General features: G+C 36.4%; 2 protein-coding genes across 2 annotated transcripts; one reads left to right on the top strand and one right to left on the bottom strand.

Annotated features, from left to right (window-relative positions):
* Positions 1 to 25,227: 25,227 nt before the first annotated feature.
* LOC149788054 (uncharacterized) lies at positions 25,228 to 40,393 on the top strand. The gene is made up of 4 exons (XM_089974333.1): positions 25,228 to 25,943; positions 32,008 to 32,238; positions 33,773 to 34,226; positions 40,176 to 40,393. Exons 1-4 carry the CDS (start codon positions 25,670 to 25,672, stop codon positions 40,183 to 40,185), a joined length of 969 nt encoding a protein of 322 aa, XP_089830459.1. The 5' UTR covers positions 25,228 to 25,669; the 3' UTR covers positions 40,186 to 40,393.
* Positions 40,394 to 60,995: 20,602 nt separating this feature from the next.
* Positions 60,996 to 66,113, bottom strand: LOC149788053 (lactose-binding lectin l-2-like). The gene is made up of 5 exons (XM_089975713.1): positions 65,882 to 66,113; positions 65,028 to 65,116; positions 63,360 to 63,450; positions 62,105 to 62,336; positions 60,996 to 61,249 (listed from the first exon to the last, which is right to left on the bottom strand). Exons 1-5 carry the CDS (start codon positions 65,922 to 65,924, stop codon positions 61,219 to 61,221), a joined length of 486 nt encoding a protein of 161 aa, XP_089831839.1. The 5' UTR covers positions 65,925 to 66,113; the 3' UTR covers positions 60,996 to 61,218.
* Positions 66,114 to 72,089: the final 5,976 nt, after the last annotated feature.

The following is a 72,089-nucleotide window of genomic DNA, read 5'->3' as shown; positions in this document are numbered from 1 at the left end:
TAACACCGATACCACCAGAACCGAAAAAGTCTGATTATGTCACGGATAGACAATCATATCATGAAATTAATCCATCATACAGGGAACATCTACGTATTATAAAAAATAAATCAATGCTTCACAATTTTGTCTTCTTCGGTGAAATTGAGGCATGGTTTTTTAAAAATCCGGGAGAAACAGGACATTTTAGGGGTTTTTATCGAGAAACGATTATTAGATTTTTTCAGGAAATCAATCAAGAGTGTAAAAAACAACTAGATCAACTAAATCAATATTTTAACGAACATATTTTTGACATATCAGCGTCATCGCGTGAAAAAATCATCACGCGTGTGGAAATATTAAATCAGCTTATATCAGATATGGAATATATTAATAACCGAATAGTTCAGGCGACGGTTAGTCTTTTAAAATCACCTGAAAATCCTGATGTATATAAATGGTTAGAAAAATATAAATTAACAGAAGCCGATGTACCAAATTATAAATTTCCCGGGTATAGTGTAACCGAGTTAAGAAAATCTATCAATGATGTCATTGATGAGTTTTTTTCTAAACTACTCGATGCATGGAGAAAATTAATTCCACCTCCAACTGTTCTTAGACATGATAATGATCCACACGGCGGCGGAAGACACGTATCTCCGCGGATCGTTAATATAACACCGACGGTCGCGGTCAATCTGGTTTGTGACGTAATCGATGGCAGCTATCAAATAGATCTCGGAAGATCAAATCAGGCTCAACAAGGATACATCCTATACACGTTCACACCACAAGTTCCCCCTGGAAATTTAATCGTGCAAGAACCAACTAATCCTGTTTATCTGCGGTGTCACAATAATATGTTAACACGAATCAATTTTAAGCTCACAGACCACCTTAATCGCTTGATTGACATACGTGAAGAAGAGCTTGTAATAAATCTGTATGTGAAATCTTAAGGATTTCTGTCCTAAGACTTTTGTCGTAAAGACTTCCGTCGTAAGGACTTTTGTCGTAGATCTTCATGCAATGGAGGGTTTTTACACGCGAGGACTTCTTAACAGTTAGAAGAACATTTGTAACAGAGATCAGAATCAAATTCGATCAACTTAAAAAAATATTTTATTATTACTGGCACAAATTTGTGTTTGGTACAAATTAATCGGCCCAGGCAACTAAAAAAGCTAGTCGATGAAAGTAAAATTAAAATTTCTATCACAAAAAAAAATAATATTTATTAATTTTCCTGATTTTTACTGAAATTGTACAAATTACTTGATTTTGACTACCAACTACCCCCTCAGAAACATAAAAATGCACGAACTACTTGATTTTGACTACCAACTACCCCCTCAGAAACATAAAAATGCACGAACTACTTGATTTTGACTACCAACTACCCCGTCAGAAATAAGAAATTCTAACCTTGTCAAATTGTTCCTAATAAATTTTATTTATTATAAATTAATTTTATTTATTAATAATATTATTTTTACTGAGATTTTTATTTTTTTTTACTAAAATACAACGAAATTGCTCAATTTTCCTGATTTTGACTACCAACTACCCCGTCAGAAATCAAGTAGTTCGTGCATTTTTCTTTGATTTTGACTACCAACTACCCCGTCAGAATCAAGTAATTTGTGCATTTTTCTTGATTTTAGTAAAAAAAAAATAAATTAATTCAGTAAATAAATAAATTAATTCAGAAATAAATGATTTGTAAAATTAAGAAATTTGTACAATTTTATGTTTTTGATGGGGTAAATGGTAGTCAAAATTAAGAAATTTGTACAATTTTATGTTTCTGAGGGGGTAGTTGGTAGTCAAAATTAAGAAATTTGTACAATTTTATGTTTTTGATGGGGTAAATGGTAGTCAAATTAAGAAATTTGTACAAATTTGTTAAATTTCAGTAAAAAAAAACAAATTACTAACCCATCAAATTCAGAAATATTATTTGTGATCAAAGATCTCAGTCATCTTCAAAATTACTACTTTGGATCGTTTCACCAGTAACGAAGTTACCTTGGATCGTTTCACGATCTAACATTATTTTTCTTAATAGTCTTATGCGAGTACTAATCGTTTTCTTTGCCTCATACTCGTGGGATAATAACGACTTAATTCTTTCTACGGCGGTAGAAAGAGGAACGAACTCCTTCACATGATCATCTTCTACGGTAGCTAGCGACTGAAACATTGCCGATTGAATCCGTTTCATGAGCCTGTATTCAGATGATAGTGTGTGTGTCCCCATGGTTTTACGTTCTTGTAAAATCTCAAAGTCAGAAACTATTTTTTCAGGATTAAGTTCATCAGATATATTAATTCCATCTTTTTTTAATTTTTTAATAGCGACAATTACATCATTGATGTTTTCATGGTTCATTATATAATATATAAATCTTTAAAATAAAAAAAATATCCCTAGAACACCTATCGAGTGTTTAGCGAGTTCGTCGGGATGTTTCAGGGACAGCACAACCAAGAACTCATAGCTTGCCACCGCAATCTACCAAGTTCATTAGGCAAATATTCCCTCTACGAGAGCCCCTAACCCGCCAAACAACGGTCTAGAAGGCCCAAGAGGGAGGACGGCACAATCCTCATTAAACTCGTAGCTTGCCACCGCAATCTACCAAGTTTATAGGATATACATATAACATATAACTAACTAAGGACAGCACAGTCCTCATTAAACTCGTAGCTTGCCACCGCAATCTACCAAGTTTATCGGACATACATATAACATATATACAATGAAATGGTTATATACAATGAATGAAGAGCCCCTATCGAATGTATTAGCGAGCTCAGATTATGAATGAAACGGCACTAACTAAGGACAGCACAAGGACAGCACAGTCCTCATTAAACTCGTAGCTTGCCACCGCAATCTACCAAGTTTATCGGACATACATATAACATATATACAATGAATGAAGAGCCCCTATCGAGTGTATTAGCGAGCTCAGATTATGAATGAAACGGTACTAACTAAGGACAGTACAAACATGTACGCTCAGCAAAATCACACCCACAATAATTAATCCAGTGGGTGATACGAAAATATGTATCAACCACAAGTCAATATTGTGGTTGTGAATTTGCTGAGCGGAGGGGTTCTTGCGGTTCCCCCCACTATTATAAAAATCGCAATTATGCGCACCACCGACAAATTGTCAGCCATGGGGATTCGATCCTGGACCGCGAGCGTCACAGTCCAATACCATACTGATCGAGCTATCAAACATTGTTACGAACATATGTTTCGGAAGTTAATATATAGCTAGCTATATAGCTAAGGAACCAATATTTACAGTAAACAGCGGTTTCTGAATAATAACGGTTTCTGTATTTGTAGCGGTTTCTGAATAATAACAGTTTCTGTATTTATAACAGTTTCTGAATAATAGTTTCTGTATTTGTAGCGGGTTCCTAAGTAGACTGAGAATCAATAATAACAGTTTCTGAATAATAGTTTCTGTATTTGTAGCGGGTTTCCTAAGTAGACCGAAAATCATTAATAACAGTGGCATTAATGCACAACTGCAGGTCGATTACAATGAGCAACGGTTTCTGTTTCACACACAGCTTCCTACGGATCAATAATATTATCATGTGTTGTATGATGGGGAAATATTTAAAAAACATAAATAATACTTCTACGAGTAATTAGTTACGATGTAATTAGTTACGATGTAATTAGTTAAACTGACTAATTACGATCATAAAAAACCAACCATCTACGAAGAAAACTATATATTACAAAGTAATCTCCCCTTATGTAATCAAAAATTCAGTAGTGTATGGAGGACCTACTGTGACATAAATTAAAAAATTAATTCAATGTGGTGATGATAGTTAATAATGTGGTGATGATAGTTATTGATACTGAAATGTAATTTTCTGCTTATATTTTTTCGAGAGAGCAGATCTGGTTATATTATCTGCTACTTTTTGTACTGAACGCGAGTTAATATCAAAATATGTCGCAGCCGCGTTCATAGACTGAAACATAATTTCTTTACCGGTTTCTATGTTTGTAGAAATTACCCCCCTCTTTCCGATTGTCTTATATCTTCCTGTATTTCCACGTGTATTATTCTCGCTGTATGTGACAACACGAAGGTTGGATAAATTATTGTTTTGAGTGTCCCCGTCAATATGATCAATAACAAGACCGTCTTTGATCAAACCCTTGTGACACTCGTACGTAAATCTATGACATAGATAATGTTTCTTCCCAACTGTAAATCTAAGATAACCAACATTATTAATACAACCAACTGGTCTCTTCAACTTGCAGTGTCTGATGATACCATTAATATTTGATTCATAGTTTGTTATGACAGGATGTGGGACAAATATATTTTGCTCCATTATAATAATATTATATGTTTAAATCATTGTTTGTCTGAAATCTTGATATATAATCCCTCACGGATTTTATAGCGTTTTTACCGCTATTATTTTTTTTGTCATAATATCTTTTGAGCTCTCTGAACCGTTTCCCGCCGCACTTCCCACATAATTCTGTCTTTCCTCGCACTCCAATACCACACCGTAGACATGGTATTGGTCCTAGACTTCCTCGTCGTATGTTTTGTGAGTGCATCCAACAAAATTCCTTTCTACAGGATTTGTTGCATCGATTTACTGAGCCGATCATCAACCATCTACATTGGGACATTGTATATATATATATAATTTTCTTTATTTAAATATTTGTTTTAATTATATGAACGAGTTTGAGAGATTATCCCAAACTAGGCCTGTAAAGTATAAATTCAACCTTGACAGATTATCTTCTGACTTGCCAGTACGAGATCTGGTTGATCCGAAAAATAAAAGTTTGATCTCGAAAATTCATGACGCTAAGAAAGAATTTTACACGGATGGTGCATCTCATACATGGTCAACGTTCAAGATTATACGCAACACTGTCACGGACGCCACAATGAACGACAAGCGAGCGGCAACTATCATTAACTACATCGCTGAATACGAGGGCAATCAAAAATATTTCTTCAGAGTAAAATTTATTGTATTAACAGAAACAGGTAGTTGGATTATCCGTGACAAATATGATCCTGTCCTTGGTAATAATAAAACTATCATATTAAGTAAAAATTCCAGACCGGGTCTATTGACTGGTATTGATAAACCGTATTATGAACGAGCGTATCCTGTAACAGCGGTTATTTATGGAATCTATGAGATAAATAAAAAACCTAACGTTGATAAACTAGCGCCGATGAAATTTTCAAGGTTAAATTGTGTGGCTGAACGAGTAATAGAACACTTTACAAACGCGATGCGTGGAAATGGATTAACTGATTTAAGGCGTGAAAAAATAAACTCGTGGGCTGATTCAGTTAAGGACACCGGTGCTACAATAAAAGATGTTGCTGAGTTAGGAAAAATATTAAAATTTCCAATAACTGTGGCGACAATAACAGGAGAAGTACTGTACCAGTCGAAATATAAATCGAAGGGAGCTCCAATAAATATTATCGATCATAACGCACACGCATGGACTAACGCGGTAACAATATTTCCACGTGATCGAACTGTTAGATTTTACCCCACAGATATGAGTATGTTTGATTTTATCAACGAAATAAGTAAAACCGATCCTGTATCGGTATGGTTATTTAAAAGTAATGAGGAGGGTGAATTTGATCAGTTTGTCAAACCGAACGGTGAAATATATCGCACAGAATCCCTCCATGACGAGATGAAAAATCTTGCGACGTTTTTACAGTGCAAGCACGCGGAAAATACTGACAAATTACTAACTAATTGTTTTACCGTTCCATCTGTTGCGGCTCATTTCGCCAGAGAACGAAATTCATGGAAACCAACACGATTTGATTTACTCGAGGACGTACGCGCAAGTTGCGTCGAATATGGACATGGCGGATTATGGAATACCAAATACAATTACAATGATGTTATTTCGGTTGATATGGTTGCATGTTATCCAGGAAGTTTTCTGGGATACGGAGATTGTTCTACGTACTTTGAAAGATTTGGTCACCCTACAAACGAGATGACGCGAGTGGCAATTAATGGACCATTACCTGATTTTGATCTGACTGGATTCGCCTGTATTGAGTCGTTCGAGTTTAACGAAAATCTTCACAAGATTTGTTATGTTTGGTTTGGCAGACATTTTTGTGAAAAACGTTGGGCACCTATAGTTCTGTTGCGATATATGCTAGATTGTGCGATACTGACATCGTTGGTGGTCAGTGAGGCAATTATATCATATCATGCACAGACCAAAGTTTGGTTGCCCATGTCAGATTCTGAAGTTATTAGCGAGTTTAAGGAAAAATATCCTGATGTTTCCGAAGATGATATTCCTAATAAACTCAAAACCGCAAAAGATCTCGGTAGAAAAATTATAGGTAAATTTACTCAAGGTGGTGCATATGATTATAAAAGACATCACGCACGATTAATTTTAGATGATGCCGAGTACGATTTTATAATCGCTGATACAACGGCGAAAAATATATTTGTAAATCGAGAAAGTGTTTATTTATCCGACGGAACAAAATTAGGTACGATCGTTAGTTACATAAATGACGTATCCCCACAATATACTCATCTAAGATCTTCCATGTTGGCTTATGTTTCTATAAATTTATTATCGATGATTAATAGATTTCCTGAGACCGCAGTCAGAGTCGCAACGGACTCGTTTTATATTTCAAGTAAATATTTAGAACCTGTTATGAAATTTACAAGTAATGATGAACGATGGGGTTCGTGGAGAATAAAAAAGGAACTATTACACAATTACACAGAATCAGCAGATGTTCCAATGAGAGATGTTTATCGTGAGGGTAATAAAATATCAGAAATGTCGAAAGCACCATCGTTGAGTGATCCAATAACCAGATATAAGACAGTATATCTCAATGGACCTGGTGGATGCGGCAAAACAACTCGAACGATTAATGTTTTTAGAAATTCAGATATAATCGTGCTGACACCCACACATAGACTTGCACGTGAGATGAAACAGCGGCAAGTACAATCGTGCACGTATCATAGTTTCTTTCGGTGGCGCGGAGATACATGGACTCCTGAACGGATGGGAGAAAAATATATACCTAAAATAATTATTTGGATGAGATATGCACGGTGTCATTGGATACATTAAAAACGTTTCTTGATTGGTTGTTGACGAAAAATACCGCCATAATAATGTGTGGCGATCATGGTCAACCGCCGCCCTTTGTTGGACCATCTCCACATGATTGGTTAAAAAATTTCGTTGATTATTACGAAGAAATAGATGATGATCATAGAGCTCTTGATGCAAAGTTGAAGGAGTTTAAAAAATTAATCAGATTACAATCAAACAAAATTCAGTGTGAAATAATACGTGGAGTGATCTCAGAGACCTCAATGAGTGATTTTTTGAAATTATGGAGACCCACCGATTTGATCGTAGCAAGTAGAAAAATAATCAGAGACGCTTTACAACAACAGTTATTTCAACTACATAAAGAAAAATATTCAGAATTACCCGTACCGTTGTGTTATAGACCATCAGATACACGAAAACAGAATATTAATGTTGATATTCCAGGACAGACAGAGTCAAGGAAACAGAATCTCGTATTAAATGATATTGTCGCCGTTGATATCAGTGTGGTCGAAGATGCATTACGCGCTGACAAATCTCCATGGGTGTTGGGATACGCTATGACGATCCACTCATCTCAGGGATTAACTATTTCTGACACACGAGTCTGGATTGTAGACGATCGCATCGAGTGGTCAAATTTAGTTTATTTAGCGGTATCGAGGGTCAGAAATATATCTCAATTACGTAGAATCATAATTCCTGAAATCGTTGATAAATTTAACATCATCGATGATGATATAATAAGAAAAAAATTAATCGGATACAAACAATCTGACAAAAAAAATAAACGCGACTTTGATCTTGATGTTGAATTTATTATTGAGTTAAAACAGCAGCAGAATAATCATTGCGCATGTTGTAATTGTATAATGTTATGGCGGTATTCGAGTAATGATTCAAGACAATTTACCGTAGATAGAAAAGATAATAGTCGCGGTCATACACGAGAAAATACCATGTTAACCTGTCTTGAGTGTAATCGACGTAGAGGCGCTAGTGCTAGTTAAGTGATCGAAATCACCGGAGTGATCGCGGTGGTAGTTGTGTATCCGCGGGAATTATTTGTAGTTGTTCACGCGTAAATCCACGTTGAGGAGCAGCAGAATCTAATCTGTAGATTGCAGGTCTGGAAACGCCTACATTTCTTCCAGTGGATCTTGTCACGGTAGATATTTTGTGTGTGGTAACACTCCAAATAGGATCAGTTGCTCTCGCGCTACCACCTTCAAGTTCACCAGGCTCATATAAATATCTGACTGTGACATCACCTAATATTTTTTGTTTTCCAGCATCTTTCCGTTGTGTTGGTATATTTTTTTTTGTGACCGCGCTAATGGGTTTCATGTTGGTTGTTCGTGTGATCTCATTATTTAATGCAGCTATCACGTTTGGTAATCTTGCAACCCATTCACGAGATCTTTTATCCTGAATAAATTCCCTCGCGTATTGATATCCAAATAACCGTTCAGCAAGTGTTCGATTAAATCGCTCAACAATTGCCTGATCACGGTGAATTGCAGTATGACCTCGTCGTATTTTGGTATTATGTTGTTTCATCAACGATGATACTGGACCAAGAAATTCCTTACCAGGATCAACCTGTAGTAGCTGCGGCCATCGTAGACCACCTTGTGGTCCGAGTCCTCGTTGATAAATTCGTTCAAACGCATCGGCTACTTCAGATGATGTTTTCGCTGATAGCGGCTCTGCTTCTTTATATCTACTTGCAACATCAACTACGGTTAGCGCGTACTTGTACGTTTTTCCACGCACAGTATCATGCGGTAAAAACAGAATATCAGCTTGATGAACTTCATTAGGAACACTGACATCGAAATACGAGTACTGAATTTGTTTAGGACGTGGTAGATAAATTTGCCATATTGCTTGTTTAGATAACCACGCGCTAGCAGTAGAATGTTTAACCGATGCTGCATCAGCGAGTTTACCAATTGCTGCTTTGCCTCTCCAGTATCCTCTCGGTGAATAATAAATTGATTCCATTATTAATTACCAGCCCCAATCGCTAATTTACCTTTCATCGAGGATCTTACTAACCAATTAGCTAATGATTCTCTAATATTTTTATTTTTTATAGAATTTAATGAATGAATTAATTTTACATCTGCAATATGCCTATCTTGTAGATTTTTACTTTTATAAGCTACATCATGAGCATGACAAGCTCGATCAATAGCATTTATTGGTTCCTCGCCTGGTTTTGGTTGATCTTGATTATCGAGCCTGATATCGAGTCTGGTACCAGGACCGCAATAATTATATCCTGGTAGATGTTTTTCTCCGCTGTATTTAGCCCATGGAGCACCTGGAAACTTTGACATCAAATTAGCAATATCACCACCGCGCTTATTAGGTAAAAATGAAAATTTCTTTCTACCGCATATAGAACATTTTCCACCGTACGCTATTTTTTTGTTTTTTGTTATAACTGTAGCTAAATCAATAGTTGGAGTTTTAACTTTACAGCGTAAACAATATAAATTCATGTTATTATATATATGGATATAATTGATTTCTCAGCAACTCGGCAGCGAGAGCCAGTTAAGCATCATCCTGCGCTACCGAACTCCATCAGAATGATTATCATAGGACCATCTGGATCGGGTAAGACGCAATTATTACTTAATCTGATAATGAGATGGTTGAAATGGGATAAGTTGTATTTAGTAGCACCATCCGTTGATGATCAGCGATGTTATGATGTACTTAAAGATTTCAATGAAAACGCGCGATTACTGGATGAAGATAATGATGTTATAGAGTTTATAACCGATATTGATGAAGCACCATCCGTAGATTCCATAGACGGATTTATTAATAATTTAGTTGTATACGACGATGTGATGCTAGATAAACAATCAAATCCAGCCAGAATATTTTCCCGAGGTAGACACAAAAATACAGACGTGATCTATGTTACTCAACGATATACACAAATACCAAAAGTGATCAGAGACAACTGCAACATTTTAGTTGTGTTTAATGGCGTAGACACACACACGTTGCGAAATATTCACCAAACTTGGTGTGGTGGTGACATGGATATAATTAAATTCAAAAATTTCTTCTCACGAGCGCAAGCTACTCCGCATGGATTTATAACAATAAATTTACATGATCCAAGAACAAGATATCGTGTGGGTATTGATAAAATATTTGGGTAACAGGGGTGATGATAAAATTAAATTGAATTAAACAGATATCATTAATATAATGAACAACTGTGCGTGGCTGCGTCAAGGAACAACAGATAAATGCAACAAAAGGTGCCGTGGAGAATATTGCAAGAAACATAATTATCTTATAAAGAAAAATCCTCATGCTGGTCCACGAAGATGTGTTGGATGTAACAACGGCGTTAGAGGATTATATCAGATTTGCAAAAATTGCGGTGGAGATCGATACAGAAGTTTGATGATATATTATAAACACAGAAAGAACATAAATCCAAAAATAGAAAAACCACCATCAGAACTTGAATATTACTTGAAACATAGAACAAATTCCGAAGATTCAGATGAAGATGAAACAGATGAAGATTCCCATGATTCAGATGATGATTCCCAATATTGATAGCAGCAGAGAGGGGCGTCTACGGTTCTGTTTGGGACAAACAATAATCGTAGACGTGGTAATTGACCTCTATGAGTGGTCACTATTTTTTTTGGTAAAACACAAGGGTGACCATTCCCCTAAGTGGTCTGTTCACCCTCTCTGCTGCTCACTGACAGGTATTTTCTTTGTTTCAGAATCAATCTAAAGTCTTAATATTATATAACACGTATTGACATTACCCAAAGTACTTTGAATTAACGAATTCTATCAGAAGACATTTATAAATATGAGCAGGAATTGTTAAGAAATTTTCTCCCACAACGTGACAGTATTTAACATGGAAATATCTCACGTCGCATCTCTAAATTTCATTTTAGTAGATATGTCATGTTTTTGGTTTCTTTCAGTTATGAAATAACAATTATTAATTGTTTAAGATGTATTCAGAGGCGAACTAATATTAGGGACTCTGTTGTTTCTCAAAGTTTATCTTCTAAGTTTTGTGGAAGAGTTTAGTTGACATTTCCATACATTTTGACCAAGCTGTTCAACCATGTCAACCAACGCAAACTCCCAGTGATAAGTAAATGTAAACTTACACGTGTTTTCGCTTTGCCTATACTGTAGTTTCTTCCGATGTTCGAACAGACGAATTTTTATTCTTGTTTGGTCAAAGTGCAAACATAGCTTCCTGCAAATAGCTGTGTTAACTCATAACAGTATACCTGTTTCCTTTAACATCGGATTATAATTTGAGCGTGGGTTACAATAAAATGTAAAAACCACAAAAGGATGATTGAAGTAAAAATGTATCAATTTTTGTGCCGTCAGAGGGATGAATCGTTGATCACTGACGCAAATATACTTTCAAACGACTTAAAAGCTACTTTTGGCAAACTAATTAGGGTTGTATATGCATTCGATTTTAGATGAGTAAGAAAGGAGAGGTGGCAGAACAACAGGCAGTTCCAGCCAGGATACGAGAACATGGTGCAATGTAACGCCCAATCAAAACAAGAAGTTCACCCAACCAGGATGTTACAACGATATCGTTCCTATAAATAACACTGGAAACAATAAGTAGACACAGCCAGGGTGTTACGACGGTAGGGTTCAATTAACACACACGCGCCTCTGCAGTTACGTCTGAGCATAACCTTAAAAGCAACAATAAAACCGTAAATAACAATTATTCTATTTATATATAGCCTGATCAAACCATGTTGTTTATGTCGTCGACTATACCAAGAAAGCAGAATTTTCCGGTAAAAATTTAGGCGTTGTCTTCAAACTGAAGCACTAAAAGTAAAACGCAGTAGTACAGTACAGCATAGCACAGTACAATGCCGCCTAAGCAAGCAAGTCCTTCTTGAAAAGTACAGTCTGTTGTTTTATCGTCTGAAATGGCAAGGACAAAGCAAACAGTTTAGAAGTTCTGGGACCCACGACAGGACTATCTTTTCTGTCCATTATAGACTGCCATTACGAAAAGAAAGATATAAAATCACAAAATATCTACAAAAACAAACGGTATGGAAAAATCAACAAATAGAATGTCAACTCAATCGAACCAGTGCACGGAACGCACGAGGAAACATGGCGACGAGGGCAGAAATAAATCAACTGAGTAAATTTTTCAAGCTAAGAAGAATCGACACACAAGACAGGAGCTACCTGCAGTGCACGTATAGAGAAGGTACACAAGAGATAGACATGGGGCACACACAAAAGGGACAAAATACCTAGTATTACTTCGGTAATGATAGCAATGAAGATAGCGCACCCAGAATGTATAAACAGAGTGTACTCCATAAACCCTAACGGATACAAAGGTTACATCGTAAGACCGAAAGGGAAGACACCGATTTTGCCATATGGAGAGATGACTATTGGGAAAGAAAAAGTGACAGTAAAAGAACCAGCACCTTGCTAAGAAAAATTAAAACAAAACAAATAGGAGAATTACATGTGACCGACATCCCACTCGAAATTCCACTAGACGAAATAGTAAAACGGTTTGAGGAAAAATTTCATATCCCAGTAATCTCAGCCCGGAATAGAACTATAGAAACAACAACAATACTAGACGGAACACGAATACTGGAAATCGAAAAAGTGATATGAAGAAAATCAAGAGAGCGTTCTACATGTTCGGATTCCTAGCCAAGTCTTGGTACAAAGGATGCATATAGAATGGTATATGCAATAGATGTGGAAAAATAGGCCATACACCTTTTAAATGTCCCAAAAATCAAGAAACGACAGCTGAAGAAAGAGTACCGACAACGACAACAACAACAAACACATCCAGCGGACAAATAACAACAGAAAAGACGCAGCAGCAACAACAACAAATATCACAAGATGGGAACGGACAAGAACATTATGAGCAGCAACAGCAACAACAGTAACAGCTACAAGTACAGAAACAAGCAGGAGAAGCAGTAGAAAACATCAAACAAGGTACCAAACAACAAAAGAACGACAACAAATACAAGAACAGCTAGTACCTATACAAGCAGCAAAAAAAACCCCCAAAGGATAGATCAAATACAATCTCAACAACAACAGGGAAATATAGAGCAACAAGAAAGAGAAAAGCCACTACAGAAAGAAACTACAAAGACAAAACAAGGGCAGAAAATTCAACAACAACAACAACAACAGACGCAAGCCCAGATTCCTGTAGAAAATAGACAAAATAATATAAACAACAGCAACAACAACAACAACAAATACAGATACAAGCAGGAAATAAAGACGTACAGACGACAATAGACCAAAGGAAGCAACTACAACAGAAACAACTAGTCCAAATACAAGAAGAAAAAAGTCAACAACAAAAAAAAAAAAATAGACAACAACAACAACAAAGGACAATACAAGCAAAACAGCAACAAGGAATTAAGAACCAACAACAACAAACTTTACAAAGCCAACAAAGAACAGAAATTAGACCAATGCAATCACAACGGCAACACGACACCAAGTTATTACAGCAAGATGTAGAAATTGCAAAACAACTGCAAGATGAGCACCCTTATATAAAGAGTCTAAGAGAGGATTCATTACAGAAAGAGATCACAACTTTCCAACTACAACAAATCCAGAAAACACAAGTACCCAAAATAATAGATATAACAAAAACCACCAAGTCACCGCAGCAAGGAAATTTAGATCCACATGAACACCCATATATGAGGAGGATAAGAGAGGAAGAAGAAAGGGAAAAGAGAGTGGAATCGCTACAGATAGAAGCTACAACTACAAAACAAATGCAGGAAAAAGCACCACAAATAACAAAAACTACTGAAGATGAGCAACGAACAACAAGCCCAGAAGTACAGAAAGCGCTCAGAGAAATGACGAAAATAAAAAGAAAAAGAAGACAACAACAAGAGGAGGGAAAAAAAGAATGGAAATCGAAAGCTGGTTTAGCCACGATGAATACATTAAAAAATATGAATACATAAATTCATAAAATAATAATATTTATTAAAAAAAATATTTTAAAAAATCTCAAAAAAATATGACTAAATTTGTACTTATTCCAGAAAACATTAACACGATAGCAAAACATACAAAATAGCAATCCAAAACATGCAGGGCAGGAGGGCCTCCCTAACTGGTCTGGAAAGATCAAAAAGGAGAGAGAACCCTCATACAAAAAAATAAAAAATAAAGTAAAACTGTGCCATTCAAAAACATAAAAAGGAAAGTGTTCATCTGGTTTACATTTGTATATGGACGGTTTGGTGTGTGTGTGTGTGTGTGATATAATCAGTATTAGACAGTGCAGAGAGAATGTATTAAAAGAAACTTTTGTGTTATGTACTTTTTTCCCTTTGCATACCGACTTGGAAAACATTCAGTAAGACCCAGCCTATACGTTCAGAGACCATTGTATAATAATGAATTAACCTGCTGATATCAAACACTAGACTCAAAGATTAAATTCATGATGTAAAAACTATTTATTGAAATCATTAATTCAAACATGCAGTACAATGAAAGATACTCTCTCTCTCTCTCTCTCTCTCTCGTTAATTGCTGCATGTACACATAAAGGGAGAGACACAAATAACATAATTTTAGACTTGCATGTAAGCTCAAGATAATGATAAAAACGTTTTTGAAAAGGAATCCATAAGATCTTTAAAGAAGAACCTTTTATGTTTCCTGAGTATATGCAAAATTCTTGTCAATGAATTCCTATAAATGCCATCACTCAGGATTAAATGGCAGAATGGCCAAGACCTTGAGCAATTCAATAGACAAGTTTGCTAAGGTAGAAAATAATTTTGCAAAATGCGAACATCTCGCTCTGGCAACTTCTTGTCAAGCAAGGTTGTAGTCATCTGGCATTTGGTAATAACATTAAAAATTTTGATCAAAAATCTACGTTCAATATAATACAAAATTTCTGAAAATACTGCCTTACAGAATTAGATGGATAATGATATTTTTGGTCAAAATACAAAAATATTATGACAGGACATGTTTAGCAATATTTTATCATCAGCCAAGGGATTAAGCCTTAAATCTATGGAAAATTTAAATTAAAAAAAAATACCCTTAAATTCTTCAAGTTGAGGTACTGACGCCTTATAATTCACACTATCTTACATTGTTTTTGGGCCATACAAACACCATTATATCCCATGTCATCAGGCAGAGAAAATCCCATATTGCAGGTAAATGGGAAAATAATTTTCTTATAACTATTTTTTAAGATACATTCAAATTCACAAAGTTATGTTCACAACTGCATCACAAAAGTTAGCGCAGTGTGATTTAGTAAGAGCATTTCAAATATGATGTGGCCTTTATTCTCTTTTCTACACTGATATTTAAAATATAATAAAGTCAGGCCTGCATGTCCAACCCGCGAACAAACATCACTGTATAAAAGTGTGACCTTGATCCCAAGGTCAAAAGGTTGAGCGAGAATATCGCGCTACTGTCTTAAGTTCGTGATGATTCATACCAAGCATGAAGTAAAGCATCAAGGGATTTTGAACATATAATCGAATATAAAAAACGATTAACATCTGTAACTAATTGTTGATGCCACCGCTGCCAAAAAAGTGACAGTCTTATATAATACTATCTTCGCTAGCCAAAGTTCCGATATGTTAACCCTATGGAACCTTGCGGATCGATCATATATTTCAGTGCATCGGGACTGAATTTCGTTGGATACAGCAGCAAGCCATCGTATTCAATCAAATTCAAGTTGTCCAAAATTTGAACACTGTTCCTACACGATCGAGAGAAGGGGGAGCACACAACTGGAATGGACTCATAAAAAGCAATTTTCAACTACAAATAAAGTCTTTCCCTCAAATACAACTGTACTGGTTTCTCTCTGGTACGTAGTCATACTTTCGATGTAATATGTACAAAGTATCAGTTTGAAGACAATTGCCTCTACCATTTTTGGTCGATGCATACAAAACACCGGTTGTTAAACGCTGTTGGTTAGTTGGCACTGCATACTAAGAGAGGCAACTATGAAATCCATTAGATGTCGTTGACTTCTGTATCGTGAAACAAATTTCACGTGAATATCTGTGACGAGACACGGCTCTGGCATTATCATGACTCAGCAGATCTAACTACACTCTAGATTGTAACCTGTCCTCCAGTCATCAATCTATGATGCATTTTCATTTCTTAATTACACAGGAAGAAATTCAAACAACGTGTATATCTCTCTCTCTGTTTGTCTCTATCATTATATAGACAACCCCACCTTATAAACCTTATTTTATACGTGTTTACCAACACAAGTAATGCTTAATTAATAGCAAAAATATACTGACATAAAACAAAAGTAAAACAGATGGATAAAGTTGTTTTGCTGTTTGGTTTTAACTGCAGTTTTAGCACATTGTCGGTTTTATCATGCCGAGGAAACGGGAGCATAGTTTCTTTCCCAAAGACACACCAATGTAGGCAGGCGGTTTAGAAACTGAGCCACCGTGCTTTACTTGAAGGAGAAAGAATCAAAACTGAGAAAGAACACACAAATAAGAAAATGCAGTACTATCAGAAAAAGACAGTATGAAATAATTATATATTCTTAGCTCCTCATAAGTTTAATGTCTTCACATTTATCATTACAATTTTCATGAGGGTGCCGACAAGAGTCAGGTTTTCAGGTTGAATACCTATATCTTCTCCCGTAACAAGGTATATCGTCATTGACAAAATACACAACTCTGCTGTAAATTAACAGTTTGCAATGCACATCATGCTAAATTATGCTCTTCGTTTCCAGTGGTGCGAAAGAAAATGGCAAATTTTCGTTTTTTATCTGACTGAAACATCATATGGAAAACGTCATCATTCCCGCCACCCCTCTATTAGGAGGAATTCAATGTTTGTGGATTAATGTCATTATTTTTTAATTCGAAAACATTATCCACAAGTATCAAAAACTTGTTCGTATGAACATGTCATTTGCTTATTCTAGCAAATGTAATATGTTGTGAAATTTTGTCCGTCTGTTTAGCTAAATTCTCTAGATATTATACATTTAAATTCCAATGCCATTATAGTCTAGATAAAAACTTCAGCTACGAAGATCTATTATTGATTTCAATAACTTGGTGAATACATGCCTTTAAAGATAGCAGATCTTTGGGGCCAAAAGTATGTCCATTAAATAGCATAATGGAGCAAAGTAAAATTAACATTCAGTTTCAATGAAAAACAATAATACTTTATTACACATTAAACGCATAAGTTCTCTAAGGAAGACAATTTAGACAGAGCTGCACCCTGAGTATTAAGTTTCACAAAATAATCATGGACCGCAAAGGACATTTGACAACAAAAACAACTACGGCTATTGTTCAGTTCTACACGCTTCTTCATTTTCGTATCCTTCATTAAATAGCGTAAAAAAAAAAAGAAGGAAAAAGGATCAGTAACATGCCAGAAAAAAAAAACAATTACTACTGGCCGTACCTTGTAATCAGGATAGGGAAGATAGTTTTTTCATGCGTATTTACGTCAACTGCAGAGAAGGATAAATTACGTGAGAACATTGTTGCAGATCTCGTAATTATGGTTGAAAGTTGTTTTCCTTAGTTTAAACACCAAATAGTGTTCACATAATGTAGGGCAAATTGCATTGCTTTGTAATCCTCAAAACGTCGGAAAAAATGAATAACTATGAACAAAATTTCTAAGATTCATCGATTAATGTGAAACCTATTTATAGGAAACTGGATTGTTCTTTAATATTTATTATCAACTTTTCGTTTTCGAATTAAATACTGTATTTTCTGTATTAGTTTGAAATTAGTTGAACAACAATGTGATATTTCTAGTATAAGAAATCAACGTAACAAAAAAGGAAATGACCGCAAACGGTTCGTACAATCTTGTCCTATCTAATATGTGCCTTTCAGAATAAAGATTAACTTAGTGCAAATAGACATACGAAAAATCAATTAAAACGAATTATCTCAGCAAGTATATTTTTATAACACTGACAGAGTATCCACTTATTTCTTAGTGACGAAAACTGTTATCGGTCATGATATGAAATGGGCACAAATACGAGAAACAAATAACCATTTTTCCAATTATTTTCTATGCAGCATGACTTTGCCTTATGTTTTCACAAACCATGGTCGTATATGGACTGAGAATTCGAGTCCCCTAGGCCCTGGTTATATAGAAATGTCGAAATAAATTGAATGCCAAACAAGCCCATATAATTTACTATATAAATATTTCAAAGACAACTACAATACGAAGTATATTTATTATTTTCAGAACTGTATATTTAAAAATAAGCCTTTCGAGGCCCCACAGGGATTGAGGTACGCCCCCCTCCTCCGTCTCCCCTCCCCCTTTTCCCCTCTGACTGGACCTGATTGTATTCCTGCAGTCAGCTTATCAGAACTCAGGATTTATTATGTTATGCACTAAACCCAACCAGGAAACGTGACTGCGTGTGGCAATAGTGTATGTAGGAACAGGCGTTATCGCGATAGTGAAGTTATAGATCTTTCTGGTGGGATGTTTTTTTATATCTACCTCCTGTGTCTACTATGTGTCCCTACACGTGTCAGACATGAAGAAACTGTTTCGGGTACTGATTCTATGAGTACCTGACATAAAAAACTACGACACGACAAACACTTCAATATGCCTTTAATACCGTGTACCAACTTCACTTCCGAAGCAAAAATCTTCGAATCAATACTTTCAAACACTGTACAGTTACACTTATAGTAGACGAAAATGCACCTTAACCATATATATACGCACACTATTGTGCAGCAAAATGCAGCAATACTTAAATTGTCCGTTTAATTTAAATGAAAGAAGAAAACTCATATAAAAGAAGCTTTAAAATTTTAACTTAGAGGAATTCTGAAACTGGAAATCTTGTCGGACATTCACATCTGGAGTCCGTCATCTAGCTGACCGACTATATACTATTCGACTTGAGATGGTCGTAGTATCATAGTTTTCCAACTATGTTATTGAAATCTTCAGCGTATATGACAAAATTATTCTTATTTGTGTGCGAGAAGGTGGAGCACGTCATATGAAATTTATAAAGAAAATTATATTGACAAAGAGGCGTTGTTATCTATACTCATGAAAATTATCAGTTATAGGCTCTGATTCATTGTTTATCGTTTTCTCCATTTTCATTTTTAACGACAAGTAACACCGGCGAATGTTTACCTACTTAAAGGAATTTTTTCTCACCTGTTTTCCTTTCAAGCCGTTATATCCTCCTTCCATCTTTAAAAAAATGAGTTATTAAGTTTCTTTGAAGTTTTTTCTTGCTATAGTTTGATCCTTTATCTAAATATGTCTCTGTAATATACATGTAGTTAACTATAAGCTCGCGCATGGATGCCTCATAATTAATTGCTGGTTACCTGTACTACACAAAGTACACACCATCACTATAAAGAAGTGTTAATGCATTTTGTTGAATAACACGATAGTCATATAATACATAATTTATAAGGATGAGCTGAATATTTTATTTCTCACATTGGATGCCTCATAATTTATTGCTGGTTACCTGTACTACACAAAGTACCCAACAATCACTATAAGGAAGTGATAATGCATTTTGTTGAATAACACGATAGTCGTATAATATATATTTTATAAGGATGGGCTGAGGATTTTATTTCTCACAATTTGTCTGCTTTTTATGATCTGGTGGCTGTACTGAATCAAGTATTTACCTTCACGAGACAGAGAGGTGTACAGATCGCTCTCTCAATAAATGGAGTGTAATCCTATTTGTATATGATGAAAAAGACCGAATTATAATCAAAAGCAGTTTGCACATCTAAATATCTGTAAATCTTGGGTTACGACTAACGCTCACTGTTGTGAATATGCTACAAGAATGCTCACAAACGACTATCAGATGAGTCTGGGTTAGAAAATACAACTTAAATAGAAGTATAGAAAAACAGACAAACTGACTGGGGGAAGGTAGAAAAGGAGGTTAGAACACACATGGGGGAAAGGTAGAAAAGGAGGTAAGAACACACACACACACACATTATAGACATGTCAATATTATTCTAATCTTTAAGTCATTTTGTGATGGGGGGTGGGGCCGAGCAGCCGAGTGATCCAAAGTGCCCACCATTACGGATCACTGCCATTTCAGTGTTGGAATGTCTATAGTTCTGTGTTATTCACAAACAATAATTCGGTGTTTGAATTTCCCAATAAAATTTAATGAAATATTTTTGTCAAAGAATTCTGTATGAGCACTCATATATTTCCAGGATAAAGAATATGAAACCTCTTGAATCCAAATAATTCGAATAAACATTAAAATAACCCCAAACTGACACAACAAAAGAACACCTTTACGTCCCAGTGCTTTTAAGCCAGACTCCGAGATATCTCAATAAACAATGATTATGCAGTAACTTGAAACGCAAAACAAATTCCCGGATGAGGGTCAACTTTCCAGAACCTTCAAGAAATATTTACGTATAGAAAGCACGTAGTCCAGTATGACCTCGACAAACACCAGTCATTTTACTCTAAGAATAGGCTAAAAATAAAAAGTTGTTTACTTCTCTCACTGATTTCTAAATGAAGGATGGAAACTAGGTCAGCTTTAGATGTTTGCAACTGAAGATTTAAGGTCAAACTATTTTCTGAAAAATATCGAGTTCGTAGTAAACAAAACTACAATATTTTGACATGCAATGAAATTAAAAAAAATTTAAAAACTTACAAACAATTAAATTAAATCAAATATAAATTAAATAAAATATACGTAAGAAAGTACAAATATTTAATAAACTGCCACTCAAAAACAACCCATTTCCTACTTTCTAAAGCTATAACAAAACTTGATGAAGTCCAATACATTTAGATTATTGTTTTCATTGGCAACTAAAACAAGTAGTTGTAAAGCTCAAGTTGCTCACCAGTAACTTTAGTGACAACCATGATGTGAATATGGACACTCTGGTGTGAAGACATGCATTTCATGTACATTTATAGAAGTCTTTTTAAAATAACTTAAAAGTTTTAATTTTTGACGTTTTTTAGTAAAGTTTTAGAAACTAACAGATAAAAAGATCGTGTCTTCGAGTCGCACTATGTTAAATAGCATTGCCTGGGACTTTGTTAAATAGATGTCTATCCGCAATTAATATGCTCTAATCCAGGCGATGTTAAAATGAATTGACATGTCTAATGTCTGTTGTGCTCTTTAAAGGAAACGTATAAGAAACGATGCTTTGCTTAAGGCCGGATGAGGAAGAATGTAATGTGTCGATTTTAGGTTTATGTTCCCATCGTAGTCATTATACACTGAATTTTAGCGACATGATTTCATACGAGTAGAGCAGAAACTACGCATTTTACTTTGTTATAACTGCGACCGGTACCTAACTACAGTATTGTAATTGCCAACAGGTACACTTATTTAACATAATGTTCCTAGGAATCAGAATTAAAACAAAACAAATTAAATAGTTCTTTGATGCGTTTGACCCAGATTACTTTTGTGAAATCAACCGCCAAATGCGTGCTTACTTTAATTCAGGATCCTAACATTCCGTACAATACACATAAAAAAGCCGTTTTATAGTTACTGGATCCACAGGATGCAGACTTCTTTAATACATTTAATAGAATCAAATAGGGTTTTTTTGACGCTCGGATTCCATATATATGAACTTTTTCAAAGAGGGATTGAACATCATGTTCGCAAAAGAAACTAGGTTGTCTTCCTTCCGCAAGTGACATCATGTATCAAAAATATTTTATTTTGATCTTTTAACTTGTCAGTTGGGGGTGGGGTGGGGGTGCCCAGACCTCCAAACATTTTAGGCATCTTTGAAAGGGAACGTTTCACTACTAACGGGTACTTTATCGATTATATTTTAAAAAAATCAGCTGATGAATCGGTCAAATAATTATTGGATCGTTTTGAACGATCCACAGAATTTGAAAGTTTTACAAAAGGTACCTTTGAATTTTCTTTCTTCTATTAACCGCATGCCTTGAAAATTTAAGGAAAACGCACTGGACAAAATATCGATTGCACTCCAAGGATAAAAAAAACCTAAGCCTTGAAAGACATTCGTCCTCAGTCTCTTCATCTCTCAAACAAATGGGACGCTGCCTCCGCTACAATAGAGCAACATATAAATCTAACAAGTTACATTTGATGTGACAACGTTTTAGAAACGCTATATATTTAGAAAATGTCAAACTTTAAATTTTACTTAGGTGACTTTAGTTCATTGACCGTCTTTAGTCTGAACCAATTGTAAACTGAACGATCCTTTAACCATGTGTGAATAATGGTCCTGTGTATTCTTGGAAAGTGAAGACACAACCACAAAGTTTTCTTATTTGTGATTATTGTGAACGTCCAATTACCCTTTGACCTTTAATGGACATTTATGTTGTTCCTAATCAAGGGCAACACTGCCGAGTAAATTTGATCACAAACTAACTTGACCTTTGGTGACCTTGATCTTTGGTTTGTCAGTCCCTACTAACAGTCGTGATCTGACGGTTAAAGAGCAGCAATTAAATGCAACAACAACAACAAAAAAATACGCCAGATTCGGTATTACCCGATTGCAACCGTGATTACGTCAGTTCAGTTTTTATACATCGAGTGAAAAACTTTGAGGACTTTTGATCCACTAAACCACTGATAAACATATCTAAATAACAACTTATGTGACATGATGATCAACAGTGTCTGTGAATATTATGACGAAGGCAAAACATTAAACTAAAAATAATGAACTCGACGCAAATACAATCACATGTTACTCACAGCGACATCGTTTTCCTCTAAAGCAAACCATAGCCTAGAGATATGAACTAAATCCAAAGGTAAACACATATCCCTGAACCTCGAAATGATATTCACAGTAACCTAGTTTTACTGACGGCTGTATTACGCTTTATTGTGCAGTTACTTATCAAATTATATGATTCCATAGGCAATAGCGCTTACTAAAATGAGTTGAGCGCAAAGGTTAACCAAAATCACTAGACCTTGTTATATAGGTCACATTTACCTCTTTTTCACTGAAAGATATATTACTTACACATGCCACGTCTAAATACCAGCTTATGTAAACTGACCTAAGCACAGACAACAGCAGGAGTGCTGATGCTATACAAACAGACAGACGGACGGATAGACATCATCAATCGGTAAGCCGGAATTCGAAATCTTGCTAAATATTAAGTTAATTAAGAAGTATTTCCAAACCATAAAGTGTATAGATACAAACAGACGTGACGATGGAATGCTGAAGAGATGCAGATAACTCTCGTTATATCCTTAAAAAGAATTTGATTTCAAGAGCGAACGACAGAGCGTTTTTTTAACGTTTCTTTTTTAGCGTTTTTGTCCTCAAAACAAATGATAGCTAAGTAGCAAGCCAAATATTTGAAAGGTACGCCTGCTTAACAGTATCGGGCTGCCCCATCAAGCAATCTGCTTGAGGACAGGTACACCTCGGATTCTTAGAACATATTATAATCGAGCAGTGCTATGCACCTGTGTCTGACTGGGGCAAAATTTGAAGATCTCCTTAAATCAGGCGGCCTATTAAAATGGCTGCCGATTGCATCACTGTGTTCATAATTTTACCTAAAAGCCTGTAGCCCATCTGCCCTCGCGTAGGTTGCCGAATTGTCTTGTCCGACACTGCCATGACTCTGGGCCACCTAACCGAAGTGCAGATTAAATTTTTTGGCCAAGATCGACAATTCTAATAAAGCACGAGTTAGTCAACAAATCAGGCAATCTTTTATTGGAATATATATAATAAGATCAAACCATCTGGCATAGGTATTGAAATTGGGCCTTCGGTTTTGTTTCAGCACTAACTATGTGAGTTTTTCGATTAACGAACATGTTTTAAAGAGTTTCGTGTACCTTCGTCATGGTACTATCGTTAGATTGGCTTTAACAATACCACAACATGGGGTTGCACTCGGTATGCAATGTGGCAAAGTGACTGTTCAACAATACCATAAAATAGGGTTGCAGTCGGTTATGCAATGTGGCAAAGTGACTGTTCTACAATAATATAAAATAGGGTTGCATTCGTTTTGCAAGGTAGCAAAGTGACTGTTCTACACTAACATAAAATAAGGTTGCAGTCGGTTATGCAAAGTGGCAAAATGACTGACAGTTTCTGGGAAAGCAACATACTACCCACCCTTCGTCGCAGGTGTCTTGCAACGATCGCTCTCCTTACAAAAGTTTGCAAATGATGGTTGTATGACGTACAGCTCTGTTTATATTAAATGAATCTTATATGATACCAATGCATTTTGTCTACAATGCACATGTTAATCATTACTTGTTAACACGAACATCTTGCTCATAACAAATGTTCTTTGCTAGCAATAGTTTGACATACTACGGGGCCTAAAACGTGACGATCACTTTGTCATTGAAAAGAATAAGTCACACATTAATATCTTCCTGTATTTTATTAACGTGAAAGCAGGCCTAAAAATATTTTGAATGAGATATAGTGAGCTATTAAAGTAAGACCCATACATAATGATAATCCACTTAATTCCCAACTTCCCGGCCCCTCTTACATCTCATAGCTTCTCCTTCAACTATTATGTTACGAGATGAATTCACCGTATTTATGACTGGTAAATAACTGGTCGTCAATCGAAGGAGTCATTTGAATGTAAGACATGGAGGGGTTGTTTATAAGTGCTTTTAAGACCTCGTTACCTAAGAACGCGAAATCTCAGGCTGTCTTCGGGAACATTATCGTGTACTATACGACAATTAAATTGCACCCAAAACAACAAGAAAGAAATACATAGCTGTCCCATTCAGGCTTTATAATAACTCGGTATCGTAGTTTTTGTCGCGCTGATACAGGTTTCCATTCAGTTAATTCCATCTCAAACAACATTAACTTGCATTATCTGTTGACGCTGTTGTAATTCGGGATGCTTGCTCGAAGTCTCGTCTTCTTCCGTTTTCTGTGCCAGGAATTTCCCTTCACCACTCACCACCAAAGCCGTAATAATGAAATTATCTTCAAGATGTGACTTTTAAACTTTCTTCTCGCAGCATGGGTGAAATTTAAATATAATTATATACAATTAAGGTAATCTCAAAAGAACACTCCCTCTCCCTACGCATACGGTATACAAATAGCTTATTCCGGTCTTGGAATCTATCACGTCAATTGTTTGTCATTGTGCCAAAACACCCATCCGGAACATATCTGCTATATATTCTACATTCGCCCAACTCTAGGCAATGGATTTAAAGCAAACGATTGTTTTCATGTCTTACTTGACTCTCGGGTAAAGATTCAGAGCACTAAGACTGTGGTAAGAGTACATAAAGGTACAGAGCCTAGTTCACGATAGGAAAATTCCATTCCTTTCTTCGAAATGGAAGCTAGATGTTCAATTTGCGTGATTCTTGTCTGCGTACTGGCAAAGTCAATTTCCCAGACTGTTCCGCGGTGCAAGAAGGTCGGAACGTTTGAAATCATCCCAAAAGACGACTGTACCGGATGGTATATGTGTGTCTGGGGCGTACCTGTGGAGATGCCAAATTGTTCCCAAGGGTCCGTTTTCAGCAGATCTTCAAATGTATGTGTTCCCATCAACAGTACATTTGACGACTGTCCTCAACGCAAGCGAGTTATAACGACCACACAAAGTGAGTATTAGTTTTCTTAAGAAAAAAATATGCAGCTAATTTTAATAATGCTTTAAGTTTTCAACTGAAATTGTAAAATATAGATATCTCTCCGAATAAAGGAAAGCAGTTACCAATTTTCATTTCCCTCGGCTGAAAGTAACTCTGGCAGCGGAATAAACTACTAAGAAGGGAAATTCCATATAATATTTTGTAATTAATTTGGGCAACTCAAAGTATGCAATAAAACATCCTTAATTTAGAAGTCAAGTTAACTTAGTTTGTTTTAATTTGTATTTTTGAAAATGCCGCTTTTAATTTGAAGCGAATTTTCTCATACAGGAAAAGAATATATTAAATGGCACTCGAATGAACTTTCTGTAGAATGCTAAATAATCCTTACACTTTGTAAAACATTTTATTGAATTATGTATACATTATGCATATAAAGATATATCACCTAATTTAAAGTTCAGTTGGACAGGTAAGTTTTCTCTTTCTAGTGTGGTTCGGTTTCGATTTGAAAATTCCTAAAAAGCGGGCATAGTTGAATGAATACTATTTGCTTTAAATTTGACGTAAATTACCACACAAACACAGCATATCGTTAATCTTTATGGCTACCGTATGTGCATGTTTCAATCCGTAATGTTTGCTCTGATAGATTTAAACTAGACATGGCCATTCTATGAAGGGCATTACAAAGCCGCTTGCCCGACGCTAGAGACAACATGGTGCGTCGACTGCCCTCACTTGACGGCAAAATCCGACCATCCCCTCAGATTTGGCTTGGGCTATGTGCTTGTGTGGGTACGAGTCCATAAAACTGACAGAGTGGGAGAGCGCGAGTAGGGGTAATATTGTAAGTTCTGTGGGTACGAGTCCATAAAACCGACAGAGTGGGAGAGAGCGAGTAGAGGTAATATTGTAAGTTCTGTGGGTACGAGTCCATACAACTGACAGAGTGGGAGAGCGCGAGTAGGGGTAATATTGTAAGTTCTGTGGGTACGAGTCCATAAAACTGACAGAGTGGGAGAGAGCGAGTAGGGGTAATATTGTAGGTTCTGTGGGTACGAGTCCATAAAACCGACAGAGTGGGAGAGCGCGAGTAGGGGTAATATTGTAAGTTCTGTGGGTACGAGTCCATAAAACTGACAGAGTGGGAGAGCGAGAGTAGGGGTAATATTGTAATTTCAGTGCGCGAGTAGGGGTAATATTGTAAGTTCTGTGGGTACGAGTCCATAAAACCGACAGAGTAGGAGAGAGCGAGTAGGGGTAATATTGCAAGTTCTGTGGGTACGAGTCCATAAAACCGACAGAGTGGGAGAGAGCGAGTAGAGGTAATATTGTAAGTTCTGTGGGTACGAGTCCATAAAACCGACAGAGTGGGAGAGAGCTAGTAGGGGTAATATTGTAAGTTCTGTGGGTACGAGTCCATAAAACCGACAGAGTGGGAGAGAGCGAGTAGAGGTAATGTTGTATGTTCTGTGGGTACGAGTCCATAAAACCGACAGAGTGGGAGAGAGCGAGTAGGGGTAATATTGTAAGTTCTGTGGGTACGAGTCCATAAAACTGACAGAGTGGGAGAGAGCGAGTAGAGGTAATATTGTAAGTTCTGTGGGTACGAGTCCATAAAACCGACAGAGTGGGAGAGAGCGAGTAGGGGTAATATTGTAAGTTCTGTGGGTACGAGTCCATAAAACCGACAGAGTGGGAGAGAGCGAGTAGAGGTAATGTTGTATGTCCTGTGGGTACGAGTCCATAAAACCGACAGAGTGGGAGAGAGCGAGTAGGGGTAATATTGTAAGTTCTGTGGGTACGAGTCCATAAAACCGACAGAGTGGGAGAAAGCGAGTAGAGGTAATGTTGTATGTTCTGTGGGTACGAGTCCATAAAACCGACAGAGTGGGAGAGAGCGAGTAGGGGTAATATTGTAAGTTCTGTGGGTACGAGCCCATAAAACCGACAGAGTGGGAGAGAGCGAGTAGAGGTAATATTGTAAGTTCTGTGGGTACGAGTCCATAAAACTGACAGAGTGGGAGAGCGCGAGTAGGGGTAATATTGTATGTTCTGTGGGTACGAGTCCATAAAACCGACAGAGTGGGAGAGCGCGAGTAGGGGTAATATTGTAAGTTCTGTGGGTACGAGTCCATAAAACCGACAGAGTGGGAGAGAGCGAGTAGAGGTAATGTTGTATATTCTGCAAATTGTATATTCTACAATCTCGCCACACTAGATATTTTGACACCTATATTTAGCCTCCTTATTATTGCATATTTCATAAATGCCCCCTGTTTGTTTCATCTATCGATCCTGTTTCACATGATACACTGTCAAAGTTTGGCATACAAGGTATAAAGCTAATGCAGGCGTGTTTTCTGTTTTATCTATAGGTGTTATTTTAGCAAACTTGATTACACATACCTGACACGCCTATCCGAAAAGGGATATTCTTTACAATTCTGTTCATACCATTCTATATGCAGCAGAACATATGATTTGTACTAAGGCATATGCTGCTCTATTACAAATTCCTGCTATCATTTAATTCAAAATATCGATCATAAGAGATTTATAAAAAACGGTTATGCAAGCGTGAAAAACACTTGTTTTCATACGCATGTGACCATACAAATCTGTATTGTACTTGTTTACTATTATCCTCCCCCTTTTACTTCTTCTGGACAAGAGATGACATCAGGATTTAGAAGAAAATATGTAAATGCATGGTATTGATTCTAACCCTCATGCAATGTTAAATCTTTGGATTAGGTCAAACATTTGGCTGTCTACCATAAGTACTGCAAGTACCCGAATAATTACAATGACATGTATAATATCCAGTGTCTTTGTATACTTAAGTCCATACATTAACTACTCTAAATCCAGTGGACTTATTAACACATAACCATGTTGACTGACTTCCTATTGACCTCGTTGGTCCTACTTGTGGATTCATTGTCACCAACATGAACAGTATTCTCAAGTAACTAAAACTTGTAAACAGAGTGTATGCAGTCATTTTCCTGTGCTGTATCAACATTAAAATAAAAAAGGAATTCGTCTTAAATTACTAGCCAAGGGCATTCTCTTTACAATCGGTCTTTTCCATCTATTATTTACGCAATATTTACAGGAAATGTATACATACATATTGTCTACCTAACATATGTACATTAAAATACGTTGTAACAAATCATTCTCAAAAGCAGACTTGATAGTCTCCTATTTCAAGGTGTCTATTTGAAAATTGTTAAGTAAATGGATTCACAAAAACTGTTCATAATTCATTCAATAGTGAGTATAAATAAATAATCACAAAAAGTAAAGTTTCATTATTGTTGATAAAGGTGGAAAGACTAGTCTGCAAGATCAATTGAACTTTAAGTGGAAAAAAAGATGAAGAAAAATGCTATGATATATTACGAATGATTAAACAAACGTTCACATTTCTTTTTTGTGTATATAGTTTTTCCTCTTCAGTTTAAGGTCGTTTACCTCTCTCTCTTAAAAATCTCTAAATGCAGACAACGGTCTTCCAGAACATGGACCGTCTTCCACGGATTCGCAACCATCTTTTAAAGATGAAAGCACTTAAAATTTGTAGTATATCACTGACAATTATATCCTTAAACTTTCTCCAAGTCGACCTTGAAATCAGTCGGAGAGTGTCCCAAGATTTTATCGATCTAGGCATAGTAGCAGAGTTGTTGCCCTTCTCCAACATTTTAGGTCAATGTCATTGAAGTGTTTAATTTTTTGTGTGTCTGCGTTTATTGTGGTATAAACTGTCAGTCACCGAATCACATAGCAAGCAACTCCTGAAGTGCATTGTCTAAGCTGTGTGTTTCGGCAACTTACAATTTATAGCACGATAAACGCAGAACAAGTAAAAGTAAACCTTTATATTTGCAAGTCTTTATTATTTCTTAATCCATTTATTTAATGTTTTTTAAAAAAATAGTTCGTATCAGTTTTAGAGCCTTTTTCAGCTTGTGACAACTTATCGAGGGCTTCTGGCATTATAGAAAATGGGATTCTCCTTCAGCAGCGCAATAGCTGCAGCAACATCAAACAAGTAATTCCACCAGTGGTAGCCGATCTAAGGTTTTGAACATTTAACATTATGGTCTTAATATTTTATCTAAATTGGTTACATTCATCTGGAGTGGAAACTCACATCAGAGCAAAAGTATGTTTTGTTTTGTTGGAAATAAAATAGACTCATAGTGTAATGGAGGGGCTCGGCGTGATATAGCTCATTGTCCAGACTAGTGAGTAGTCAATTTTTGTTTTTTTTAAATCTGGTATCATGTGCATTAACAGGCTATGCTAACTACAGGTTCTCCTTACAAACGAAATTAAGACTATCGGTAAATTGTTATTCTGATGGGGGGTTCAGTAGTCATATAAAATTAAAAAAATCTGTAGTGAAAGTTACCATGGTGGAAGTGCAGGATCTGTCTGAAACCCACCCCTATCATAACTATCAGGGTTTGTCGTCTTTCACTGTATGACTCGGTGTCCAGATTTGATAATGTTAGTCTTTGGACTCCTAATCCCCACATTTTACTTACAGCTTTGATTTCCTTTCAACGAGTCCCATTGAAAGTCCCAATGGTTTTCGTGGTTGATTTTGAGTTTCCGAGCTCCAAGACTGGGGCATACATAATACATTTTACTTTTTTAATTGTTTCGGTTTCTGGCCATTTGTCCTCTTTTAGAAATTTGCATCGTTTTGACCTGTGCTCATCGTGCTATTCAAATGGCAAGTGACTTGCGTTTTAGTTGGTACATTCGAAGAGATTGATAACTCGGCTTGTAAAATAGCATCCACTTCGGAAGGCGCGTAAGAAAGTCCAGGTTTCAATGCGTTTCAGAATTCCGCCATTTCGGACGGACAATGGCAAGTATAATACTGACGACACAACAGGCCTTCACCTAACATACACGTAACAACTGTATCCAGATTTATATTAAATATAGTAAATAAAAAGGGAATTGCTATTTGATTCAGTCAAGATCAAGTTATTAATGTTTGAGAAGAAGCAAAGAAAGCCACTACATGTACTATTTTATCTCGTCTTGAAGGCATGCGGTGTGTTTACCATCTCTTCTAGTGTTTACATTTATTACTTTGCATCGGCCGTATTGATAGAAGTTGATATAAAGTAGTTTTCCTTACAGTTTAAAGAGAAATAAAGGTTGGTCAACCTGTTCACATGATTTCAATCTGACCAATGGAAATGTTCGTTGTATTGACCAACTAATGCAATTGCAATTATCTACCTATGTTACGTCATGTCATAGAACAGCAGCTGCTCCGCGTGATGCACGCGCAGCTGTAGATCATTTTAGAAAACGATAAGCTGTCTATTGGTCGACTTAAACTTATTGATGGGTACAAAAAAAAAAAAAAAATTTATAACAAAGTACACAGAACGTTTGAAATACCCCTCGCACAGATTATATTTCCATATTTCTTTGTTGCTAATTTGAATTATGGATTTTTATGTGCAAAGCTTTCGACGCATTCCAGTTCTTCTTTTTTTAAAAAAAGCTGATTTTCAGTTGCTTAAAAAGGCGGAATGGAAGCAAACGTTCTTTTTTTATGAAGCTGTCGACTGTCAACGGAACGTTTTTCGACATTAAACGTATATCAATGTAGATTCTTCAGCGTGCAAAGTTAAAGATTCAGCAAGCTTTTCTTCATGCAAGGCAAGAAAAAAATCCATTTTGATCAAAATAATTAATGCTTATAAAATATTGTTCACACCTTCGGTACACTACTGTTTGACTATAGAATTGGAAGCTGTCTGATTTAAAGCAACTCCGTAGCAATGGTGACTCTCTCTCTCTCTCTCTCTCTCTCTCTCTCTCACACACACACACACAACTTTTTACAATTTGGAGGCTATCATCATCATCATCATCATCATCACCATCAGTATTATTATTGTTATTATTGTTATTATTATTGTTATTATTGTTATTATTATTGTTATTAATGTTATTATTATTGTTATTATTATTGTTATTATTGTTATTATTATTGTTATTATTATTATTATTATTATTATTGCAGGTCCACTCACTATTAAAGAGCAATGTAGTCGAGATAAATCGGCGATAATTCCCCATCCTACGGAGTGCCAGCTGTACTATAATTGTAGCATGAATTACACGTACGTTCCGAGGTATTTTGAGCAGCATCTCGTTGAATGTCCCTACCCAAAGCTATTCTCCACGGACACCTTGAAATGCGAGGACTTTGATAATGTTAACTGTGGGAGTCGGAGAGAAACGAAATCTGGGTGTAAGTGCCAGCTACTTATAATAATAATAATAATAATAATAATAATAATAATGATAATAATGAGGACTTTGCATAGCGCCTAATCTTTAGAAGCTCTATCTATCTAGCTATGTGCGATTGTTATTACTTGGTTGCTTGTGTTTATTTATTTATTTATTTATTTATTTCTTCATATCATGTTTGGTAAGGCAGTATTTTGATTCTATGTGATTCTCCATTTTTCTCTCTTCAAATTTAGGAAATAAGTTGAAGACTCAATGTTGAACTCTCCTCTTGAATAATAATCATAATACAATGTAGGTTTCGTACTTTTTTGACATGTACAGGTATACTTTGCAGAGGCGGCCTTAGCTAGGTGCGAAAGATACGATCGTACGGGGGGGGGGGGAGAAGGGGGGGGGGCATAAATCTGGAGTTTGTTGGAAACAGATTATAATTAAAGCAGAATATTTAAAAAATAAATTTGATTTTGAAAACAAACCTGTATTTCTCAATGAATATTCCACAGAATTTCTTTACTGATATAGAAATTAGACTTTGGGGGCCCGTTGTCCTCATTTCGCACCGTGACCGCACAGCCTAAAACCACCGCTGATGCTTTGTTCATTCATTCCCCTTCTCTTTTATTCCTCCTTTGTAGAAATATATGCGTATTAGAAGCAAAATCACAATAAATGACTCGGTAGATATATACACAACGTCTTTCTCAATCAGATTCATTCCATGTCGAGTAGGCAATGGTTTTAGGTTTTATCCTAATTTTTCCTCTTTTTCTTCCCACATCCACTACTACCACCATCATCACCAGATCATGTTCGCGCCATTCGTTTAACAATTCAATTTTTTCTCCTTTTCTCATAAATGTTCACTTGCAAAATATAACAATTAGTAGACTTGCTGATTGAATGTTTCTTTGCTCACGTCCATATTCAGATCAATTTCTTAAAATGTCTAAGTCTCAAGAATATACATTTATTTATTTATTTATTTATTTATTTATTTATTAGATATGTTTCTCGCTCTGTCCCTTTAAATCTTTTTTTTTTATTTAAAAACTTATCCGCGTAAAAGTATGTTTCTTGAACGATTATGTTCAGGAAGATATGTGTGAAAATTCATTTATTTTGGACCTTTCAGTAATAAATGTTCATTTATTTGTCTAAAGTCCGGATATATGAATTGTGGGATGTGTGTGTGTTTGTGTTTGTGTGTGTGTGTGTGTGTGTGTGTGAAACGTGCTAATGATAATAATGTTAAAAGTGATAATGATAATTGTAAAGTTCATCATGAACAAGATGATAATTACAGCAATGATGATTATGGGGACGATAATGACAAGTATGAAAATTTTACAAATGACGATGATTATTTTGTTTTTGAGTTAATGCTGACGATATAAACATGAAAGACGACGTTGATTCTAGTTATGATAATACGACGATAGTAGTGTTGATAGCAATGTCAACGACAAGGACGACTGTGATAATAATAATCTGGAGAGATAGAAGATTATTATTATTATTATTATTTGCAGGCGGCTACCGTACTTTACAATGCCCAGTTGCACACTGTATCCCATGTTCTATACGTTTCCCAAGCTGCGAGATGAGACCAGATGGAATCAACTTTCATCCAGAGAAAAAATGGAGCCCATACTACATCGTCTGCAGAAAGGAGCGCTTCATATCAGAAGAAAGATGTCCAGCTGATGAGGAAGGTCGCACCCAACTGTTCTCTCCAGAAACCAATATGTGCACAAGTCTGGATTTCATTTCCCAACAGCATGGCGGCATGATGACAAATTGTACTGGGAAAGAGGACGGTGCGAATGCAGACGATTTCGGTAGATGTGACCGCTACGCGGAATGCCAAAAGGGAGAATTTGTAAACATTGCCAAGTGCTTCTCAGGGCTAGTGTTTGACACAGCTGTAAGAAAATGCGTGTTGGGGAAAGACGCATGTGCACCTTGCGGGGGTAAACAAGGATGGTAAGCTACTTCATTTTATATTCTCTCTCTCTCTCTCTCTCTCTCTCTCTCTCTCTCTCTCTCAAAGCCATTAGTGACTTTCACTTAATGACGTTTCAAATATTGAAAGAGAAAAATTAAATGTATTGGAGCGATGTATATAAACGATGTATTTAGTAGCATACATACTACTAAGAGACTAACCTTTTCGGTTTTTTTGGGGGGTGGGGTGAGCTTGCGATTGTTTGAAGAAGTTAACATGAGATTATATTCTTCCTCTGATCTGTGGAAAAAAGTAACTCATTTCGTCCATTATATAAGTTAAAAAATAATTTACTTTGTGGTGGAACAAATATATCCTTGCTCGAAGAAAACCTCACTAAGATCCGCCCCTTCTTCACCTTATATTAAATTATCTGTCTTAAATAGCAGCAGAGGAGGCCTTTTACTAGAACGTCATTTTTGAACAAAAAAGCTTCCTACGAAAACGAAAAAAAAAAAAAAAAATAAGGTCTCTAACTTGCCCAGAGTTTCTCTCCAAGAATCTCTCTCCAAGAGTTCCTCTTGGGGTTAGTTTATTTTGTTACTTTTTCTTTGACGTTGTGTTTTCCAAAATTTGTAAGTGTGTTTTGTTTACCCGTCTGGACACTTATTTATAAATCCGTGTGGGGTAGTTTGTGCTTTTGAAAAGAAATTTGTAAATCTAATTATGTCTGTATCTCCGCTGCACCAAGTTTGATGAATATTTCCAAGAGTTTGTGTATCAACTCCGTTAAATACAACTAAAATGTTACAGTTATCTCTGATCACTTTAGGTATTTGTGTATATCATTAAGTGTCATATATTATATCTGTGATTTTATGCCTGCCTCGAGAAAATATTCTAGCTGGATTTGATTGTTTATCCAGCATCACTTCATCGTATATACAACTAAATTATTAATAAGTCCATCTAAATCATCAACACTTGGCGCTTCATCAATATTAGTTATAAATTCAATGATATCATCACCATCTTTATTTAACAATTTTGCATTTTGATTAAAATCTTTAAGTATATCATAGCATGTCTGATCATCAACTGATGGTGCAACTAAATACAAATGGTCCAACTTTAACCATCTCATTATCAAATTAATCATTAATTGTGTCTTTCCACGTCCAGATGGACCTATTATAATCATTCTAACAGAATTAGGTAATGCTGAAATATGTTTTACTTGCTCAATTTCGTGTCGCTGAAAATTCAATTACATCCCTATTATTAATATACATGAATCTATATTGTTTGCGTTGTAGAGTTAAAACTCCAACCACTGATTTATCCAATGTTACAACAAAAAAATAAAAGAATAGCATATGGTGGAAGATGTGCATTATGTAACAGAAACAAATCTCGTTTTTACCTAGAATTCAACGAACACACAGTGACTTCTGCAGTGTGTTTGAGAGTTTTATTTTGCTGTGACCATGTTGAGAATCCAGATGACACAGTGTATACTATGTTGGTAAATTGCCCGTGGGGGATTTTAATCAGATTAATTTGGTTAACAACATTAGGAATTCCACTTAGATCTTCTAGTGGTTTTTTTTTAATTACTCGTCTCAATTTCTGATATAGCTGTTTTAATATTGACGAGTTTTACGTCAACAGTCAACGGAGTGCCAAAGAAATGATCTGCGGGTTCATTAAGTTTTCTAAAGTTTCTACGGAGATTTGTAAACGCACCTACGTGAACTTCATACTCGGCCTGCAACGTGGATCATTTACCATCTACGGTATTGCAGTTGACGTCCATATATTTTTTTTACCGGCATCTTCATCAGATGTTGGATCTCTTAAAACAACTATCTTATTTCCGTTCATGCTGAGTTCGCCTGTCACTGTATCACCAGTCCACCGCAAACGATTAGCGACGCTTCTTGCAGTTTCATTTCTAATAGTTGCGAATTATATATTTGAGTCTCTGATTCTACCCCCGTCAGTAAATACTGGAATGTTATCTGCAGTAGCACCACGAACTCTATGAACTATGTCATTCCATTTGATGTTGCTCGTTTTCAAAACACCGTATTTATCCTCAAAAATAACAACTTCATCTCGGTCAACTCCAGTAAGGTTCATAATATCAGCAAGTTCATCTTTAGTCGCGTAATTTGACAAATCAATATTTTTTTTTTTTTTTCTTGCCTCCAGTGATAACACTGGTAGAAGAAGATCTTCCGTAAATATCAACCATTATATTCTAAGATCTGTTTAAAACGAGCGGTTACTTGTGCAATCATGCACGACTTTATGAGGTGCAGTATTTGAAGACTTTGATATAGCGTTAAGTACATTAATTACTTCACGCGCCAGTTCTCAGTACCAAAACAACCAAACAATTTTTAAACAGGATTCATACATTTTGATGGTAATTCAGGGCCTGGTATTCATTGGGTGGCATACGCAATTGATCCGCGTGGAATCGTTTATTTCGATTCGTATGGACTTCCTGCACCGATTGATTTTTTAAAATATAAAAAAAGACAATAAAAGCTCCTCCTCGTCTTTTTCAAATGATTCAATATTTCTTCCATCAATCATATATGTGGCACTGTCAAACAACGTCATAATACCGTTGTTGGCAAAACCAAATCTGACATCAGCTGCATATTCAGTATCATCTGTTTTTATAATTTCACCTTCTACTTTAATAAACGCTTGAGTGGGTAAGAAATATATACTTGTATCCTGAACTTGTAATTTGATTCTTCCACGTTGGTTTGGTTGTCGTGAGTATTTGGAATAAAATTGATAATCGCGTATTGATTCATCTTTGAGAACTGACGCGTCTATATCGAACGCCGGATCGGATCCACGTTTGAACATCTTTATTATAATTGCCATGATCTAATTCATGGTCGTCTAACACAAAGACCACTTCCTGAAATAAAACTTGTATTTTTCGGTATAATTTCATTAGCCAACTTTGTGGAAACAACTTCATTAGCAACCAGTTCTGCTAGTTCTTTATTTGCGGCTTGATTTATTATTTTGCTGACATTTGCAGACATAACTTCGGTACTGACAAGTTTTACTGGTTGCTGTGGTTTGCGTCTAAATAACCGTGCTAGTTTATCCTTGATTGTCGAGAACGCTTTAACAGCAAGAGTACCAATAGTGACGATGCCTTTATAACGAACAGCCTCAATAGCCTTCATCCCTAATTGTTTTACAATCGGTATTGCTTTTGGAGTCAACCTTTCTAAATAGACGTTGAACAACATCACGAAGTCCATTTCCGAAAATTGCTTTGTAAGCTGGCAGTCGTGAATTCACTACCCTAACTATTACAGATCCACGTTGAGCAGTGTGTGTAATCATTGTTTATATACTGATTAATCAATAGTTTAATCGCTGTGACAATCATCAGCAATTTCATCAATAAGGGAACGATAAATGTTGCGATCCATAATACCACCAGTGAATAATCTTCGACAAATATCAGATATTTCATTAATAATTTCCGGCGAATTATTTCCTGCACGTTTTTATTTGATCAGAACTTCTAGTTTATCTACGTCGGTAAGAACACTGTCAGGACAGGCAATAAGACCACTTCCTCCTGACTTAGTCACGACACAAAAACCACTTCCTGTAGGGCGGGGGTGGGGTGTGGGGGAGCCTTCTGGGCTGTACAATTTTTCTTGTTTCTTTTCTACAATCTGATTAAACTTGATATATCCTGTATCCTTTAATTTAACATCTGAATTTTTAGCAGCAAAATATACTACAGGAATCCAAAATTCAGGTGATACTTTTGCATTATATTCAGATTTTAAATATTTTCTTCTACAATCATATTCATTTGCAGCAACGTCAATTAATTTATCCTGATTTTCAGCAAAAGACTCAAGAGCTTCATCAGTAAAAATTTCTCTAGCTTTAGTTTGCTGTTTTTGTTGTGGTCGAGGAGTTCCTGACTCAGGAGACTGTGGTTGTTTTTTTTATAGTTCTATTCGTTGCTGAGGTAAATGAAATCAAATGGAAGGTTCCTGCTGAGGAAGTTGTTGTTGAGAAGGTTGTCGTCGAGAAAATTGAGCACCTAAAATATATTTATCTACTTCATCTCTACATTCTTGATGTATAATATAACCACTTGATATTCGATCTTTATTAAATTTTATGCCAAATATCCACATATACCATGCTTTTGTACTCATAAATTTATCATGCTCAGGTTTTAAATATATACCTCTATAATTGTAACTTGAGGCAGCAAACGCAGCAAGTTTGGATAAATCCGTTTTATTTTCAGTTGTCTTAATAGCCATGTCATTATATTTTTCAAGTAACATAACCCGCTATTCTTCTGGTCCTGCTTCTTTTTGGTTTTGGTGTGAGAGCTTTTTTATTTCACTAATACCTTCAAGTATTTCTTCATCTGTGGGGGCTGGCTGGGGAGCAGCTATGCCAGTTGGAAGTGTTTATAAAAAAAAACTTTTTTGTTTTCTTAGTTCTTTCTGTTATGTTTCTAGTATCTGTAGCAGTCCGCTCTAACGTTGGAAGAAGACCTTCATTTGCCTCAGCAACTATTTCAGTAACTTTTGTAACAGGTTGAAACAGTTTTTCTGTACCTTCCGCGTATTCGACTTGTGCTTCTTGACGTTCTTGAAGTTTTTTGTCTAAGAGAATCACGAACAGGCAAAATCTTTTTCATGGCCTATAATCTAGCTAATCTAGCTGCATAAGATTCAGCACCTGGTGGCATATTGTTGATATATATACTAATGATCTAATTATAGCAGCAGAGGAGGTGCGACCTCAAATAAGTGTCCAGACGGGTAAACAAAACACGCATACAAATTTAGAAAAACACAAACGAACAAAAAATAAAGTAACAAAATAAATTATTTCAAAATTAGATAATTACGAGAATATGTGTATCGGAGAGAAATAAGCAAACAGCCAAGTGTAATAAATACATTAATAATATAATTATTTATTACACATAAAGCGAAAAATGACAACAATGATCAAACAAAGCAACATATATTTGTGTAAACTTCTTCGTTATATCACTAACTTGTGTTCCTATCTGAATTAGAATAATATCATTTGTGTAAAATTGTTTTTCAAACAGAAGAGCTCACAAGTAAAAATTGAATTTAAGCAGAGTTTTTTTTAAATAATACATGATTATACTTGTTATACATTCTTCTTTATAAATATTGATATATTTTTAATGAGATAAACAGGAATTAAGCTGAATGGAAAGAGCTTTTACGAGGGATTCATTTAAAATCAGTAAGGTTATCGATTGCAGCACACTGTGAAAGGAAGAGGAAAATAACACAACTAAGATCATCAATTCAATAGCAAAGTATCTGATATATCACTTATTACCAACTCCGCTAAATGATGACGTAGCATATTATCAAATCCAGCTGAGGATTTGTCGGTATCTAGCTGCTGCCACCAAAATCTATTAAAATCCAATACTACCTATTGGAGTTATTGTGCGCAATGACGGTAACGTGGAAGAGCCATAGGACGGAAGCGCGGTTTAAAGGTTCGATTTAAAATAATGCTTTTTCAAAATCGATTGAAGTGATTAAAATGCATATGAATACCTGCATTAGATTCGCAATGCATCAAAATAAAGCCAGTTAAACCTGATATAAACCAAAATGTACAAATGTGGAAAGTCATCTCCGAGCCCCTTCCACCTTTGTATGTATATGAAACATATACCCTATTCATCTTTCTTACTCAGATTGTACGTTGAATGATTTCAGATTTTAAACAAGCCCTATATTTTTCTGAAGAACAATGCCTTTATCTTTTCGGTAGAAATGTGCTTATATCATTTTGGTAGAATGATACCCATATATTTCAGGTAAAATAATGGAGGTGATCTTCCCTTTTTGGCGTAGACTGCGAAGTAAATAGATTGACTTGTTTTAACAAGTATATTTTCATTACAGTCGGATGTAGTTCCTGTGAGAGCCAACGAAGGAAAGAAGTCTTCAAAGTTGACTGGACTGAGAAAAGAAGCAACCCTGTAATTATGGAATAGGACAGTCCTTTATTTATTTCAAAACGAAATGTGAGAACCTGTTAAAATCACGGTACACTTGCCATTTCAAAGAAAGTGACTTTGAGCGAGTGAAGCAATACTCATAAAAGGACTGAATCTGTGAAATCCCGTTTGTTTGTTTTTCTTTTCATTGATATAATAGTTTTACCCAAGTTCCCGGTGTAATAGCTACGTCATTTTTAAAAAGTTTCATAAAATGTTCAATATATGTTTAGAATGTGGATACATTTTTTTTTTATTTTTAATGCCGACATCAACAATTGAGAATATTCATACAGTCGTAAATGACTATCTTGTTTTCTATGATTAGGTTCCACATGTTCATAAAAGACATACATACATACATACATACATACATACATACATACATACTTGCAAACATACATGTATACATACATGCATACATACATACATACATACATACATACATACATACATACAGTCATCTTGTATCGTGAAATAAAATATATGCTCCATGTCTGTATTTGAAAAAGCTCTTTAAATCATATATTCTTTTTTTTTTATACCAGACATTGACAGAGTAACTAAGAAATACGGTATGGGAAGCGTTCCTCTAGACCACTTAGTCCAACCAGAGGACAAAAAGTTTTCGAATTGGCACGTTTCTTATGTTATTCAAAGTTAAGAAGAGAATGTATTATATGCTTATACTTTTTTCCGTTAACTTTGCATTATCTGAATTTTGCAGTATTTTCCCATACTACCCGATTTCATACTGCACGACAAGTGTATCTAAAGCTAGTAATGCCTATTAGGAACTACTTTGTAAACAAACCATGTATGCTCATATAGTAAAACTTTAAGCTTTTGGTTGATTAGATAAATTTTTTTGTGAATGAACTAAACAATCTGTTTTGTCTTTGAAAGTAGAAATGATAAAGTTAACTATGTAGACGAGTTCACTAAGTCACACATGAAACTTTGAAACAAGCAAACGAATAAACATGATATTCGCAATATGAACAACAAATGTGCTCTTTAGGGTCAATAACAATAGCATTGAAAAGTATACTGCGGCCATGGTCTATCACATATCTATCAGAGACGTACAATTCTACATGTCAATCAAAACACTATTTTCTAGAAAAAAGATGCAACTGAAGGTTTTAGTAGGAAGCTAAGAGCATCAGAGCGAATAAGCCAGGGCGACGAAAAAGTATTATTTCCGCTGGCTAAATGGACTGTCAACATCTGCTTTGCAATTTTTTCAGTTTAACTATTTTGATACAATGATAGGCTAGAGATACAATCCTATCAGTCATAGCTGGAGTTCCTCTAATAGCGATCATGCTAGGGACAGGGCATAAACATATATCTTCTTTAATTGGTAATAAGAATGGCAATAAATATACTTACGTTTATGCTTCTTGAAATTCCTCAAAATGTACATTCTTAGTCGTTTCTGCACATGCGAAAGACATAACCCATGACAAGATTCCAAAACTTGATGCATACCGCGATATTGTACTGTAATTTCGAATACATTGTGAACTGAAATCACGTTCTCCCAACTCCACTAAAACGGAAATTAATGTGATATCCCATAGCGTCCTTTTATAATTTAAATTAAAAGAAATCACTTCTTCCCCTCATTATGATTCGAAACAATCAATGACAGAACAGAAGCACAGGTTCAGTTGATTCGTACGAAATTGACCTAATACATCTAGTCCAACACAAGCAGTAAGCAGAACTGAGTTGTAGCGACAGAAAAATAAAATCCATCCATTACTGACTAACTGTAAAAGTTTATCCAATGTGCACATATTCACAATATGACTCAAAGTTTCAATTATATTTTTAAATTAATGAGGAGCGCGAGACCAAGTTCAAAGTTATCTGGGCGGTGTTATATTCGCATTAATATTGCTACTGTGTCCATTAATCTAACACAATTATGAAAGTCGCTTAAATATGAAAACAATAAACTCCAAGGTTATACGGTAATAATTGCAATGGCCGTAGCTGGTACATGCAAGTAACATTTCCATTGGTCAGAATGTTACCACGTGATCAAAATGAATTGCGTTCATTTCTGTATGAACTGTAAGGAGAACTACTTTTCCACTTCTATAAATAGAGTCACGTGTACAGTATAACATAAACACTGCCAGTGAAGGCAGACACGAAGTAAGCATTAAAGGAAAACAACATTCTTACATTTTTTAAAACAAAATAATTGAATAAATTTGGCTTCCATTGTTTGAAGGACTGGTATTATGATGACTTATTACGATCAAGCAGGACAATCCCAAGTGCTATATATAGCTAAGTAACAGAAAAACCCCAAACATGTATTACTACGCTCAATTAAGATTTCTATTTTTTTTATGATGCAAACAAAATAACATAACGAATAATTGAAATTTCAATAAGAGTTTAACGTTGTTTTTTCTGCGTTTATCGTGGTATAAACTGTCAGTTGCCGACTCACACAGCTTACATAACGCCCTTCGAGCGTTATTTGCTGTGTGAATCGGCAAGTGACAGTTTCTACCACGATAAACGCAGAAAAAACAACGTTAAACTCGTACAACAATGTAGGAACAGGTGAGGTGACGTCAGAGTACTGAAGATTGGTAACAATTTCAGGTGACGTCAATAGGGAGCAAAGAGCGGATGTGCAGGTGTGCACCGGACTGACCTAAATCGGGAATAAAGAGTGGGACTTAGATTTATAGAACACATACAACATCCATTATACAAACATACATTACAACACACTAAAAACAAATTAGGCAAGAAAGCAAATCTTTACGAGGCATATAAGTGGTCATGAAAAGACCTTTGGTGTTTTGTTAACATCATTCCGTTAACACAGAGGGCATCGCATAGATCTTCTTCTCTTCCGCAAACTTCTTCTGACTTCTGGTCCGTAGATAAGGACCCTTTTCAAACATCTTGTCTCTCCACATAAATTTTTCTTTTCCAAATGCTCGTATCGGTGATCCTAATATTTGTCTATGATGATTTCACATACATGGGTAAGTCCGTAGGGAACAGCATCAACGAAACGAGGATAGATGACTCTACGTTTGTCCACATCTTGTGAAAAGAACAGGTGAAAGTAATGCGGTGAACTGCGGTTATTTATAGGAGAAGGTCTGATCGAAACGGATTGAGTTTATTCACCAATCCAAACACGCGTTACAAAATTCAATCACAACACAGACCCAGTCTTCCAATCAGAAGAGAGCGGTCTGTATGCTCTAGCGTCTGTGCGCAGTCAATCCATGCGACAGTTTTCAAACATGACGGGAACTAAGAAGACAGTAGTACATGACAGTACAATGCCGCCTAAACAAGCAAGTGGAAGCAAACCTCACTCGAAGTAGCAATGGAACCGAGAGAGGAAATATAAAATGGATTAAAAATCACGAAGTAATTATGCTACAAGTATAAGGAAACCTACAACGGATAACTAGTAGAATACTACTAAATGAACTAAACTAGAGACTAAAAGAAATGGGTACTGAACACGCTGCTTTTCAGCACTGGATACACGAGAAACAATGGCGACTATCAGAGCAAACAACCCGGTTATAGAACTGGAGAAATACTTCAATACAAGACAGAGAAAAAGACAAGGAGAATCCTACTTGGAATGTACATATAAGAAAGGGGGCCCCGAGTGGCCGAGTGGTCTAAAGCGCTCTTCGTTACGGATCACTGCCATCTCACCTCTGTCTGCGGCGGTTCGAGTCTAGGATTCAGCCAATGTGGCTATGTGAGAAAGCTTGCCAGTAGCTTCTCGTGGGTCGGTGGTTCTTTCCGGGGTTTTCCTGGGTTCTTCCTCCACCATTAATACTGGCCGCCATGTATAGCCTATCGTGTGCTGAAAAATGGCGTTAAACCCCACAACAATAACAATAACAATAACCATATAAGAAAGGTCCACAGGAAATAGATATGACCAAAATATCGAGAGAAAAAATACCAGGGATAACGCCAGTAATGGTTGCAATTAAAGTGCAGATTTGCAACGAGTTTACTCAATAAACAGAAAAGGGGACGACGGTTATATCGTACGCCCAAAAGGAACCCAGCCTATACTACCGTATGGAGATTTCAATATTGCGTGAGTAACAGCTATAATCAAAAAGCTCACACCAGTCCTACGCAAAATCAAATAACAAACTGGAGAGCTACACATTTCAGATATACCACTAGAAATACCGCTGGAAGCTACAGTTGAGAAGTTTGAGACGAAATTGAAAATTAAAGTGATATCGTGAAGACTAGGAACCATCTCCAAGACGACAATTTACAAGGGAACGAGAATCTTGGAAGTAGAAAGGAGCAAACTACCAGAGGTAAAACGAGCTTTTTTTTTACACGGCCTTTTGGCAAAGTCATGGTATAAGGGGTGTATCTACCATCGGAAATGCAATTAATGCGAAAAGACAGGACACACACCTCACAAATGTCCGAATAACCCAGGCAGCACAAGAAGTGGAAATAATAGTCAGACAAACACTAACGAGGATAAATCAATAACAACTACAACAGAACAGGACCCAAGTGGAATACAGACATCAAATTAAGAAGAAGAAAAAAAAAAACAACACAACAACAATCTGGAAAACAACAACAAACAGAACAAGAACAAAGAAAATTAACTACCATGCAGCAGCAAAAGGAACAAACAGGGTGTACACAGCAATAACCACAAGAAAACCAAAAGCAACATGGTGGACAAATGAAGAAACAAAAACACAAAGAACAAGAACAGCAGAGAAATAAAGCACAAAAGAAAACAATTGCTGACCAGAAAACACAGGCCCCAGTAGCAATAACAACAATAACAGCGCAAATGGATCAACAAAAACCAGTCCCAGCAGGGCAAGAGAAAGAGGATAAAGACATAGCAATTAATACAAAACAGAAACAACTACAACAAGAGCAACGAAACCAACAACAAGATGAGCAACAAGGGAAATTAGGTACAAATCTATTTTAGCAGAGTTAATGAGTCTGAAACAAATATATTTGACTTCTTTATTACGACCCAAGAGGAAAAGACCTTCCCGAGTTAAACAACCCAGCCCTGTTACTACGTCTGGTCTGCCATACAACTCTTAGTGATTTCTACCAAATCATCATCTTCATGAGACAGTCCAGAAATAGGCCTTGGCCGTAACAAATACTTATGGCAGTTAAAGATGATTACGTACCGTTTCTGAGTTTAAAAAAAATAAAACAAACAAATACCTAACGGTCCTTTTCAAGCCCCCCATTTTTCTCGAAAAGAGATAGTATTTCAATTGCCAAAATCAATTAAAACTATATAAAATACTTTTTACCTATAATGTACGTGTGTGAATGAGTTTGTGAGTGTAGGTCCTTATTGTAAAAAATCAAAACCAAGAGTCACTTACGTTTTCTGTCTGGTCTATTTTGGTACAAATTTTACAATCCAATTCACAATAAAAGCACAACACGTCAAAAAGTTCGTAGACTTCTTCTGTGTTTTTGTTCACTCTCTGTTTTTTCAATTTCTTCACTGTCACAGGTTTTTTCGCCTCTTCGTCCTCATTTTTTCATCGTCTATTTTCTTCTCTTGTTGCTCTTTCTGTACGTGTCTGGGTTCTTCATTTGGGGAGGGTACCTCTTCTTCTTTCTGTTCGGAACCCCCCCATCTTCTTGCTCCTGTTGTTTCTTAGGGGATTCTGAAGACCAATGTCCTTTCTCTTGACAATGATAACAGGTATTTTGACTTTTGTCTCTTCTGGCACCTGTTTTGCTTTTCTGACGGTCTGGACACTCTGAAGACCAAAGTCCTTTCTTCTTACAGATATAGCAAGTATATTGACTTTTATCTCGAAAGGAAGGGGAGCAGTCTGTCGGCTTGTCTGAAGAAAACTTTAATATGACACCTCACAAAGCTCTGATTAGAAGTTCGATCTGTGTGGGCTCTTCAATCGTTCTGCTCGGTTTGAGAGTGAAATGAATATTGGAAGGGACGACACACACCCTTTATATATACGCTGGTCTGTTATTGATATAAAGTGACCCATGGCGTCTAAAATGTAGTCATTTGACTTTTTGCAGTCAAAATGAAATAATCGCATAAATTCATGGAGAAAGGAGAACAAAGTAAGAGACAAAAACGTGATGATTTATCGCCTCGTACAGTAGCTGAAGTCTTGGCACAAATTCATGCCAGTGATTTTGAAGATGACATGAGTGAACCAGAATCCAGACCCAGAGATTCTACACACAACCAAAATTCACCACCATTAGTAAACCCTGAAAAGTACTACCACATTCGACAGACTGAAAAGCGCTCCTCTAGAAAATTTCCAACTACCGCTTACACGTACGTAAGTTTAAAGATTTCAAGTCGCACGTACCGTTCGAGAAAGCAGAGGGGTTCATCATTGAAGTGTGGACAGTTTTGTTAACCACACTGAAGCGACAATATCAAGCAAAAGAGGAGGATGGCTTGAGACTTTCCATTCATTATGACGGTTTGAAGTCCCCCGTTTGGATCGAGTTTAGCAGAGCAGCAGAACTGGCACCTTCCAAAGTAATCGACAAGATTCAACACCTGCAACAATCCAACGACAAGTTTCACATCACCGATGGTAAAGCGACACTATTAATGACCCACGTGTCTCTTCCCCAAGGGACCGGAAGCAAAAAAGAGTTATTGATCGACGACCTTCGCAACACCAAAACAAGTCTCGTCCAAATTAACAATCCTCAAGACCATAGTTGTTTAGCCAGGGCTATCGGGGAAATGCAAAAATTGCAAGATGTCTTGTCACCACGATGCACCTTGAAAGTGCACCCTCAAGAAGTGAGCGGACCTCTATTATTTCGAGGCAAATACTTCTAAGACGGAAAATACGTTCACGTCTATCATGACGATGAACATTTTGATGTAATTACCATTGTCAATGAATTCATGGGATACATATATTACTGTGAGAAATGTGAATATGGCTATAACAATCGAGAGCAACACAAGCATTGTGGATCGAAATGCTTAGGATGTTTGGCCTCTCAACCCTGTCTTGACGAAGGACAACCACGAATACATTGCCCGGTTTGTCAGAACACTTTTGTCAGACCTACCTGCTATCAACAACAGCTGAAGACGCAAGGTTCATAGCAGAAAAGTGCTTGTCAACTCCTAAGATTGTGCCCTACTTGAAAGAAGCCTGCACCATTGCCAAAGCGTGTTCCTTAGTGTACCGCCAATGATTTATGCCCGAAAACACACTGTCTGTCATCATCCCTCAAACGACCAACTTTCAGTACTCGATCAAATTCCTACGCTGGCTACATTACTTGTGCGACATGGAAGACAAATGGATCCAGCACGCACGCAACGGAGAGGGCGAAAATATCATCGGAACGTATTCGGTGGATGGTTGGGACTTAGAAAAACATCAGATCGTGTACGAGTTTAGAAAAACATCAGATCGTGAACGAGTTTAACTGTTACTTATTTCACGGATGTCCCCTCTGTTATCCTGAACGTGACACCTAAAATCAGCTTTTACAACGAACCATGGAAGACTTGTACCAGGCGACTTGTCAGTGGCGTTTGAAGTTAGAACAGCAAGGATAGCAAGTGGTAGAAATGTGGGAACACCAGTACAATCACCGTTTGAAAACCGATCTCGAGTTTAAACCCATTGTAGAAAGTTACAAGCTGGTAGGCCCACTGAACCTGCGAGACAGTTTGTACGGTGGACGGACAAATGCCACCTGTTTGCTGTACCAAGCCGGCTAGGAGAAAGGAGAAGAAATCAAATACTTGGACGTGTGTTCACTGTATCCTGACGTGTGCAAATATTGTCGCTTTCCTGCAGGGAACCCACAATTGCTGACGGAGCACATCAACCTGGACAACATTCGACAATACGAAGGCTTAATCAAGTGCAAAGTTTTGCCTCCACGGAATTGTACCATCCTATGTTACCTCACCATTGCCTAGGGAAACCGACGTTTCCCTGGTGCCGTACTTGTGCCGAAACGTACAGTCATGACCAACCTTGTTAATACACCCAGGAAGAACGCGCGTTGACGGGAACATGGTTCAGCGTGGAATGGTTCAAAGCTCAGGACCTGGGATACCAACTGTTAGAAGTGTACGAAATTTACCACTTTCCCAAGACACAAAACATCACAAGGGCGACGAGACTCAGAAAGACATTTTCGCAGACTACGTGGATGCCTTTTTGAACTGAAACAAGAAGCCAGCGGTTATCCTTCCTGGTGCCACTCTCCTGAAGACCAACATAAATTCAAAGAGAAATACTGGGAGCAGGAAGGCATCACTTTAGACCACGTGGAGAAAAACGACGGTAGACGATCGTTTGCCAAAGCGATGTTAAATCGCTTAGCGGGCAAAATGGCACAACGACTGTGTTTACCCAAGACATAGTGTTTGACCTTCCCGGTACTTTCAGGCGATTAACGACAAAACCAAATACATGAAACACATGAACGTCGTTCGTGAGGATTTGATCTTAGTCAATTACGAAGAAGATCTGACCTTTGTAGAAGCCGACGAATTTGGAAATGTCATCATTGCTGCCTATGTGACAGCCCATGCTCGCTTCCAATTGTACGATGATTTAGAACTTTTAGGTGATCGTGTGCTGTACTTTGACACGGACAGTTGCATCTACATCGATCGCCCTGGTCAGCATCACCCTGACATCGAAGGAGACGTTTAGGAGCTTGGACAGACGAACACCCCGAAGAGAAGACTGTAAGTTTCTCAAGTAGTGGTCCTAAATATTATGGCTACGAATACCGGGACAAACAAGTAGAAGTGCACACAGAGTGTAAAGTGAAATGATTGACTCTCAATTATCTCATCAGTCAAGTGGTGAACTTTGGGGTATTGAAAGAAGGCTTGAAGTCTGGAGAGGATGGACATTTTAGAGTGACTACCTACGAAAGACACAAGATTGTACGTTTAGCCACTCACCAAATCATCAGTCGACCCTTGGAAAAGCTGTATCAAATCGTGAACCACAAGCGAGTGCGGCTTCCCAATCATTTCACTTTACCGTACGGTCATATCGATATCGGTCAGCATATTAAAAAGGACAACGTCCAAAATCTATAGTTCATTGTCACTACCAAGACCGAGCGAGAAAGATGAATCTTTTTAAACAGACATCGCTCAAGTTCGGTGATTCTGACGTGGAGTGCGATGATGTGCCTTGCGATGAGAGCGATGGCTTACGCTGTAACCTCAGAGATGCAGTAAAGTATCATGGGAACTTTGTTATCACTACTTCTACCACTACACATACCATGGAAAGTGATGCTGTGCGTGTCAAACCTGACGGATGCGAAAGCGATGTCACTCGTTATCGTGGACTCTTTACTGGTTTTCATTGTCAATGTCAACCTTCACGCGAGACCATGAGTCTACCACCCTACGGATCTCATCTAAAACTGAGCAAACTCCTGTCGATGTCACTCTGTCCTCATCGAAACGAACCTGTGAAAGACGAATATTCGTTCCAAGTGCGTTTGCCTGAATAATGCGACTTTGAAAAGCGTTTTCAAACCTTCCAAGGAAAATGGCCTAAATATCTGGGAGGACCTACACCCTAAGAATTAGCCAGAGCCGGATTTTTCTACTTGAGTGAAGTGGATAAAGTAAAGTGCTTCAGTTGTGGTGTGTCACTTCACCAGGGTTAGCAGAATGATTCGGCTTACCTGGAACATGCTCGATGGTCTCAGAATTGTCACTACCTATCTTTAGTGGGACCGAGTTATTGAAGTGACATACCATGTCGTTGAAGAAACCAGATTGGCTAGGAGTCAAACGTTGGACACCACTGAGACCAAACAAACTGCAAGAGAAGATCTGTAAGGAAGTTTGGCAGGGACTTGCCAGAGCAAAATCTCGATGGGTGACTGTAGAGTACCAGAAGAAGAGTTAGTGTATTACCTAAATCTTTTACGCTATCGAATTTTGTCTTTAAAGGAAAATTCTGTGCGATGTGTAGTGTGTGAACTTAAGACTAAAAAAATTTGGTTTGGCTACTGGATTACAATCAGTTTTGTGCAAAAAGTACACTTATTACCTCCGACAAAAGAGGGTATAAAACAGGCTGCCATGCCAAAACGTTTATCAGAAGTGATGCAACAGATTCCGTGGAAGGAAATCAATGAGACTATTAAAACAATGGAAGATTACCAAAACTTATTACTAGACCTGTGTTCCTTGATTTGAGGCCGACGTTTGGTGTGTGTATTAGTGACTTGTTTGTTGGGATTTCGTTTACCAGCATATTCCTTGAGGACTCTTTACGAACAGTACTTGTCACCAAATAAAACATGAAAGTGGTCCCTTTAAATGTCCACGAGAGACTCATTTTGTTAAAAGCCTTGCTTTTTTATCTAGATACTTCTCGACATCTACGGGGGAAAATAAAGATTCGTCAACTTTCAGGTACCGAAGATGTGTATGACGATGTGTGTGTTGTTTGTGACTTACACCCTCATTTAGCCCACTGCACTACTAAGATCATGGAAAGTTCAACCTGCAAAGAGCTCTTCGAGATTACTAACAAGCTAATGTCAAGAGACAAAATAACACCACTTCCATTTACCTTCTCTCCAGTCGACGTTCCATACATCTTCGCAAATTGCTTCCGTGACAAAGTACAAACCATTAGAGATAAGCTTGACACCACAATTTCAATTGACTCGTCGTCACCATACAGTTAGGATTCATAATTTGAGCGGCAACCATTAGCAACATTTGAACCTGTCTCTATGGATTTCGTACGTACAATCGTGATGAAGAGTGCACCAAAGTCACGTAAACTCGATCCAATTCCAACATCACTGCTGCTTGAGTGCTTAGATCCAGTATTTCCTTCACTAACTGATGTTATTAATACCTCTCTCTCATCCAGGGAATTCCCATGATTTTTCAAAACTGCCATTTTAAAGCCTCTGCTGAAGAAACCAACACTTGACCATAACGATTTAAAGAACTACCGCCCAGTTTCTAATCTCCCATTCATATAAAACAATCTTAGAAAATGTTGTTCTATCCCAGCTTGTATCTCGTCTAAATTCAAACAATCTTTTTAGCAATGTACTATCTGCATATCGCCCTCTCCACAGTACTGAAACTACTCTCCTAAAAGTAGTTAATGAAATTCTCTCTGCGTTGGATAGCGGAAAGATTACAGTCCTCACCCTCCTTGATTTGTCTGCAGCATTTGACACAATAGACCATGATATATTACTTCACCGTCTCAGCATGTATTTGGCATTCATGATACAGCTTTACTGTGGTCCTACTTGGTCAACAGGACACAAGCTGTATCTGCAAATGGAATACACTCCAGCCCAGTTGATATATGTTGTGGTGTTCCACAGGGATCTGTTCTTGGACCTGTTCTCTTCATTCTGTACACTCAGTCGCTCTCAGGTGTTATATATCATCATCCAGTGTCTCACCAATTGTACGCTGATGACACCCAAATATACAAATCTAGCCACCCAACTGAAGTTTATGCTACCATCCAAGATATAGAGAGGTGCATTTCTGATGTGAAATCATGGATGACATGTAACAAGCTGCAGATGAATGATGATAAAACTGAGGCCATTCTGATAACAACATAAATAATTTCTCATTCAGATCCTTTACCTCAAACAATCAATATCAGCAACACCAACATTAAATTCACACAATCAGTTGATGCCACCAAAAAACACTTGTGCGTTCATTAGTACTTTCAAGACTGGGCTATTGTAACTCAATTCTGTCTGGTTCATCTTAATATCTACTCCAGAAACTTCAAAAAGTTCAAAGCACAGCTGCTTGGATGATACTTAGAGTACCACGATCAGAGCACGCCTCCACGCTGCTTTGTACCCTACACTGGCTATCCATTTGATCCAGAATCAAACACAAAATTTGTTCTCTCTGCTACGTTTCACTGTCGGAGTCTAGTCCAACATACCTATCCGACCTGACCCATGTGTACACACCAACAAGATACTTACGCTCCTCCTATGACAATAGTATACTGATTATTCCCATTATGAAAACAAAGTCATATGGACATCGTTCTTTTGCATACCAGGGCCCAGCAACGTGGAATGAATTGCCCACTGAACTTAGACACAAAGACACAGTGATCCAATTCAAGAGGGCTCTCAAAACTCACTTATTTCGACTGCAAGAACAAACTTAAAGCCCTAATAATGTTTCCTACTTTAAATATTCTCAGAATGTTTTTTATGTTTTCTAATTTCATGATGTTTGTTTTTGTGTTCATATTATTATATGTTTTTTATATTATAGGTGTTGTCTAATGTTGTAAAGCGCTTAGAGCTTCTAAAGATTAGGAGCTATACAAAGTCCTCATGATTATTATTATTATTATTATTCGTAATTGGAAAAATTGAGGCTTTCATGCTTGGTCCAAAGAAGTGGCTCATTATGCTCGAGAGTTGTGATCCTCCAGTAAAACGTCCAAGTAAAAATGTCACTTTTAAACCTGTGTTAGTGACAGTACCAGAAGAACCCGTCACCGAGGACAACCACTCCCTTCAGGACAGGATTTTCATGGACATTCCCGTGAGGCCATTCCGGGAGGACATATGTGTGACTGTACCCCATGTAGAGACTCTAAGAACATTTCACACTGTCCCTACGACATCTTGGTTACCAAAAACATGTTGTACAGAGACAAGTTTATTTTCCAATATGATCGTTCTAATGTGTTTTTATTGCTGTACTTAACCATTAAACAAAGGACAATCTGAAGATTACATCGATCTGAATAGCAGTTACTTGTACCTGAAAGTCAAAGTGATGCTAGAGTAGCTCCTGTCATCAATGGCATGCATTCCTTGTTCAGTGAAGTGGATTTGTACTTAAATAACAAACTAGTCAGCAGCAGCATTAATACTTACCCTTATCGAGCGTACCTGGAAAATCTCTTGACGTACGGAAAAGAGACCAAGAACACTCATCTGGATATTGCATGGTATGGAAAATTGCACAGCAGGTGAGAACACGTTTAACGACACAGCCCTGACGGCAGATGACGATCCTTACAATGTAGGCTTTAACGACCGTCGAAAAAAAATCCTGCGATGAAATAGATTAGAACTGATGGATCGTTTGCATTTGGACATGTGGTTGCAAGAGAAGTATTTGATGAATGGTGTAGATATCCGCCTGAGACTGAATCGTAGCAGTACCGTATTCCATTTGATGGCCCATGCCAACGAATACAAAACCGTCATCCAAGAAGCCAGGATTTACGCGCGTTATGTGGACGTGTTACCTAAAGCGGGAAACGACATCAGTCACACTCTGAGCAGAACGACCAAGTATCCGGTACGACGCGTGGAAGTAAAAACTTTCACCATTACCTCTGGACTCCGATCCAAGATCGAAGATCATCTGTTCTAAGGACAGTTACTGAAACGTTTAATCGTTGGCATCATGAGCAATGCAGCACTCAACGGAGCCCACGATCAAAATCCATTTCAGTTGAAGCACTACAGAGTGTCCAAGATCGAAGTCAGTGGCAAGGCCTTGTGTACCTTTCGAACCTAACTTTACCCAGAAGAATTACTTTCGGTCGTACTTGTCCCTGTACGAAGCCACGGAACAGTTAGGGATCAACACCAGTCAAGGTATTTCGTACGATGATTATGCAGGAGGTTAGACTTTGGGGGCTTTTGATTTAAAGCACTTAGAGCTTCTAAAGATTAGGCGCTATACAAAGTCCTCATTATTATTATTATTATTATTATTATTATTATTATTTCACTCCAGACGAAGGCTGTGACGAAGGATATTTCCACCCTATAAAATCTGGTCAACTGCGTGTGAAACTTCAGTTTGCAGAAGCTCTACCCCAAACGGTGAACGTTGATTGTATGCCGAATTCGACAATACGATAGAAATTAACAGTTTGAGAGAAGTCATTCTAGACTATTAGAAGCTATGGAAGACTGTTATCCCTCTTTAAATAGTGGATAATCTTTGCAATGGGAGGAGTCAGTGTAAGCAGAACCCCAAGAAAAAGACGAAAAGGGCATAGTGATGAAGTCGAGATGGCCAGAACAAGAACAATATTTAGTCTCCTGTTTTGCCAAACACCTGGCTGAACAAATTAGGGAATTGATCAAGAAAGATTGCTTTGAGCCTCATCTCAGAAGAAGTCGTGTTGCATCAGTGGTATAAAGACTTGCGTGATCATTCCTCTCCTCCATTGATGACTCTAGAGATCCATCACATCGAAGCTCTCTTGGCGCAGAGTGGAGAGACGGAACAAAGAAACGTTTACTTGTCAGACATTTTCAAGGAAAAAGTCAGAATTGAATTGATCACTTATCATTACCTGTGAAGAAAAACAACAAGAAAAAACAACACAAAAATGGATACCTGTTAACGTACACTTCTTGGAATCCTGTCGTTTGTGCTAAAGATGAACTACCTTATCGCAAACCTCAAGACCATCACGCTTATGTCATCAACACGGACGATAGTCATCTCCCAGGAACCCACTGGGTAGCCGTCTACTTTCCTAAAGAAGGTTGTGTGGAGTATTTCGATTCGTATGGATTGCCGCTCTTTGGAAGAAGATATCATCGACTTCATGAGAAGAAATGCTCAGACAACACGATTCAATAATGTGAAATTACAAGGCACAGATCCCATGGTGTGTGGACAATATTGTGTGTATTGTCTTCATCAACGCAGTCTGGTATATTCTTTAGAACATTTAGTGACTTATTTTGATCGTCATTCTTCTAGAAACGATGACAAAGTGGATCGATGGTTTTGTGGCCATTATGGTTATCTTTTTTCTTTAGCTAGGAAACGTAGTGTACATCAATGGCCCAATGACTTCCAACAGTGAAAGTCTAACTTCAGTTCACAACGTTGTCAACGTTGTCCAAAATAGCTTGTTATTAAAACAGAATGTTTGTTAGTTTATTGGATTGTTAATTTTTTTAAAAATGTTAATTGTTGGTTGTTAGTTATTTAAATAAAAATGTTGTGTTTTGAAGAAAAAAATGCGTCTGTTGTTTGTTTGACATTTTTATGATGAACCATGCTCTTTGACTTCTCTCTATCCATCAAATCAAACTATTCTAGCGTTCCGACTCTAAACAATGTAGGAATGTTTTCTATCGCGTCCGCGCTTGAACAATATAAAGCCGGATAGTCTTCAGTCTGACCATCCATTGTTGACTCATCCTCCCTTGACGATGTGCTCAAGACTAGCGAAGATGAACGAAGCTTACGTGAATTTGCATCACACACACACACACACACACACACACACACACACACAACTAATTACATTAATTAGCCACTCCAGGTGAGACATCACATGAAAAGCAAACATCATGCTGTCCACTAACCTAATCATATACTGATTGACATGTACAATACACAATTAATCTCTTGAGGGTTACAAACAATTTATATGCATAAATATCGTACGTTTACCATTGAATAAACATATTTATTATTATCTAAATCTTAAATAATAGATATATTTCCATAACAAAGCATGGTTTATATTGAAAGATATATTGTAATTGTGTGATCTCCATTTTAAAACTCGTACTCTATTCTAACAAGACCAACACTTACCGAAGCGGATTATGACTAAGTTAAAGATGTAATGTAATGTAAGCCAATTAATCAGTGCCTATTTAAAAGTTAGACGGACAAACAGAAAGCAAATAAAACTATCTGAGGGAAAGGTAGGTTGGTATAGTGTGTATATATAAGAACACTCCTACCTTTTAACGAGCGTTGGTATATTTGTGTCTACGTAAGAATAGCTTGTGTACTTGTACTACTACCCTCTTGTGTGCAATAATGCGTGATTTCAACCACTGTCGTTTGCATCCTACTCATTTCGTTGGATAGTATGTGTAGGCTATTGGTAAGTACATAATGTGTATTGAATAGCAAATGTATGATCTTGGATAGCATGTATGGAGTATTGGTCACGTCACATAGTAAACACGTCGTCGTGGATTTTTAGTAAGATGTTTGTTTGTAGAACCCTACGTGTTGGATAGTAGATCACTAGATGTTCGATAGTAAATAACTATTTAACGTTATTTTACCCGTTTGTGCCTATATCGTCCCATACTCTGTAATTCTCATTTGACTAAATATCGACAAAAATTGTTAAACCTATAGATAAGTACATTAGTACATTTCCCGTATGACCCTATACATTTTTCAACACTAAAGAAGAAATATTTAACATTACATTTCCTGTTTGACCCCACATTATCCCACAAGCTGAATTCATTATTTGACTCCATACGTGTCAAACCTACGGCTTAATGTTAATTCGCGTTTGACTCCATCTCGTCCCACATTGATACTGTTCTTGACTTTCCCTTGTTTAAGCCTGGGGCATTCTGTGTCACATGACCTCTAGTCCAATAATTTTCATCGTGATGTGTGGTCATTAGGCTATTAGACAAAAATGTGCTATTGATGTCCTAGGAAGTAGTGGAAACAATGGACCTCAAGTACTTTCACGTATGTGGTTGATTCGCTAGGTTGAGACCCCTGTGCGTGTAGCAATATAATGTAATTTGGAATATTTATTTGAAGAAATTTATTGATGTAAAAAGAATCAAATTATCTGTTTAGTTGTACTAATTAAATAGTTTATGTAGATTTGCGTGCATGTTCATATTTACATACGTATGTAATGTTAAGGCGACACACTTGTTCATGCATGTAAGTTTGCTTTGTTGCGGAACATCTGCAACGGTAGTGTAAAAGTAGACTCTCAAATGCATGTTTCGCTATTTAACTCATAGTTCTATCCACTTTCGTGTGTACCATAAATAATTTATTTATAAAAATACGTAAACAGAAAACAATACAGGGATTATTTTGGGAATTTTTAAATAGATTAGTTTGGACTATAAGTTTGATTATTAAGACCCATGAATAACTTAGCAGAAATACACAAAATCCTTAAAAATGTTATAACATATAAGTAAAAACGTACTTGCAGACTTAGGGAACACCATAATATATCTGCAGAATATTATGCGAGCGAAAGATGACTTGACTTGTAAAGTGAAAAGTGTTTTTTTTTACCTCCGCTCAACCAGACGGAAAATAGATAAAAGCAGAAATAAACAACATAAGTCATAATCATATTCATCTTTATAGTTTGATCTTCTTTTTATACCTCATCTAGATCCCTATGTGTGTGTGTGTGTGTGTGTGTGTGCGAGAGAGAGAGAGAGAGAGAGAGAGAGAGAGATTGGAAAATATAATTTATAATGGATATATAAGTTCTGTCTATATGTTTGTATACGGAAATTGATGGGTATAATGACTTTATAGAAATACAGAATCAAGGTCCACATAGTACGATTAATTCGTAGTGGATTGATACTATTATGTCGTGATGGTAGTGCCGTTAGTTTCAAGAATAGGATTCTGAAAACGTGGAATCTAGATATAGATTGGTATCATCATCTCTCCACAAGCTACAATCAATACCAAATTAATTTGATAACATCATCATAATTGGGAAAGAAAAGGCTCTGATATGATTTACGACGAATCCCATATATGTTACAAGAAATTGTAACGTTTTCAAATCTTTTTTCGTTTCATTGATTACTATATGTGACGAATTTCCTTGCAGTTACATATTTGCGACTTGCCTATAATAATAAATGTAATTGTTTAACAGCAGGTAAAATTCCAATTCTTTTATTCCATCCCACAAGGTCAAATATTAGTTCTTTTGAAGGATAAATTATATTATATTCCGAACTGAATCATCGTACCTTTTCGTAATTTCGATTAAGAAGTGTGATTAGAAATGTTATATCTAAAATTGATGGAAATGTTTTATAACAAATTTTTCGATTGAAGCTATAGAATAAAAGTAAACACGGGGAATATTAAAAATATTAAGATTAAGAAAGTGTTAGGGAGGGGGAGCATATAAATTACACAGCGGTAATATTCATACGTTGCACTTTCGGGGTTCCAGCTAGTGCACATCCATGACTCCTGCCAGTTATTATCTGGGTTATTAGACACGCTGTCTCAATGGATTGTGGGTTCCAAATCCTGCTCAGACCAGCTGCGTCAGCTGGATTGGTACGTCCTGGGAAAAAATACTTTAGTCCCATTGTCTAAGTGTTAAATAGTCTTTCATATTCTGAAATACCGTTAACCAAAAATCAACCAGTCAACATTTTCCAACTGTTCCATCATGTAGACGGCTGTATGTGTACCATATATCAAATCTTTATGTCTGCCGTCTACACGTTGATGTGGTACTCATCCAACCGTCTACATGTTAATGTGATACACATCCAGTCGTCTACACGTTGATGTGGTACTCATCCAACCGTCTACATGTTAATGTGATACACATCCAGCCGTCTATGTGTTGATATGGTACTCATCCAACCGCCTACATGTTAATGTGATACACATCCAGCCGTCTATATGTTGATATGGTACTCATCCAGACGTCTACATATTGATATGGTACTCATCCAGCCGTCTACATGTTGATATGGTACTCATTCAGCCGTCTACATGTTGATATGGTACTCATCCAGCCGTCTACACGTTGATGTGGTACTCATCCAACCGTCTACATGTTAATGTGATACACATCCAGCCGTCTATGTGTTGATATGGTACTCATCCAACCGTCTACATGTTAATGTGTTACACATCCAGCCGTCTATGTGTTGATATGGTACTCATCCAGACGTCTACATGTTGATATGGTACTCATCCAGCCGTCTACATGTTGATATGGTACTCATTCAGCCCTCTACATGTTGATGTGGTACTCGTCCGATGCCTTTGTCTGTCACCATATGGCGTGAGATTAGTATAGGGATTCCAAACGGAATCTTTCTTTGACAAAATACTATGTTTGATGAGTTTCACTGATGCAAGAAAACTAAACTAAACAAAAAACAACCAAAAAAAAAATGAAAGGAAAACAACACTCGCCCAAACACTAAAACACAACCATTAAAAACCAACCAACCAAAACAACAACAGCAAACTCCGTAAAAACAAACAAACAAACAAAAAAAGACAACCAGAACAAATTCAGGCTATATTGAATTGACAACGAAATTTTGTCCCCTCTAACAGGGTTTAAAAGATATTTAACATTTAGCAGAAATATTGCAATGCCTTAACAAAAAACGCAGGAATTAGTTTTCTTTTTCTTTTATTGTCATTGTTCTTAAATTAGGCTCAGAAACTATTGTGATTTTCGATACAAAGAAAGTCGATTTACACGGAAGAAAATCACTAGCTTTAATAACATTGCAGTGACAGTCAATAATTACTTTGATTAGCCACTACAAATGAGGGTCAAATGAAATGCATTCCTATTCCCATGTACAGTACACAGTGTAACTGCTGAGGGTAGACTCGGTACACAAAGTATAGTCATTAATATGGAAAATTTACCATTGAATAAATATCTGTATTTTTCTACTTTCAACTAATCGGTCATTTATAGCTATATAGCATGGAAAAATCTGTCTAGTCATAAGGTACATAGAGATGCTTAACCTAATGTTCGAAATATATAAAATTTATTTCATTGTGACATTCTTTTGGACAAAGGAAGTAGTACTAAAAGAGAGCAACCAAATGTCACCCTTCATGATCCTACCATAAACATCACTCATTAAATGGCACGCGACAAAATAAATCTGAATATTGAAATATTGTTCACAACGACCTCGTTTGTAATATGGCTATAGTACTTTTATAGCTGTATACCCTGACTATGCTCATGCATTTAAGTAGGATTGTATGAACATAGCATGCCAAAAACTCGTGTGGTCATGAGTAAACCGTAAAATCGTAACCAAAGCTAGTAAAGATGCAATATAGGTCACCATGAGCTTGTGTTGCTGTATGGTCGTGGAACTAACAGAGCTGCATATCGTCATTTATGTCATAGTTGTAGAGCGATCAGTACCCGAGAAATGAAAATCAAACACAAAATGAACCCAAGGTTAGTGTATCGTAATATACGGTCCATGTTGCACTATTTATGTAATGGGCTAGCAATTCTAATCAAAATACATCCCCTGACCAGTTATCATGATTAAAGACTGGATAACATTTACGTATCATGGTCATGAACTAAGTGGAAGATATGACGAAAAGGCTCTAAAGCTGTGGTTTTCAAATATTCCACAGTTACGAACGCTCGTTCCACGACTAACGGTTTTGTCATTATCATGGCTTTTACAAGTTTGAGCCGGATGAAATGCCGCTCGGAGCAAGTGTGGACCCACCCTACTCCGAAAAATATCGCTAACTCCTCAAAATGGCGTCCCCTTTCCCCCGTATCGCCAGCCCGTTAAGACAACCCTGATGATTAGCTATCTTTATTTTTTTTACCTTAATCTTGCAAGATGTATTTATGAGTAAAACATGAAACTATAGTGAAACAAATTTACTCAGATATAAATAAACGGATACGTTTTGTAGTTTAATGTCTCTTCGTTTAAACTGGAAATTCATAAATTTCATTGAATAACTAGATACGAGAGCATTTGAATTCAAGCAGCTAGGTTATTTTGAAACAAATACTACCTCTGGTCTAGCTTCCGGTATTTAAACAAACTAAATCTATTTAGAGATACGTATGGGTATTTACCTGCAAAGAGGTGTGTTCAAATATATGTTTTTGTGTTCTTTCTACAAATCTTGTAATGTACATGAGTATCAACTAAAACGAAACAAAAATGACAGGAGACTCAATTAATAAATATATTCTAATTAGTCTTGATCATTACATAATAGTCATATGTCCAATGTATACAGCATGTCTATCATTATTTAGGCTTCCCCACTGTAGCTCAACTTTTCCACACGATCAAATAATAATGTGTATTCCAGTCATTGACCTAAAAAAAGTTTAAAAAAAGAAACTCAATTATCGATAGAACCCGCTCCTGTGAAGTTTGACGTGACTAATCAGTTGAGGCAGGACTTAAAATATGGATACCTACTGAGGCTGTAGAGGAGAGGATATAAACTAATTTTCTTGTTAAGAAGTAGTAATTTTTTAAGTCCATTCTCTCTCTCTCTCTCTGCTATTTCAATTTGTAAAGATTAAATACAATCTCAGACAAATATGGCTGACAAATGAAAACATACTACATGAAGTAAAATATTTTACAATAGATAACACAAACACACAGTCATCAGTACTGTAATATATATATATATATATATATATATATATATATATATATATATATATATATATATATATATATATATATATATATATATATATATATATTACAATACTGATCACAGCGACCTCGTTTTGCAATATGTTTATAGTACTTATCAAGCTGCATCCCCTGACTATGCTCATGTTTCTAAGTAAGTAACCAAAGCCAGTAAAGTTGCAATATATATATATATATATATATAATTTTCCTAATCGTTGAATATGGCGAATTTAAGCATAGTTACACATTCGTGATTCATCCATTAGGATAAACTGAATTGTTCAAGATCTGGCGAAAGTCTAGTTCCCGCACTCCGTTCCAAACTCAAATATTTCGATAAAATTAGTATCGTTGACGGATACATTGAAACATGTTCTTGGCACATAATCTCTCTACACGTTTTTATAAATGAATGAGATGTACATTTTTAGATCGCATTTTCAAAAATGAAACATAACAACACGAAATAGTTGTATAAAGAAAGTTCTGCGGCGGATAGATAGCAAAGTACCCACTAACCCTTTCTCACAAACGTAGTTCAGATTGTCCCAATCGCATTTTTCATCACCCCAGTGATAGTCGAAGAATTTTAGGATCGCCAGACAATGTTGTCTGTTGAACCTGTTATTTGGTTCTAAATGACCCCAATCTGTGTAGGTGAACTCAAAGGGTTGAGTAGATTGCCAATACCAGTGTCCCTCCTCTATGAAATCCGTGGCTCCGAGCCAAAAACCTTCTTCTGGAGCAGTATCTGAAAGATATGGTCAAACATGGTCAAACTACGGCATGCAATTGCTAGCCGAGCTTTCTTGACCCCGTTTGAATATTTTATTTCATATCATTATTACTCTTAAAGGAATATTTAATGATATATACCAAAACTATATCAGTGCAACAAACTTAAAGTGAATACGCTGCACTGTGGAAATATTTTGTATCAAGATTAAATATACATTTGAAAGTCGCAGCTAAATACGAAAATGGAGGGACATGGAAAAAGTTGGAACTTGGTGAGACGCGAATGCTAAAATGCTAGCAATACATTGTTATAATTGTGCGGTTGAAACAAACGTTCCGAGATTTATAATACGTTTGAAATGGGCATTACTTTAACGTCAAAGATTTACGGCCTATTATTTCCCTTGTACTTTCTGAATGTTTTGACGTGAAGACTTGGCATGTGTTTCAGAATGTAATGAAGACTTTATATTTAACGGTTAAATATAAGGTTGTATAAAATACATTCGAATATGATTATATAAGATGCAATGCAGTATTAAAAACACATTCAGTTAGGATAATGGAAAGCGCGAGACAGTATCAAAATACAATCGCTTACGATGACGGAAGACGTAAGACAGTATACAAATACCATCGGTTAGGATAATTAAAGACGTAATACAGTATAAAAATACAATCGGTTAGTATAGTGGAAGACATAAGGCAGTATGAAAAATACAACCGGTTAGGATAATGGAAGACGTAATGCAATATATAGATAAAGTATACAGATTATTTGGTTAATGGTAATCCTTTCAAGTGAATGAGATATATCAATGTGTCGCGTGTAACAAGGATTCATTTAAGATAAAGAAAACTGACTGCGAACCTGTTAAAAACTATGAAGGTTTTCATCAGACCCATACCCATAATTGAAATTAAGGTTTGTAAGCTCAACACTTTCTTTTCTTTTTACTGTTTGTCTTGTTTGTGTCTGTTTTGAAATTGCCTCGAAAAATACTCATTGAGAGTATACCTGGCTTTCACTACTTACGGTTTGCTTTTCTAGCCTCTGATTTAATCCATTCGTTCTCGCTTTGAGTTTCCGCCATAGCCAGATCTGCCCCGTGAAACTTGCACATTGACTGGAACAATGATTAGATTCGAATGCATTGAACATAAAATAATATTTGATTAAAGAGTAAAAGAAACACATTATTAGATTATGGATTGCAATATATATATATATAGCAAATCAGAAGTCTCATGTAGCTGTTTAAGTTTATTTAAATACGCGCTTTAAATCTTTGTGAATTGGAATATCAAAGGCATGGCGAGTAGTGGTTAAATTGGAATTCTAGACATACATACATCTCACTATAGGTTGTCTTGTTGTAGAAGACAAACATTGTTATGTTTTCACTTTTCAGGACGAAAATAATAATACATATTTGGTTAACTGTACACATTCAATTAAATTCATTTCAGGTTTTAGGGGCTATCAATGACATGCTTAAATAGTTGCTGTGGTGATATTTTCATATTGTTATTCAAACGTTTTAACATTACGCTTGAATAGTCTCTTCAGTGGCATGTTTATTTTATTTTTATGACTTCATACGATATACTTAAACAATCCCAACTTATGACATGTTAATGGTATTTCCCTTTAGTTAGAATGATGTGCTTAAATGGTGTGTGCAATTGTATGTTTATAGTGTTTTGCATTGGTTTAAATCAGAGGTGGGCAAACTTTCCAGTGCAAGTGCAGCATACACAAATTTACACCCTGTCGCGGGCCGCATAGTTCATTAAGTAAAATAATTAATATTTGAAATAGCAAAAACAAAAGGTTTTTCTAAATAACATCTAATTCATTTTCAGTTGTTAATATGTTGTTAATATTTGAAAACTTAAACTTAAACTTCAAAAGAAGCACATTTATTTGATAAACAGAGTAACATGAACATAGTCAGTGAGAATGATTACTTGTTCCTAGGCCGTATGAAAAACCTTGGCGGGCCGTAGTTTGCCAACCCCTGGTTTAATTGATATGTTTAAATAGTCTCTCCATTGATATTTTTTACGAGCGATAAAATATAGTCAATATAATAGATCCCAGGTGTAGTTGATTATAAGTTTTATAATACAGTAATTATAATTGCTTATTATAATGTAATCACCATAGTAACATTAATAGTGTTTATTTGCAACAGGCCACTGGCCCATGATACATATCCATATATCATGCGGTACAAAAAGTGTGTGTGTGTGTGTGTGTGTGTGTGTGTGAGAGAGAGAGAGAGAGAGAGAGAGAGATCTTTAGCGTAGCATCAGCATTTTCTCAGTCATATCGCTCTGATGTCTGCAGTGTGGTAGTTTATAGTGCTGTCTATATTTTGTAGTTTGATTGTCATGAAGTCCTTTTAAAGAAGTACGATCGATCAAAATGTGAAATCTGAGAATATGTCATGACTTGCATATATTAGAGAGCAAAGCAATATGATTTTACCTCATTCTAAAATAAATATACAGTGTTTATCACGATTAACATACAGGTAACATTGATAGTGTTGTAGTACACGCACTCGTCAAGGATTTTTCAGTCTCACACAACTAAAAGATAACACACCGTCGACGGCTTGGTTTGTATTCGTTAAACTTTGCTGTACAGGTGACCTAGGATATATAAATCGGGATTGCCATCTAAGAGTATACTTACTCTTGCGCCCACCCAATTTTGTACATCAGTAGTAAACTTGTAACAGCTGTTTCCATGAGGTATCCATCCGGACCCACATGCTGCATGCGCTATAAATAAAGTTGAAATGTGAACTTTCCTAAAAAATATCATTTTAAACGGTGTCATCAGCGTTGATGTTATGAATATATATGTATCCATGCATATATATATATATATATATATATATATATATATATATATATATATATATATATATATATGAATTCTTCCTTTAGCACGTAACCTGCAAAAGTCCAGGCGGAACTTCAGTGATGTATGATACATTATGTATATACAATGTAACATCTTATGTGTATGCATATTTATACTTCTATTTAACATTGTGATCCTCTGTTAAATAGCATACATAAAGCTACAAAGTGATATATATATATATATATATATATATATATATATATATATATATATATATATATATATATATATATTCTCTATTGCTTTCAAGTGATGTTGATTTAAAAATGACTTCATATTTTCAAATATCATTCCACAAGGTTTTGCAATGCTTGATCGTTACTATACTTATACAGGAATTGTGTTGGTCTGATCGCAAATTACGAATGCTTCAATTTATGCACCAAAATGGACAGCAAAGTACAAACTATTCCGAATAAATGCGTGTAGATAAGACCTCGTATTTCACAAAGAATTACCTTGGATACACGTACATACGGGCAAAATGTTATACAAGCACTTTCAAATTTTTCATAAATTTTGGTACAACGGAAAAGAACAATTGAATTTTGTAAGGAACTTACTCAGAAACCCAATTTAAAATCCCATGCCCAAAACGTAACTGAGGCGATACTCACCCGTCTGAAGGATAGCCGCTGCGGTCACAAGAAACAATTTCATTTTGACGTTTCTTCTTCCTGTCTTGAAGAATACTTTGTTCTGAGCTTTTGACGGTTTCTGTCAAGCATTATATATAACTGCAGAACTGGTTTTATCAATGAGAGGAGAGCCATCTGTTACTTGGGGCAAGTGATATGGGACAAGGAACAATATTAAGAACATGTCGTACAACTGAAAAGGTGAATAATATACATTGAATATTGTATTGCAAATGGAGAAAAATTTTAAAATTGAAAATCGGTTTTTAGTGTGACTCCAAGAAGAGGTATGAAATTTTAATGCATACCTAAAGAATGTCAACTAAACAAGAAACCATAACATTCTAGTACCACAATGCGTAACATTTGCATAAATAAAGAACCTATCATGTAGTGTTGTATATTTCATGTGTCACAACTTGCTGAGTGAGCAACTTATTTCATAACTTACAAATTCTTCATCTTTATTTTTTCGACATTTAAGTTACAACAGCAGTATTAGCGCAAATCATTTCACTCATATAAAAGTCAAATAAAATATGTCAAACTGTGAAAATGCTTAATAAAAAAGATAAAAATCAAGGTTTCAAATGTCGCAAATTGGTGGCGTATCGATGTTTCTCAGAAATATTTCATTTTGAATACTTAAATTATCTGCAATTGTTCATTTTTTCTTCAGATTATGCAGTAGTGATCCTTTAAATAAGTGCATACAAAATACTGACAAAATGATAATAACTGCATACAAAATACTGACAAGATGATAATAACTGCATACAAAATACTGACAAGATGATAATAACTGTATACAAAATACTGACAAGATGATAATAACTGCATACAAAATACTGACAAAATGATAATAACTGCATACAAAATACTGACAAGATGATAATAACTACATACAAAATACTGACAAGATGACAATAACTGCAAACAAAAGCATTCACACCCATTACCATAGGTCAATACCAGTACATATACAGTATACAGATAGATGGCAGAGAGATGAAACAGTATTTTCATTCCATTCGTTCCAGAGATTATTACATTTCTCTTTCCCATTGCCGTAACCTTTTTTTAAAAAAAAATAATATTTTACTATTCCCTTGACCTCTTTCAGTGTTAACTGGTACTTAAGATAAAACCTAAAACATTGGGTGTTCATAAAAGATCGGTTTATTTATATTTTCACAAAGACAAAATACTCTGAGCCTTTTCTTTTTTATATCTATTGAAATTTTGTTTTTTTTGTGCGCCACCACAAAGTATCGTATGTCACCAATGACTCTTCCCCGGAATTGTTTTATTTGTTTGAGGATAATTCTTTCCTTCTTTTTAATGAAAGGTTATCTTTGTGTATGTTTTTCTTACCTTTTCTTATAGTAGAAGATAAAAATCTTTATAAGTAAGGTATATTAATCAAATATGTATTATCTAAAATTGTAAAATTTTCGCGGAATGCTCATGCTGAATCAGTATATGCAGAATATTTTCTTTATTTTGATAACTTCGTGAACATTTTATTTTCGATGCAACTATATGATTTACAGATCGTCGTGTAAAGGTCTGTTGACAACAGGTCGTTCCAAGTATAATGGAACGATGAAATTCACGTAGTCTTTCTGTCAATGTAATCTTCTTCTTATTGTTTTACCACTGACATTACTATAGCTTGTAAAGGCGAAGGAAGGCTAAAATGTGGAACATTTCTTCAGCAAAAGAACGCACGCTGTTGTCAGAGTAAATATTCAAACTCATAGAATAATGTTTTCGTGGTTAAAATTATCCGATGAAAGTCTGATTTTTTAAAATAGAAACCGACACCCCACAACTACCCCGTATAGTTGGTGTTTTAGCAAACGTTACATAAATTGTACGGATAGCTAATCTATTTCTATGTATTTACCCCCCACCCCACCTCTCCATTTTGCTCCTTCCGCAACCCCTCTGAAGTAACATTTTAAATAGGTGGTTTTGGTTTTTCACACGCAGATGGTACTGACATAAGTTTGTGAAGAAGAAGATAAAAATAAAGCCTTATAGCACAACGACAAACTAAGCAATAACTATTGCACATTAATGTGAAGAACAAAGGAAATAGTACAGTGAATCAGGATGTAGATTGATGTCATCGCCTCTCCTCCAACTATAACCAACGAAACATTGGTTCTTCTTAAGGCTCTTTAAAGAATTACGGTGTTACGTTATTCAGGTCTTAAGGTAGCAGCAGATGAATATGAAGAATGAAGAGGGGTAAGAGAAGGAGGGAGTAGATATAACAAAACCTTAAAGTCAAGCTCCTGTTCTTGTTGTTGTTGTTGTTGTTGTAGGGTTTAACGCCATTTTTCAGCACACGATAGGCTATACATGGCGGCCAGTATTAATAGTGGAGGATGAACCTGGAAAACCCCGGAAAGAACCACCAGCCCACGAGAAGCTACTGGCAAGCTTTCTCACATACCCACATAAGCTGAATCCGAGACTCGAAACCACGCAGAGGTGAGATAGCAGTGATCCGTAACGGAGAGCGCTTTAGACCACTCGGCCACTCGGGGCCCCTTAAAGTTAAGTATAGACTCATGACTATCATACGAAATTTGCAAATTGACACGGAAAAGATTTCCAACTATACTGTTTCTTGAATATCATTAGAAACTTACAGTGGTTTGGTAAAACATCGTCTTAAGACTCGGAAATGAGCTACAACACAAAAACGTATATATATATATATATATATATATATATATATATATATATATATATATATATATATATATATATATATATATAATAATAATAATAATGAGGACTTTGTATAGCGCCTAATCTTCAGAAGCTCTAAGCGCTTTACAACATTAGACAACCCCTATAAGATAAAAAACATAATGATATAATGATATGATTACAAAAACAAACACCATGAAATTAGAAAACATTAAAAAAACATGCTGAGAATATTTAAGGTAGGAAACATTATTAGGTCTTTAAGTTTGTTCTTGAATTAATTGACTTTTAAGAGCACTCTTGAATGTGATCACTGTGTCTTTGTGTCTAAGTTCAGTGAGCAATTCATTCCACATTGCTGGGCCCTGGTATGCAAAAGAACGCTGTCCATATGACTTTGTTTTCATAGTGGGAATGATGAGTATACGATTGTCAGAAGAGGAGCGTAAGTATCTTGCTGGTGTGTACACATTAGTGAGGTCGGATAGGTATGTTGGACAAGAGTCCGACAGTGAAACGTAGCAGAGAGAACAACTTTTGTCTTTGATTCTGGATCGAATGCATAGCCAGTGTAGGGTACAGATCAGCGGGGAGGTGTTCTCTGATCGTGGTACTCTAAGTATGATCCGATCAGCCGTGTTTTGAACTTTTTGAAGTTTCTGGAGCAGATATTGAGATGAACCAGAAATAATTGAGTTACAATAGTCGTCTTGAAAGTACTAATGAACACACAAGTGTTTTAGTGGTATCAGCTGAAAGATATTTGCGAATTGAACTGATGCCTCTCAGCTCACGATATGCAGCTTTGCATGTGTTCATGACATGTTGGTGCAATGTGAGAGTACTCTCCAGAGTAACACCTAGGTTTCATATTGATTGTGTGAATTTAATGTTGGTGTTTTTGATATTTATTGTCTGAGGTAAATTATGTGAATGAGAAAGTATTTGTGTTGTGATCAGAATGGCCTCAGTTTTATCATCATTCATCTGCAGCTTGTTACATGTCATCCATGATTTCACATCAGAAATGCACCTCTCTACACCTTGGATGGTAGCATCAACTTCAGTTGTGTGGCTAGGTTTGTATATTTGGGTGTCATCAGCGTACAATTGGTAAGACACTGGATGATGTTCTATGACACTTGAGAGCGACTGAGTGTACAGAATGAAGAGAACAGGTCCAAGAACACACCCCTGTGGAACACCACAGCATATATCAACTGGGCTGGAGTGTATTCCATTTGCAGACACAATTTGTGTCCTGTTGATCAAGTAGGACTTGAACCACATTAAGGCTGTATCATGAATGCCAAATACATGCTGGAGACGACGAAGTAACATATCATGGTCTATTGTGTCAAATGCTGCAGACAAATCAAGGAAGGTGAGGACTGTAATCTTTCCGCTATCCAACGCAGAGAGAATTTTATTAACTACTTTTAGAAGAGTAGTTTCAGTACTGTGGCAAGGGCGATATGCAGATTGTACAATGCTAAAAAGACTGTTTGAATTCAGATGCGATACAAGCTGGGATAGAGCAACATTTTCTAAGATTTTTTATATGAATGGGAGATTAGAAACTGGGCGGTAGTTCTTTAAATCGTTATGGTCAAGTGTTGGTTTCTTCAGCAGAGGCTTTAAAATGGCAGTTTTGAAAAATCATGGGAATTCCCTGGATGAGAGAGAGGTATTAATAACATCAGTTAGTGAAGGCAATACTGGATCTAAGCACTCAAGCAGCAGTGAAGTTGGAGTTGGATCAAGTTCACATGACTTTGGTGCACTCTTCATCACGATTGTACGTACGAAATCCATAGAGACAGGTTCAAATGCTGCTAATGGTTGCCGCTCAAATTCTGTTCCCCAACTCTATGGTGACGACGAGTCAATTGAAATTATGGTGTCAAGTTTATCTCTAATGGTTTGTACTTTGTCACGGAAGAAATTTGCAAACATGTCCGGAAGGTCGACTGGAGAGAAGGTAGTTGGAAGTGGTGTACATTTGTTCCATGATATTAGCTTGTTAGTAATCTCGAAGAGCTCTTTGCAGGTGGAACTTTCCATGATGATAGTAGTGTAGTGGACTGATTTCGCTGAATGGACTATATCTGTGATATTCTTCTTAGAGTTTTCATAGATTTGCTTATGAATAGTGAGTCTGGTGGAAAGCCACTAGCATGATAGTTATATAATTTCGCATTTTTCGAAAGAGAATTATAAATATACACCAGACAGAATGGAAAGTGTTTATCCCTGGATTCCTATAGAAGAATGCTTGGTAACAGTAGGCATAATTAATATTTTAATACAGATAATACTATCATACAGGTTAGATAATTTTTATTTCATACTCTATGAAGATTCGAACCCAAGTCCGCGGGTAAACGGCACCCATCTGAGCCCATATTCCCTCACGACTAAGCACACATCACCACACACATATTCATAGATGGATATATACATCCATATCTCATAAACAAATACAAACTTAAGCAACATGGTTCCCATCATCACAGTAACACAAGCAATGAAGATGTCAAAAGACAGAAAATCTTGGTAGCACAAGTTTATTCAGGAAAATAGGTTTAAATTTGTCAGTGCTTAAAATGATAGGTACTGAGTGATAAAGATAACAATCCAGTGTGTGTATGCAAATCACAGTTACGTTTCATTGATATAGCAAATATTGATATAGCAAAATTGTACGTTAGGATATGTATACTCAGATCAAGCCAAATGAATGAAGAGCCGGCAGGATCCAAATAGTTCTCCAGATATGACAGATGTAGATAGTCACTGAAGTGTTGAAGTATGTTACTGTGACATGACTTATTCTTCAATATTATGGTGGTAGGTGGGAGTGGTATAAAATAAACATAGTATGCAACTTTAAAGATATATGTGGTCACTTATGGACGCATACTTCCAATCTGCATATATCTAACCGATACTCTCTTTCTCTCTCTGTCTCTGTCTGTCTCTCTGTCTCTGTCTGTCTGTCTCTCTCTCGTGTATCTCTCTGTATACAACACCAAGATAACAAACCACGAAAACTAAAACTTAACTCCTAGATTTATATGTGCAAGTTATTTTCTGTGTAATATTCTCAGTTTTAAAAATATTCACAGAAACCCCATTTTGTACCATACAAGGAAAATACGTTCTACTTCATTCTTTAGGGCTTTGTTTTTGTGTAAACTTATTCTTTGTTTTGCAAGGGATGTGGGGTGGCGTCTGGTTTCATTATATTCCGGCAGGTCATGTGATGGAGGCACGTTACGAGTGCTTCTCAACGTCTCGTGTATGTAATGTTGATAATGGATTTAGATGCGGGGCTTGTCATTTGATAGTGTGAAGTTGATAATGGATTTAGATGCGGGGCTTGTCATTTAATAGTGTGATGTTGATAATGGATCTGCGGGGTTTGTCATTTGATAGTGCGATGTTGATAATGGATTTA

This window comes from Sinohyriopsis cumingii, chromosome 11 (assembly GCF_028554795.1).
Source record: "Sinohyriopsis cumingii isolate HCF-2022 chromosome 11, ASM2855479v2, whole genome shotgun sequence".
Classification (NCBI taxonomy): Eukaryota; Metazoa; Mollusca; class Bivalvia; order Unionida; family Unionidae; genus Sinohyriopsis; species Sinohyriopsis cumingii.
This window is presented reverse-complemented; position numbering and strand designations above follow the sequence as displayed.

Coding starts and splice junctions, on each gene's coding strand:
- LOC149788053 (XM_089975713.1), bottom strand. CDS start 65,924: ATGAAATTGTTTCTTGTGACCGCAGCGGCTATCCTTCAGACGG. Junction 63,451..65,027: donor AAAATTGGGTGGGCGCAAGA/GTAAGTATACTC, acceptor TCATTGTTCCAG/TCAATGTGCAAGTTTCACGG. Junction 62,337..63,359: donor AGAGGCTAGAAAAGCAAACC/GTAAGTAGTGAA, acceptor CATATCTTTCAG/ATACTGCTCCAGAAGAAGGT.
- LOC149788054 (XM_089974333.1), top strand. CDS start 25,670: ATGGAAGCTAGATGTTCAATTTGCGTGATTCTTGTCTGCGTACTGGCA. Junction 25,944..32,007: donor AGTTATAACGACCACACAAA/GTGAGTATTAGT, acceptor TTATTATTGCAG/GTCCACTCACTATTAAAGAG. Junction 32,239..33,772: donor GAGAGAAACGAAATCTGGGT/GTAAGTGCCAGC, acceptor TATTATTTGCAG/GCGGCTACCGTACTTTACAA.